We start from the raw sequence: 66,680 nt of genomic DNA on the forward strand, positions 1-66,680 counted from the left end.
AACCTATCAATGAAGAAAACGTGCATGTTGGGATAAAGTTAAGGCAATATCTGAAACATTTAGTTTTTCTGAGACTGTCCTTCTCCCATAAAAGGAAGACTCATTGAGATTACTTTTCCAGCCATGAGACTGTTGGGGAGATCATTACTGGTAAGCCCTGAGAGATGGGTTTTGGGTCCTGGTTCTGTTTCTTATAAGACACTTCAACATCACTACATGTGGGTTGTCCCCTCCCCTGTCAGGGAAGCCTCCAATTTACAGGATCGGGGTTGAAAATCCCAGTGGCATCCTCTCAGAATGGCTTTGGAGAAAGCCATTGGTCATGAATTCTCCAAAATGAGAAAAGCCTATGCATGACTAAACAGGCTTGTGTTACAGAAAGGGAGCATTATCTTGCCGTAGGAATGATTTGACGGCTTGATTAAAATGAAATGGGCTGTGTAAGTGGAGAGTTATAATATGATGGTTAATTTTATGTGTCAACTTGACGGGGCTAAAGGTATCTGGTAAAACATTATTTCTGGGTGTGTCTGTAAGGATGTTTCTGGAAGAGATTACCATTTGAATCAATGGACTGAGTAAAGAAGTTTGCCTTCACCATTGCACGTGGGCATCATTTGATCTGTTGAGGACCTGAATAGAACAAAAAGCTGTAGGAAGGGCAAATTTGTTCTCTGTTGAACTGGAACATTCATCTTCTCCTGCCCTTGGACATGAGACTACTGGTTTTCAGTCCTTTGGGTTTGGACTGAAGCTATACCACCACATGTCCTAGGCCTCTAACTTGCGGATGGCAGGTCACTGGACTTCGGTCTACATAATCATGTGAGCCAATCTCTCATATCTATCTGCCTGCCTCTTTGCCTGCCTATCTCTCTGTCTGTCCTATTGGCTCTGTTTCTCTGGAGAACACTGACTAATACGTATACCTAAGAACCTCATCAGATGTTACCAGTCTGGACAAAAGATACCTTGAATCTCCTTTCTGTGCTGCAAAACTACTTAAAATGACTGCAGAAAAAATATTTTCTTTCCATCCCTATCTTTTGTCAATGTTTTTTATTTATATCAGGCAAGGTTTTTTTTTTTTTTTTGAGGACTTACTCTGTGCTAGGCCCTCTGCTAAAAGCTTTGCCTCTTTCACATCCTTCATACCTCTGTCCTTCCCACAGCGTCTTCTGAAGCGTGATGTGATATAAATCTAACATATTTGAAGCCGTAAATTTTTAGCTTGTTCTGACAGTATGTCTGGGCTGTCTTTCTAATTTCCATTTGCTATCTTTTGGCGTTTTTTTTTTTTTTTTTTTTTTACCAGCACCTACACACATCTTGATTTCTTAATCACTCTGGGTTGCTTACCATTGCTGTTTTCAAAGCTCTTCCTGCATCAGGATTAATCCAGAGGACTTAAGCTTGGCACTGGAGGAGTTAAAACACTTGAGGAGTAGTGTACATTCTTAATTAATACAGGAAGAAGAATCACTTATACTTTACTAAAAAAAAAAAAAAAATCCAATGCTGATCCAAATAACATTTTGGAGTAAATGGGTATGTAGTGAACAGTCTTCTATGGTTCCTCATTCACTGATTCTTCCTGCTGGTGTGAGGGCTGTTCAGAATAGCACTTCACTTTTTGGTTTATTTATTAAGATCCTGCACTCAACTATAAGAAATTAGCCTCCTAGAGGTGAATCACTTTCTACAGTGCAAAGAAGAAATCTGTTCCTATAGCAAAGAAGAAAACCCTGCATAAATTCCTGAGGCAGACAATAAAGAAAAGATCAGATAGGTTTATTGCATAACCTATTCCCTGTGTAAAATAGGGCAGGTGGATGTTTAAGTAATGTGGACTGTAGTGTCTGAAGGAGTGATTTCCTTACTACCCATTGCACAAGGGGGACACCTGAGATGGGAACGTGATGGGTTTGGGGGTGAACTTTTAAACTCAAAGCTCTTTAATAATTGAAAACTGGAAGTGTTTCTCCCCATGTAGGATATTCTGAAAGCTAATAGCATAACTGCACAGGAAGAGACATTGAGAGAGCTCTAGTCAAGCCCCATGCCAGGTATGTTCAAATCCCCCTGCTGCAGGTCACGGTCCTCGCTTTAATTATCCGCAAAACGCTCTGACAGTTGGAATGTTTCTCTTCCCTCCTGTCCTCATCCAGTGTACTGGTGGCTGCTTTACTGCATCGGAATTTTCAAAGACTCCCCCACTTCCATTTCCAGGGAGAGAATGCCAGTTAGACTTTAAGTGTCTCAACAAAAATAAACTCCTCGATAAAGGCCACCTCCAGGACACAGTGTGCTGATTTATGGTTGGCCTGCCTGCCTAAGTGATGCTGTCTGCAAGAGGCCAGATAGGGGTGAAGAGAATTACTAAGTTTGGCCTTGCCTCTCTCCCCGCCCACTCCTTTTTTCATCTTTTTTCTTTGCTGCTTTACTAATAAGTAGAAAGGCACAAAAACATCCACCCATATTTAGAAAAGCTCACACATGGCTCACACTATGCCCCGTTGGAAGGGTGTACATATATGTGTGTGTGTGTATATTATGTATATGTATGTGTGTGTATATATATATATATACACACTATATCAATATATACAAAGGATATATAAATATATATATAAAAATAATCACTTTGTCCAACTGAGCAGTTTTTAGCCTGTTCAGATATAGCCAGTGGAAAACTTGTTCAATAAGCATTAGTTTGGAGTCTGACTCCTAATCCCTACTTTTCATAGCACCTCAACAATTCTTCAAGAAACACTGAGCAGTGACTGTGGTCACAAGAGTCCATGGTCTGTTGGATATTCAGCCCTGTCCTCTTTACCTAAGTAGACTCACCTGCTTCCTGGCGAGCTGGCCTTCTCTTTGAGGCAGGTTACCCTGGGCCAGCATTTTCCCCTTGCACCCACCCTGTCGAAGTTCACCAAATCTGTGTTCCACTCCTTGGAGTTTTGGTAGCTGACTGGCCAGTTCATGAGGTGAGTGGGTCATGACGCAACCATGCAGATTAACCAAGACCTCCACAGGTAGTAGGGAGGCTGGTTTCAGGAAGGAGACATTTCCTGTGCTCCTGGAACCTCAATATGTATGTAAACCATTGGTGGCCCCCTGGCCCTGGATTAGCCTGTGTCTTTGGAAAGGCATGAAGTGAGTTTTTCAGAGTGACGGGATCTCCCTGCAAAGAGAGTCTGTATTCTAGAATTTTTGTCACAAACCTGGATGGATGCTCCTTTTGGAGATGGGAGACCCACTGTTCCTTGTAGCAAGGCATGTTACCTTGCCAGGCAGCCAAATACACTAAAGCAACTGGCTTTCAGAGGATATGAATGCTGATCAAACCTCTTTGGCCAATGACAAATATCAGTCTATATGAGAGGGGTTGTGTTAAATGATTTAATAAGTGGATTTCTTTTCTGTAACATTTTATCTTTAATATTAGTACCTCAGCAAGAAGACCATCTCTTGAATTCTGTAATTCAATAGAAACTATACTTATGATTGTACTCGTCATATTCCCCAAAATTCAAAGTTGATACTCTCCATTAATCCATATCTCTTTTTGGTTTTTTTTTACATCTTTATTGGAGTATAGTTGCTTTACAGTGGTGTGTTAGTTTCTGCTTTATAACAAAGTGAATCAGTTATACATATACATATGTTCCCATATCTCTTCCCTCTTGCGTCTCCCTCCCTCCCACCCTCCCTATCCCCCACCTCCAGGCAGTCACAAAGCACCGAGCTGATCTCCCTGTGCTATGTGGCTGCTTCCCACTATCTATCTACCTTACGTTTGGTAGTGTATATATGTCCATGCCTCTCTCTTGCTTTGTCCCAGCTTACCCTTCCCCCTCCTCATATCCTCAAGTCCATTCTCTAGTAGGCCTGTGTCTTTATTCCTGTCTTACCCCTAGGTTCTTCATGACATTTTTTTTTCTTAAATTCCATATATATATGTTAGCATACGGTATTTGTCTTTCTCTTTCTGACTTACTTCACTCTGTATGACAGACTCTAGGTCTATCCACCTCACATATCTCTTCATTTGAGAAGAAAATTTGCCTTTCTTTGCTCTTATCAAAAGGATAATTCCGCTTATTTTATTTTTCCAATTAAATGTTTGCCTTTGCTTTAGCTGACCATTTTCCCCCTTTTATTCTGTTGTTATTCAAGGTTACCTCAGCCTTTCCCCAATCCATCTGCTGCCTAACTTAGCTGCACCATAAATGTATTTGCAGCTTTTTGTAGAGAAAAAACATGGGCTTAGAGAGGGTGAGGGCGGGTTAGCCAACCCTGCCCCTTGCAGAAGGCCGTACTCACCTTTCTGAATCTCAGATCCAGTATCTACAAAGGAGGATGATAATACAAGAACCTCTCAGCCGACTGTAAGGGTTAAACGAGATAATGCATGAGGTCTTCATCCTCTGTCTGGCTTGAGTAAATCCTCCCAATTGTTAGTTCGTGTCAGGTCTTTCTTCCTTTTTCTCCATTTTGAACTCTTCTCCATTAGTCAAAATTCACAGAATCGAATACAATTGCAGATGTTTCCTATTTATATAATAACTTTAAAAACTACGTTTCGACAGACCGTAATAAGGTATTTAAAATAGATCTACTGTGGTTTCTTCAAAGGGGCCCTTTTCTGACATTTTTACTTGAAGGCCCAGAGGTTTAAGGTTAAGACCCTGTTTATAATAATATCTTCTTAAGTGTAATGTAGCGAACAATAGTAATCTATTCCCCATGCTCTAGCCAGAAGCCAGAGTAATTTTTCTAAGGAGCAAGTCTGACAGGGCCATTCCCCTGCTCCTTCCGTCGGCTCCTTAAGCTGATTTACTGGGCCCTTTGGACTTGGGTCCTTCTTCCCTCTCAAGGGTCTTTCTCCCACTCGCCCCCACCCCCCCGCCTGACACAGTGCTCCGCATACAGCAGCTGAACAACAGCTGTAAGTTGAATGAATAAGTACATGAAGGAATCAACAAAGAACAAGGTGGTCACATATTTTATAGCTTTTATTAAGCTATAGAATTCAACAGATGGCTGTCTAGCTGCAGAAACAAAGTTCATTAATTTAAAATATATATCCGTAGTTGGTGGCTATCAAAGAAAGGCATAATTGGGAAATTCAATCACAGTGTTTGGATTTCTTTTTTGAGGTCATTTTCCCCCATGGGAATTTTCTATTTTGTCAGCTGTGTGTCTGGTGTATTTTTTGGAAGACAAACCTCTTTTCTACAGTTTACAGCAGCCGGTTAGCTTTAAGTGGAAATCAATTATATTAACATACGTGCATATGTATTAAATTGTGCAAATAGCAAGGATAGAGAGATAGCAGTGCCCATGTTTTTCCAAGTGTTTTCATTAAAAAAAGCTTTCAACCCTTCAAAACAGTGGAAAACAAATATGCTGAAAAATAAAATTCTTCGATCACAAATTAAATTTGCTTTTACGCTGGAACAGCTCACATGGAGATGACTTTCCAGAAGAGGGAGCAGACAATAAATGTGATATTTAAGTAATCATGTAGCTTGTTAGAAGAAACTGTTAGGAGGGAAGGAACAAAAATAGGGCAGGTGAGAGGAATCTGGAATGTGAGGGTAGAGGGAAGGCAGGATGTACTTGGGTGGGGACAGAATCCACTGTAGCGTTGCCAGATTTAGAAGAAAACAAAAACAAAACAAAAGGGCACCCAGTTAAATGTGAATTTCAGATAAACAATAATTTTTTTTTTTAGTATCCATGTGTACCATGCAGTATTTGTGGGATGTACGTGGCTATTTATTGCTTATCTGAATTGAAAATTTAAATGGTGTCCGGTGTTTTTTTCTGGCACGTCGATGTCATCGAGAGTGAGGTTTGAGCAAAGGAGGTGCAGGGCATGTGGGACAATCTGAAGAAGGCATTCCCGGCCGAGAGATAGGCATGTGGTGAGCACACTGGGGCATCAAGGCAGCCAGTGTCTGAGGCCGAGGAGTGGAGAGGAGACCGTCACAGAAGGATGGGGTTAGGCGGGTTCTGCTGGGCCCTGTAGACTTCTGGAAGCATTTTGTTTTCTCTCTTGGGTGAACTAAGGATCCATTGTAGCGCTCTCAGCAGAGAAGTGATGTGAACTGACTCCCGACTTTAAGGGATCACTCTGGCTGCTGGGTTGAAAAGAGAGACGAAGGAGCCAGGGCAGAGGGAGGGAGACCCACAGGGGATTTTGCAGTTACCTAGGGGACTGGCATGATGGTGGCTCAGACTGGGGTGGTAGTGGAGAAGTGAACAGAAATGGTTGGATCTTGAATATATTTTGAAGAGACAACAGAATTTTCTGACAGATTAAATGTGGGGGATGAAAGGAAGGTAAGGGTTAAAGGTGGGTTTTGATCTGAGGGCCTAGAAAGAAGGGAGTGGCCATCTCTGAGATGGGAAAGATGTGACGGGAAGGGGTCAGAGGAAAAGATCAGGAGTCTAGTTTCGGAAGTGCTGAGTTTGCTGGGACTCAGGACGCCTCAGGGGTGATCCGAGTGCGCCATGGGGAGGGGAGTCTGGTCTGAGCAGGAGATGTCAGTTTTGTGCTCTCTGTAATCTCCATTTAAATAAGCATTCCCAAGGAGAAACGGCTTGTCACCATCCTCTTAAGGAAATTGTTGCTCCTTCCTTCTAGTTTTACTTAGAAAATATCTGTCTTTGAACCCGTTGCTGTGTTTAGTTTCCTGTCACCTATCCTTCACTTTTGAAAAAAAGAAGTGAAGTGTGATAGATTTAAAACATCTTCACTTTTAACCCTCCTGGAGTCCAGGAAAGTGGGAAGAGTCATTTTTCCTATACAATGATCCTTTTAGTGAGCTTCTTCTCCAATTTGTCCTTGAGGATCCCATTCTAGTCAATCTGGTTCTTTTTTTAAATTTGACTTTTGGCTCTTTCTGAATCAAGATGTAAATACGATTTAAGTTCACACACGTGTCTAGGCCAAGGCTTGCCACATTCTGAGTTCATGTGGAATATGTCGCAGTTTCTAATAAGGGGAAGGTGATAGCAACATTTGAAACAGAAATATTTTGAACCTAATATATCTAAAGTTCCTAGATTTCAGGGACCTAAAAGCTGGGGCTACACTGGAAAGGATAAGGTCTAAAAGAAGACGTTATATTCGAATTTATTTAGAAGAGAGATTCTGAATTATTTTTTTACTCTTTTAAAAGGTTTTAGAGGGTCAAATAATTTTAAGTTACATGAAACTTTGCTAAACTGATCCAAAAGCTTTGGGTTAGGAGAAGTAATTAGGTTTTAATCCTGATTCTGTAACTACTTAGCCATGAAGCCCTTGGGCAAAGCTTTTACCTTTCAACACATCCCAGTTCTCACATCTAAAAAAATGAGGAATCAATGCAGCAGATTACCCCTTCCTAGAGTAAGAACGTGGTACAATTCAGATTACTGTATGAGAAGGTAACTTGAAAACATAAACCAAAGGGATTACTTCCTTATTGTCAGCAGTATTATTTAATACAAGAAGAATTCCTTCTACCCTGTCACTGACATAAAACATAAAATTTGGCTTGTTGGCACAATATAAAACAGAGTCAGAGACATATTTTTATTTCTTGAGGGAAGAAAGTGTTCGTTCAGTAATGGTGTTTCACTGATAAAATGAACAAGAGTTTAAATATTGAGCGATGCCTAATTTCTATTATTTCCCACTTGAAGTTTCAGGTTTGTAATTATTTTTCTGAGACCAAGAAATTATGAGAAAGACTTAATGGGGAAATAGGCATCTCCCAACATTGACCTTCTTTCCCAGTTGCAAAACATAGTCACATGGAAACATTAAAAACAAATTAGTTGATCAATTTATTTAACACAGGGATTTTAATTTCCCATTTACATCACTGTCTGTATATCCCTGAGCTTTACACAATATCTGTCCTCTATTTGGTTTGTTCATTTACTTATTTTTTCAGTTAAAAGTAGAGGCCATTTGGCATGTAGGTGCTCAATAATTTAAACTGAACTAAATTAGTCTAAGCCAGTTATGGAAATGTAATTCCTCTGGACAGTCATTGGTTTGGGAAGGCACATGGGATGCAGTTCTGGCCAATGAGATGTAAAAAGAGGAAGTCTCATAAAAAAAGAGACACTTGAGAAGAAGTATCACAAGACAGCTTCTTCTGCTGTCCTACCTACATTGTTTTATCTGGATGTGATGCCTGGAAGTGTGGCAGCCATCTTGCCACCGTGAAGGCTTATAGGTGACAGAGCAGAAAGATGGGAAGACCCTGGGTCTTTAATGAAACTAGTGGATTAACCTATCTTGGACTTCTCTTTATGTGTAATAAACTTCTCATTGTTTAAGCCAGTTGAGTAAGAGTTTTCTGTAATTTGCATACAAAAGCAGCATAATATTACAGATATACAAATCCTAATGGTGAGCTTTTCTGGTTATTTTCATTCATACATTCTCTTGGTCATGTTAGTTATGCTTCTTGGCATTTCCAGATCCCCCTAATTTTCTTGAAAAGAAGTAACTAGGGCTGTTGTCAATGCTGTGGATAAGGACATATACTGCTTAAGGCTTCTGAGGGCAGCAATTGCATCTGTTTTGCGTATCATTGTATACCCAGCCCCTTTATTGTGCTTGTTACTTAATATAAGTTGAGTGAATAAATGAATTTTCCATAATTCCTTTTTTACCATAGTGTCACAGTAGGATGATAGCCTTAGGCAGCAGACTAAGGTTAACAGAATGCCTTTTCAATTCCATTCTTGTTTTTCCCAATTTTGTTTATAAAGGCAAATAAAGGTCAGAGGCCATGACTTTTCAAGCATCAGTCACATTTTTTTTCTCCAGATTTGTTAACTGGCATGAGAAGTCATCTATGCTTGTCTATCTATTGAGACAGAAAAATGAGATCACAGTTCCAAGAACAAGGGGGAATAAAGGGTGGTGAATAGCAGCTATTTAATAGGCTGCCACGTGAAGGCTGAAGTTCTTTAGCAACAGTGAATTTTAAAGCATACTTCCCATGCTATTAAGCCTTAAATATTTAAATCAACTGAGATGATACAGGAAAGAAACAGAATTTTCACAGTTAAAAATTGAGCATACATTTTATGCTTGGTTAAACTTTCCTAACTACCTTTTGAAATATTTGGTTCTATCCGTATTAAATGACTGGTTAATTTGCATCCCTGTTTTAAAATTACATTCCAGAAAATCTCTACGGTAGCTTGTTTTCCAAGGTTGGAAGCTATGTGTTTTGGAAATCTACCCACTCCAGAGGCTACCACCCGTACTTCAGGGTACCAGCCAAGAAGTAAAAAGAGTGGAAACAACTTAGATGTCCCTCGTTTGGGAAATGAACATAGAAACTCTAGTTTATTCATACATTTGAAATATTAAGTAACAGTTAAAATAGGTAAAGTAGATATACATAAATCAATATGGTTAAAACTCAAAAACTGTGTTCAGTGAAAAGTAGCAAGTTTTAAGTAGGATACAATTAAAATAACATATTAAAAACAAAACAGTACTAAAAAAAATGCATGAAAATGATGCATACCAACTTCAGGATTGTAGTTCCCTCTGAGAGAGGGAGATTGATTTTCACTGTATCTCCACTTGGCCTATTTCTTTAAAAGTAAAAACTTGAAGTAAGAATGGCAAATGTTAACACCTGTTAATGTAGGATGATGGGAAATGATTGTTTGATATATTATTGTCTGTACTTTTCTGTATGTTTGAAATAGTTCATACTTTTTAAAAAGGGGGCTAATTTCACAGTTCTGGAATGGCAAAGATCTATTATTAACTTAACTACTGTATGATAGTCTAAACTTGTATCAATATTCAAACTTTTAATTTTTTATAACTTGGAAAAATTTTCTATTTCCTAGTGATTTATAGCAGTGTAGATTAAGGTCATCCCAGGAAGGCCATTTAAAGACAAGAAAATAGTACTTATAATAAAATAAATTTCTCAGACAGTTCTGTGTTTACCAAGAACTACAAGTTATAAAAAATGAGTAAAGAACATTTGAAGCATTTTGTCCTACAAGGATGGGTTGTTTTTGAAAGTATACCAACTTTTTACGTAGAGAAAGCAACTTAAATGTTTACTTTTTAAAAAGCATAGGGCTTCCCTGGTGGCGCAGTGGTTGAGAGTCCGCCTGCCGACGCAGGGGACAGGGGTTTGTGCCCCGATCCGCGAAAATCCCACATGCCGTGGAGCGGCTAGGCCTGTGAGCCATGGCCGCTGAGCCTGCGCGTCCGGAGCCTGTGCTCCGCAACGGGAGAGGCCACAACAGTGAAAGGCCCGCGTATCGCAAAAAAAAAAAAAAAGCATAAGCATGTGAATATTTTGCAACCCAAGGATTTTCTCACAATTTTATTCATTCCTTTTGACTAAAGTTTCCTAGAGAAACTGCATGGGGAAGTGACCTCATGTCTTTAAATTTCTTGAAACCATTAAAAAAAAATCTTGGAAAGTGATTTTATCTTGCCTAAATACATGATAATTTTTTTACTTTGCTACTATTATAAAATTAATATTGGCATATGAATTTTATAAAGCTCTTCATATTTTAAAAATATATCTTAATTCTCAACATACCAGGAAAAACACCATTACCATCTGTGTCCATTAATCTTAAAATTTAAAACTATATATTTTAAGTCATATCATGAATAATTTACAGAAGTATAAAGGGATAGCCTAATTTAAAACTTTAAAAAGAATTTAAACACAGTAAACACAATTTTTATTTCATTTTTTTTTTGGCTTTGAAGTTATATATACTTGAAATGAGTAATGTCAGTTGAAGCTAACTAACGGCTCATTACCTGCCATGCATGAACCTGGAATATATCCATCTTGTTAATTGTGACTCCAGATTTCAAATACGTTTCTATTAGGTTCTGGCTTATCATTACTCTGGTTCTTCTTGCATGTGCATTACCAAAATGCAATACTTTAAAACACTTTGACATAATTTTTTGAAGAAGGATGGCAATGAATTGGAAAACATTTTAATTTTTTGATTTAAAAGTACAAATTAGAATAAGTCCAGTAATTTTTTCATTTCTACATCATTTATTTACTTTCAGTCACATTTGTGTACATACCTGTCTTCAGCATATTTCACTTAGGAACTATATCAAGTAAATTTTGGTGGCTAAACATCATAAAAGGTGAAAGAATACTGCCAAACTATCTACTTAGCAAAATTAGATGGTCCAGGTCCTTGTCGTAAAATGTTGCATGATGAAGCGCTTCCTGTTGAGTAAGTGGATGAGAATACCATATTTGCTTGTTGTCCTTAGAAATGTATGGTTCACTCATCCATTCTTGAGTTTGAGAAAACTCATTTAGAATATGTACCTGAAGACTCATGGTCTGAGGTTTTGCCTACATCATCAGTTTCATCAACATCATTAGGATCTAGACTGTCCTCTTTTTGCATTCACCTTCTGATTCTCTTAATAATTGTGAAAATTCCTCTGTTAATGTTCTCCTACTTGCCATTATGGTCAAAATGAAACATTCTAAACTCTCAACGGTACTACTCATTGAAAGCCTTTTAAAAAAAAAAAGAAAGACTCAAAAGCTGGTGTCTTTCCAGAATTTTATACCTTCTTAAAAGATGATGTTAATACTGGGGGCAATGCGATATGAAAACTAAGGATGAAGTAATAGTGATCATTTATTGTAAAATAATTACATGGGTATAATTAATTAGTAATGATTAAATAATTCCTGAGCTAATGAAATAGTAAAATATCTCAAAAGATGTAGGAAAAATTGAATAAAATTAAGTCACTGAGATTCCATAATGTATCTTAGAGTTATAAAAGGGTCCAATGGACATGCATAGAGATTGAAAGATATAATGAATTTTATTATATTTTTAAAAAGTAGATTTTCTCTTTATCCCTGGGAGAATATTAAGAAAAAGTAAAAGTCATGAAATATCAATCCTTATAAATAGTTAGTTGCTCAGAACAAAACAAAAACTAAAATTTTGTCCAGTGGACCCAGATGGTATCTCTAGGGTTAACAATCATAAAACGTTTTCAGTTAAAGTAACAGGCAAAAAAGTACTTCTTAAAGAACTAAAAACTTTATAAAGCGGCAGAGATCACAGGGGCAGAGGTCCCAGCCCATGCTTTCTTTCCCCATAGGGCTGGGCAAGTGTGGCTATTTCTGTTCTTCTAGATCCTAACACTCAAGCCAAAGATAACTGGCCCAGGTGTGGACAGCTGACCCAAGTTGAGAATATGAATTCCTCTTTTTCCAGATTTTGAATCATAAGAAACAAACACGAGACACTGGAACCAAAGGGCTACGTCTAAGCTAACAGTGCCATGGAGCCCAAAGTCTCGAGCAAAATCAAACTGCAAAGAGGCAGGAAAGAAGACATCTTTCAGAGAAGCCAAGCTACAAACAGAATGAAGCAGGTATGCAGAATCTAGACAACATGCCCCAGTGCGGGCAAGAGGGTAACCAATCCTGGCTGAACTTCCTGCAATTTGAATTATTCACGTTCTTTTTAACAACACCCCTTTACTTAAGTCAGAATTGGTTTTCTGTTTCTTGGAAACAAGAAATCCCTAAAACAGAAATGAGTGCCAGGAATAGGATTGTAATAGGCTCTATGTAGAACTAGCTGTGGAGTCAAGGCAGAGGGATGGGGTAAAGGCAGGGGTGAGAGAGAGAATTCCCAATTCCATAGAAAACGGGTGGCATAGAAGTAAGAGGTGGCAAAATACCTAAACAACTGCCCAAAGCCTCTTGGGCCCAAGCCACATGTCACTAAAGCCAAAGCTTCAGATTTAAGTAATCAAATGTTGAAATGTAGGAATGTGTTAATTCCCTTTGGACATAATTAAAAGTCAGTGGCAACGAGTTTTCTGTACCAGGTTGTCTGGCTAAAAGTAGATAGGAAAAAGCAGGAAATTACATATCTATGTTTCATAAAGGGAATTCTCTTCTGCTGCGATTGTTGAAGGTAAGATCCAGATATTATTCATGAATTTGGAAAAGCTCAGGGCTCAGGAGCCTAGCAGTTGAAAGGATGATAGCTAGACTAGTTGGGGAGGCTCAGCCCTTTTCCACAGGATGAGCATGCCTATTACCCCCAGCCCCCAATTTCCAAACCCTAGTAAAACACGTCCCTAGATTGGAATGTAACCTGTGGAGGGGAGGGATTTTTAAGGGCAGACTAGGGAAGAAGTGCTTCCTGTCGTACGGTCCTCTTTCAAGTCACTTTTCCTCCTTTATTCTCTTGAGGACAGAGCCATTAAGAATAATGGGGTCTAAGAAGAGCTGAATAACAAAAATCCTGAAGGAGTGGTCGTTAGGTGGCCTGGTGATTAAGGGAGCAAGCTTACTCCCCCCGCCCACCCCAGAATTCTTGGCATCACCTTTTAGTCAGTGATGCACTCAAGAAAGACAATGACTGAAAGCCCACTGAAATACTGGGTAGTTATCACCAGAAGAACCTGTCTTAAACAAGCAACTATACCAGCTCACGCCAACGGCCTCTTCTGGAGGCTCCGACTCAAGCAGAAAAGGATGCTGGCACCAGACATTACTTACTGTAGAGAGGAGGATTCTCTAATGTCCTTCAGAAGAGTAAGTCTGAAGAATAACAGAAAAAGGAAATCCTTCTAATGGCCAGATCCTAGGACTGTCAGACATGACTTAGGAACATATTCTACTGCTAAGAGCCAAGCAACAGATACGTGGTATTTATTTAGGGGCAGACTAGTGACCAGTATATGATCCTGTTTCCTAGGTTTCTTCCCCACCTCTAAGTCATCCTCCTTTTCTCATCGATCATTTTTGTTGAGGTTTTTCCTACTGTATTGCTGATGTGATCGTAGTACAGTGTGCCAATAAACCCAGAGGAGGTCATTCTGTCAGGATGGTGATTACAAGCACTGGATAGAGACTGAAGGGCAGACATTTGTTGCTGTACCTATAACACTGGATGACATTAGGCAAGATTATCTTGAAGGATAAGTTTGTTCTGCAGGGAAGAAATATAGTGGTAAGACATTAGTGGAAACAACTTGTCCACATGCAGTTCTTGGGAATGATTTTAAAGCCCCATTTTTTTTTTTTTACCAGGTGACCCCATTTTCAAGGCTTCCACAAACATGGTACAAGACTGTGTGTACAGTGCATATTCCTACGAAGAGGTCCTGCCCCATCATCCTGGCCACAGCTGACTGAGACCCCTGATGACACTGAGATTCAGTCTCTGAAGGACTTGAACTAAGATACAAAGACAGGTAAGCAAGCAGGGGTCAATGGGGTTGCGAGGCTCTATAGAGCTGGGTTCAGAGTGTGCACCATGGAAGTTCAAAGGCATGAACAAGCCAAGGTGATGGAGACAGGGCTAACATGTCACCCATGTGAGGAAGCAGAAATGAAGAGGCCTTCAGAGAAACCAGTTCACAGAGAATAAAGCAGATGCATAGATGCTTATGTGTAATAGAAAAAGAATGAGGGAGAGGGAGAGCAGAAAACAAGGAGGGTAGGGGACAGAGACAGAACTAGGCAGAGCCAGAGGCAGCTAGAGACACAGAGAAAGAGACGAACGGAACCACTGGTAACTTTCTGGATGCCACACTGTCAAGCTATACTTCCTGCAATTAAATTCCAGGTTTCTGATGCTTTTGAACAATTCTGCTTTACAAGCTACTTTAGGTAGATTTCTGATTCTTGCAACCAAACAATTATTGAGCTAAACATCTGCTCCTTGATTACACCTGCTTTAAAAAAAACATTTCTTTTTACTGCAGTATAGTGGATTTACAATATTGTGTTCCAGGTGTACAGAATAGTGATTATTTTTGCAGATTATGTTCCAATGTAGACTATTACAAGATAATGGGTATAATTCCCTGTGCTATACAGTAAATCCTTGTTGCTTATCTATTTTACACATAGTTCCTGTTCATGCCATACCCCTAATCTGTTCCTCCTCACTTCCCCCTCACCTTTGATGATGGCACGTTTGTTTTCTAGGTCTGTGAGTCTGTTTCTGTTTTGCGTATTACGTTCATTTGTATTTTTTTAGATTCCACATGTAAGCAATGCCATAAGTATTTGTCTTTCTCTGTTTGACTTCACTAAGCATGATATTCTCTAGGTCCACTCATGTTGCTGCAAATGGCAGTTATTTCATTTTTATGGCCAGGTAATATTCCACTGTGTATATATACCACATCTTCTTAAGCCAATCATCTGTTGATGGGCACTTGGGTTGGTTCCATTTCTTGGCTATTGTAAATAGTGCTGCTATAAATATTAGGGTGCATGAATCTTTTTAAATTAGTGTTTTTGTTTCCTCTGGATATATACCCAGGAGAGGAATTGCTGGATCATATGGCAGTTCTATTTTTAATTTTTTAAGGAACCTCCCCAGTGCTGCACCAATTTACATCCCAACCAACAGTGTATGAGGGTTCCCTTTTCTCCACACCCTCTCCATCATTTATTGTTTGTAGATTTTTTGATGATGGCCATTCTGACCGGTGTGAGGTGATACATTGTAGTTTTGATTTGCATTTCTCTGGTAGTTAGTTGAGAAATGATGTTGAGTATCTTTTCATGTGCCTGTTACCCATCTCTGTCTTCGGAAAAATGTCTATTCGAGTCTTCTGCCCATGTTTTAATTGGACTGGGTTTTTTTGATAGAATTCTATGAGCTGTTTAAATAGTTCGAATATTAACCCCTCATCAGCTGCATCGTTTGCAAGTATCTTCTCCCATTCTGTATGTTGTCTTTTTGTTGATGGCTTTCTTTGCTATGCAAACCTTACAGGTTTAATTAGGTCCCATGTGTTTATTTTCGCTTTTATTTCTTCTGTATTGGGAGACTGACCCAAGAAAATATTGCTACAATTTATGTCAAAGACTGTTTCACCTATGTTCTCTTCTCAGAGTTTTATGGTTTCATGTCTTATATTTAGGCCTTTTAACCATTTTGAGTTTACTTTTGTATACTGTGTGAGGGATGTTCTAATTTCATTCTTTTCCATGTAACTGTCCAGTTTTCCCAGCACCACGTGTTGAAGAGACTGTCTTTTCTCTGTTGTATATTCTTGCCTCCTATGTCATAGATTAATTGATCATAAGTGTGTGGGTAGTAGCTGCATCTTTTAAATGTTTAGTTTGCAACTATGGAAATATAGGTACTGCCTAATATAAAACTGGGGCACTCCAAAAAGGTGAGGCTCTCAAGGGAGAGGGACTATATAGTTGTAACATTTTAATTACTTTCCAAAGACACACTTGGTTTTAGTCAATAGTAATAGCTAACGTTTACTAAGCACTTCTCTTAGGCCAGACAGTTTCAAAAGCTGTACATGCATGATTTCAACAACTGTTCATAACAAATGTAGGATATATTATCCTACATTTTACAGATAAGGAAATTAAGGCACAAAGAAATTAAGTAACTTGTTAAGGTCACACAGTCAATAAGGGGATAAAAGGTATGATCTACTATTTAGATTAAATTGACACTTAGAAAAGAATATATGCATTCATTTAAAACTCACTTCAAATTTTTATTGAATGCCTATTATGTACAAAGTACTGGTTTAAACTAAAACTGGTTAATATCAATGTTACAAATATAAAGTCTTCTTAAATATCACTATTCAAAATAAACCTTTCTGTGGTAAACACACACATACACATGAAGATGTACTTTCAAATTAAGTTTTTCAATTTCCAAAGTACCTCCTTTAAAACAGAAGGGAATAAATTCCAACAATGCTATTTTCAATGCATTAACTATTTTAAAGTACACTGGAATATTTGAAGATTGCTTGCTGCCAAGTGGACTCACCTTGATTTCAGAGGGACATCTACATTAATAAATACACTGCAATTAATTAAGTGGATATGTAAGTAAGTTATACACACATATCTAAAAATGTAAGTAAGTTATACACACGTCTAAAAAAGTAAAATGACAATGAGGAGTTTTTCATGGAAGGTGATGTGTCACCATGGAGTCTGCTTCTCTTGATTTTCTGAGCAGAGCTTGCTTGAGGGCACTAATTTTCTCATCAAGTTCAGCCAGTGAATAGTTCTGCTGTAAACAATAACACAAACTGCTGAAGTATCTTAATGCAGATAAAGTTCTATAAATATATAAAATACCCAAAAGCATGGTAAATACCCTTTTCTCATGAGAAGTTAAAAACTGAACTATACATTAATGTTGACTATACTATAAATTTAAAGGCATAAAATAAGGCTTAAATATTTCTTACTTTTGCTTTTCTAATGATTAAGCTCTCCTGTTGCTACAATTTATGTCAAAGACTGTTTCACCTATGTTCTCTTCTCAGAGTTTTATGGTTTCATGTCTTATATTTAGGCCTTTTAACCATTTTGAGTTTACTTTTGTATACTGTGTGAGGGAATGTTCTAATTTCATTCTTTTCCAAGTAGCTGTCCAGTTTTCCCAGCACCACGTGTTGAAGAGACTGTCTTTTCTCCGTTGTATATTCTTGCCTATGTCATAGATTAATTGACCATAAGTGTGTGGGTAGTAGCTGCATCTTTTAAATGTTTAGTTTGCAACTATGGATATATATGTTCATATATTATATGAACTTTTATACTTTTTGAAAGGATTGTAAAAACATTTTTCAACTGACTATTCTCATAACCAATAGTAAAAAAAAAAAAAACCAACTTACATAGTCCCTCTCCCTACGTGTGCTTAAAATAACTGGAAATTCTCTTTTGATTAACTGCAATCAACTACCTCTCCTAGAGGGGGATCAAGATGGCAGAGTAGGAGGATGTGGAGCTCACCTCCTCACACATCAAAAATATATCTACATGTGGAACAATTCTCATGGAAAACTAACTGGAACCTGGCAGAAGAACTGTACAGCCAAAGCTGCAAGGAAGATCTCTAGGAAACCAGGTAGGACAGAAAAAAAAAAACACATCAGGTCAGGACCTGTGCCCCTGGGAGGAATATGTAAGGAAGAGAAGGTTGGCATGGGTGGACCCTGGCATTGGGGAGAAAGCAGGTTAGGCCACAATCCTGAATTCCAGTCCTGGGGTCCTGCACAGGGGTGAGAAGTGCCCTTGCCTGCTGGGAAATCCACTGGGACAGAGAAAAGGGCTGGAGAAACCTAGACTCTACCCAGGAGGAGTACGTGTGCAGGCTTCACAATAATCAGGGTGGAGAGAGCCTTGCACTGGTGGCTCATTACACTTCCCAATCTGAAGGGGTGAACACCCCCGGCCCTGTTCACTCCACACCACAGCCTGCGAGATCTGGGCCAACTGAACCCTGGGAAAAGACTTGGTCTAGCGATGCAGAGACAGAACAGGGTGCCTAGAGTATGATCCGGGTGGGGCAGCCATTGTCAGAGCACTCAGGAACACAGTGGTTCGTCTCCCAGTGAGAGTGTGCTGGAATGGCCAGTCCACACTGCAGCTTAGTGCTAGATTCTAAGAGAAGACTGCCACAGAGGCAGCCCAGATCTCAGGCAGCAGTGCAGTCACAACACTCCTCCATGCCATACCTTTGCACTAGATCTGGGACAAATACAGTAGAGGAAAACATGCAGCCTTGGGCTGCTTCTAAGCAGAACCACAAACACCTACACAGGCAGTGCATAGGTTCTCTCTGACTGCACAGGCCTCACTTGCTTCAGCAATCACCTCCTTGGGGCAGGGCACACAGGAGCCTGATCTAACCCAACCCTCTGGACTTCTACAACAACTGTGAAATAGACCCCACCCTTGACAGGGCAGTGACAGCAACAGCAGAGAGAAAGCCCTGCCTCACACCCTGCACAGGTTTTAGATACTCCAACACCAACCATATCCCCTATTAAGGGGATAATGGCCAGCACACCCAGAGGAAAGACATGGCTGTCATCCATACTAAAACCATCCCTTGCACCAAAGACACTGGATACAGTTTACACAGGAATGTCCTCACGTAGAAACAATCCTTCAAGAAGACCACAGTAGATAACTTTCTGCCTCTATGAATTTAGGAGAAACAGTTAAGTAAAATATATAAAACAAATACTAACAGACATAAAAGGAGAAGTTAACTATAATGCTAGGAGACTTTAACAGCCCACTGACATCAATGGACAGCTCATCCAGACCAGAAATGAGTAAGGCAACAGAGGTACTAAATGACACTATTTACCAATTGGACTTAATTGATTTCTACAGGATGCTACATCCAAAAAACCCAGAATATACATTCTTTTCAATCACGCATGGAATGTTCTCTAGGATAGACCATATACTAGGTCACAAAACAAGCCTCAACAAATTTAAGAGGACAGAAATTATTTCAAGTGTCTTTTCTACTGAAAATGGTATGAAACAGGAAATCAACCACAAAGACAAAAACAGGAAAATGAGAGTAAAGAACATGCACTAAAAAACCAATGGGTGAATGATGAAATCAAAGAAGAAATCAGAAAATGCCAAGACAAACGGAAATAAGAAACACAACTTTACAAGATTTATGGGATGCAACAAAAGCAGTTCTAAGAGGGAAGTTCATAGGGACATAGGCCTTCCTCAAGAAAGAAGAAAAATCCTAAACAACTTAACATACCAGCTAAAATAATTAGGAAAAGAACAAACAAAACCCAAAGTCAACAGAAGGCAGGAGATAATCAAGATGAGAGGAAATAAATAAAAGAGGTCAAACAAAAATACAAAAGATCAACAAAACCAAGAGGTGGTTTTTTTTAAAAGCAAAATCAACAAACCTTAAGCCAGGCTCCCAAGAAAAAAAGAGAGGACCCAAACAAAGTAAGACATGAAGAGATATAACAACTGATACCACAGAAATACAAAAAATAATAAAAGAATACTATGAACAGTTATATGACAACAAATTGGACAAACTAGAAGAAACGGACAAGGTTCTAGAAACACAGCCTGCCAAAACTGAGTCAAGAGGAAACAGATAATTTGAACAGACCAATCACCAGAAGTGAAATAGAATCTCTAATTAAAAAAACAAAACAAAACAAAAAAAACTCTCTGCAAACAGAAGTCCAGGACCAAACGGATTCACTGGGGAATTCTACCAAACATAGAAAGAAGAACTCATACCTATCCTTCTCAAAGAGGAGGGAACTCTCCCAAATTCATTCTATGAGGCCACCATCACCCTGATACCAAAACCAGAAAAAGACACTATAAAATAAGAAAATTACTGGCCAATATTTCTAATAGATGCAAAATCCTCAACAAAATATTAGCAAACCGAATCCAACAATACCTTCAAAGGATCACACACCATGATCAAGTGGGATTCATACCACAGTCACAAGGATGGTTCAACATATGCAAGTCAATGTGATACACCACATTAACAAAAGGAAAGACAAAAACCACATGATCATCTCAATAGATGCAGAAAAAGCATTTGAAAAAATTCATCTATTCATGATAAAAACTCACAAAATGAAAATACCTCACCATAATAAAGGCCATTTATGACAAACCCACAGCCAACAGAATATTCAAGGGTGAAAAGCTCAAAGCCTTCCAGCTAAATTCAGGAACAAGTCAAGGATGCCTACTCATACCACTTCCATTCAACATAGTATTAGAAGTCCTACCACAGCAATCAGACAAGGAAAAGAAATAAAAGGTATCCAAATTGGAAGCGAAGAATTAGAACTGTCACTATTTGCAGATGACACTCTACATAGAGAACCCTGAAGCCTCCACACAAAAACTATTAGAACTGATAATGAATTCAGTAAGGTAGCAGAATATGAGGTTAATATAAGAAATCTATTGCATGTCTTTACACTAATAATGAAATATCAGAAAGAGAAAAATTTTAAAAAGGCCCATATAAAACCGTGTCAAAAACAAAAAAACAAAATAAACAAAAACCTAGGAATAACTTAACCAAGGCAGTGAAAGACCTATATGCTGATAAAAAGAGCCATACTTCCCAAAGCAATCTACATATTTAATGCAATCTCTATCAAAATACCTATGACACTTTTCACAGACCTAAAACAAATAAACCTAAAAGTTACATGGAAACACAAAAGACCCAGAATTGGCAAAGCTATCCTGAAGAAAAAGAACAAAGCTGGAGGTATAACACTTCCAGACTTCAAACTATACTAAAAAGCTACAATAACCAGAACAGTGCTGTATTGGCAAAAAAACCAGACATATATGATCAATGGAACAGAACAGAGAACTCAGAAATAAAGCAATGCACCTATGGTCAATTGATCTACAGACCAGGTAGGCAAGAATACACAATGGAAAAAAGACAGTTTTTTTGGTGGGGCTAATGACAGACTCCAGGAGGGCTAAAGCCAAGGACTACTTCCCAGTACTTCTGCTGCCAGTGACCGTGCCCCTGTGGTGAGCCACAACTGCCCCCCACCTATGCAGGAGACCCTCCAACACTAGCAGCCGTGAGGCTGACAGGGGCTTGGTGCTCTGGGCGGGTGTCAGGCCTGTGCCTCTGAGTGGGAGAGCCGAGTTCAGGACATTGGTCCACCAGAGACATCCCGGTCCCACATAATATCAATCAGCAAGAGCTCTCCCAGAGATCTCCATCTCAGCGCGAAGACCCAGCTCCACTCAATGACCAGCAAGCTCCAGTGCTAGATAACACATGCCAAACAACTAGCAAGACAGGAACACAATCCCACCCATTAGCAGAGAGGCTGCCTAAAATCATAATAAGTTCAAAGACACCCCAAAACACATCACCGGATGCAGTTCTGCCCACCAGAAAGACAAGATCCAGCCTCATCCAACAGAACACAGGCACCAGTCCCCACCACTAGGAAGCCTACACAACACACTGAACCAACCATACCCACTGGGGGCAGACACCAAAAACAACGGAAACTACAAACCTGCAGCCTGTGAAAAGGAGACCCCAAACACAGTAAATTAAGCAAAATGAGAAGACAGAGAAACACACAGCAGATGAAAGAGCAAGGTAAAAACCCACCAGACCAAACAAACGAAGAGGAAATAGACAGTCTACCTGAAAAAGAATTCAGCATAAAGATGATTCAAAATATTGGAAATAGAATGGAGAAAATACAACAAACGTTTAACAAGGAACTAAAAGAACTAAAGAGCAAACAAACAATGATGAACAGCACAATAAATGAAATTAAAAACTCTCTAGAAGGAATCAATAGCAGATTAACTGAGGCAGAACAGATAAGTGACCTGGAAGATAAAATAGTGGAAATAACTAGTGCAGAGCAGAATAAAGAAAAAAGAATGAAAAGAATTGAGGACAGTCTCACAGACCACTGGGACATTAAACGCACCAACATTCGAATTATAGGGTTCCCAGAAGAAGAAGAGAAAAAGAAAGGGACTGAGAAAATATTTGAAGAGATTATAGTTGAAACTTCCCTAATATGGGAAATGAAATAGCCAGTCAAGTCCAGGAAGCACAGAGAGTCCCATACAGGATAAATCCAAGGAGAAAGACACCAAGACACATATTAATCAAACTATCAAAAATTAAATACAAAGAAAAAATATTAAAAGCAGCAACAACAAAACAACAAATAACATACAAGGGAATCCCCATGAGGTTAACAACTGATCTTTCAGCAGAAACTCTGCAAGCCAAAAGGGTGTGGCAGGACAGGGATGAAAGGGAAAAACCTACAACCAAGATTACTCTACCCAGCAAGGATCTCATTCAGATTTGAAGGAGAAATCGAAAGCTTTACAGACAAGCAAAAGTTAAGAGAATTCAGCACCACCAAACCACCTCAACAACAAATGCTAAAGGAACGTCTCTAGGCAGGAAACACAACAGAAGGAAAAGACCTACAAAACTAAACCCAAAACAATTGAGAAAATGGTCACAGGAACATACATATCAATAATTACCTTAAATGTAAATGGATTAAATACTCCAACCAAAAGACAGACTGGCTGAATGGATACAAAAACAAGACCTGTACATATGCTGTCTACAAGAGACCCACTTCTGACCTAGGGACACATACAGACTGAAAGTGAGGGGATGGAAAAAGATAGTACATGCAAATGGAAATCAAAAAAAGCTGGAGTAGCAATTCTCATATCAGACAAAATAGACTTTAAAATAAAGACTATTACAGGAGACAAAGAAGGACACTACATAATGATCAAGGGATCAATCCAAGAAGAAGATATAACAATTGTACATATTTATGCACCCAACATAGGAGCACCTCAATATATAAGACAAATGCTAACAGCCAAAAAGGGGAAATCGATGGTAACAAAATAATAGTAGGGGACTTTAACACCCCACTTTCACCAATGGACAGATCATCCAAAATGAAAATAAGGAAACACAAGCTTTAAATGATACATTAAGCAAGATGGACTTAATTGATATTTATAGGACATTCCACGCAAAAACAACAGAATACACATTCTTCTCAAGTGCTCATGGAACATTCTCCAGGATAGATCATATCTTGGGTCACAAATCAAGCCTTGGTAAATTTAAGAAAATTGTGAAATCACATCAAGTATAGTTTCTGACAACAACACTATAAGACTAGATATCAATTACAGGAAAAAAAATCTGTAAAAAATACAAACACATGAAGGCTAAACAATATGCTACTAAATAACCAAGAGATCACTGAAGAACTCAAAGGGGGAAATCGAAAAATACCTAGAAACAAATGACAATGAAAACACGACAACCCAAAACCTATGGGATGCAGCAAAAGCAGTTCTAAGAGGGAAGTTTATAGCAATACAATCCTACCTCAAGAAACAGGAAACAACTCAAATAAACAACCTAACCTTACACCTAAAGCAATTAGAGAAAGAAGATTTAAAAAACACCCAAATTAGCAGAAGAAAAGAAATCACAGAGATCAGATCACAAATAAATGTAAAAGAAATGAAGGAAACGATAGCAAAGATCAATAAAACTAAAAGCTGGTTCTTTGAGAGGATGAACAAAATTGATAAACCGTTAGCCAGACTCATCAAGAAAAAAAAGGAGAAGATTCAAATCAATAGAAACAGAAATGAAAAAGAAGTAACAACGGACACTGCAGAAATATAAAGGATCATGAGTGATTACTACAAGCAATTATATGCCAATAAAATGGACAACCTGGAAGAAATGGACAAATTCTTAGAAAAGCACAACCTTCTGAGACTGAACCAGGAAGAAATAGAAAATATAAACAGACCAACCACAAGCACTGAAATTGAGACTGTGATTAAGAATCTTTCAACAAACAAAAGCCCAGGACCAGATGGCTTCACAGGCAAATTCTATCAAACATTTAGAGAAGAGCTAACACCTATCCTTCTCAAACTCTTACAAAATATAGCAAAGGGAGGAACACTCCCAAACTCATTCTATGAGGCCACCATCACCCTGATACGCAAACCAGACAAAGATGTCACAAAAAAAGACAACTACAGGCCAATATCACTGATGAACATAGATACGAAAATCCTCAACAAAATACTAGCAAACAGAATCCAACAGCACATTAAAAGGATCATACACCATGATCAAGTGGGGTTTATCCCAGGAATGCAAGGATTCTTCAGTATATGCAAATCAATCAATGTGATAAACCATATTAACAGATTGAAGGATAAAAACCATATGATCATCTCAATAGACACAGAAAAAGCTTTTTATGATAAAAAAGCCCTGCAGAAAGTAGGCATAGAGGGAACTTAACTCAACATAATAAAGGCCATATGTCACAAACCCACAGCCAACATTGTTCTCAATTGTGAAAAACTGAAACCATTTCCACTAAGATCAGGAACTAGACAAGGTTGCCCACTCTTACCACTCTTATTCAACATAGTTTTGGACGTTTTAAACACAGCAGTCAGAGAAGAAAAAGAAATAAAAGGAATCCAAATCGGAAAAGAAGAAGTAAAGCTGTCACTGTTTGCAGATGACATGATACTATAGAGAATCCTAAAGATGTTACCAGAAAACTGCTAGAGCTAATCAATGAATTTGGTAAAGTAGCAGGATACAAAATTAACACATAGAAATCTCTTGCATTCCTACACACTAATGACGAAAAATCTGAAAGTGAAATTAAGAAAACACTCCCATTTACCATTGCAACAGAAAGAATAAAACACTTAGGAATAAACCTACCTAAGGACACAAAAGACCTGTATGCAGAAAACTGTAAGACACTGATGAAAGAAATTAAAGATGATACAAGGAGATGGAGAGATATACCATGTTCTTGGATTGGAAGAATCAGCATTGTGAAAATGACTATACTACCCAAAGCAATCTACAGATTCAATGCAATCCCTATCAAACTACCACTGGCATTTTTCACAGAACTAGAACAAAGAATTTCACAATTTGTATGGAAACACAAAAGACCTCAAATGGCCAAAGCAATCTTGAGAAGGAAAAACGGAGCCAGAGGAATCAGGCTCCCTGACTTCAGACTATACTACAAAGCTACAGTAATCAAGACAGTATGGTACTGGCACAAAAACAGAAAGATAGATCAATGGAACAGGATAGAAAGCCCAGAGATAAACCCACGCACATATGGTCACCTTATTTTTGAAAAAGGAGGCAAGAATATACAATGGTGAAAAGACAGCTTCTTCAATTAGTGGTGCTGGGAAAACTGAACAGCTACTTTTAAAAGAATGAAATTAGAACATTCCCTAACACCATACACAAAAATAAACTCAAAATGGATCAAAGACCTAAATGTAAGGCCAGACACTATAAAACTCTTAGAGGAAAACATAGGCAGAACACTCTATGGCATAAATCACAGCAAGATCCTTTTTGACCCATCTCCTGGAGAAATGGAAATAAAAACAAAAATAAACAAATGGGACCTAATGAAACTTCAAAGCTTTTGCACAGCAAAGGAAACTATAAACAAGAGGAAAAGACAACTGTCAGAATGGGAGAAAATATTTGCAAATGAAGCAACTGACAAAGGATTAATTTCCAAAATTTATAAGCAGCTCACGCAGCTCAATATCAAAAGAACAAACAACCCAATCCAAAAATGGGCAGAAGACCTAAACAGACATTTCTCCAAAGAAGATATACAGATAGCCAACAAACACATGAAAGAATGCTCAACATCACTAATCATTAGAGAAATGCAAATCAAAACTACAATGAGGTATCACCTCACACCAGTCAAAATGGCCATCATCAAAAAATCTACAAATAATAAATGCTGGAGGGGGTGTGGAGAAAAGGGAACCCTCTTGCACTGTTGGTGAGAATGTAAATTGATACAGCTACTATGGAGAACAACATGGAGGTTCCTTAGAAAACTACAAATAGAACTACTATATGACCCAGCAATCCCACTACTGGGCATATACCCTGAGAAAACCATAATTCAAAAAGAGTCATGTACCACAATGTTCATTGCAGCTCTATTTACAATAGTCAGGACATGGAAGCAACCTAAGTGTCCATCGACAGATGAATGGATAAAGAAGATGTGGCACAGATATACAATGCAATATTACTCAGCCATAAAAAGAAATGAAATTGAGTTATTTGTAGTGAGGTGGATGGACCTAGTCTGTCATACAGAGTGAAGTATGTCAGAGAAAAATACCGTATGCTAACACAAATATATGGAATCTAAAAAAAAAAAAAAAGGTTATGAAGAACCTAGGGGCAGGACAGGAATAAAGACACAGATGTAGAGAATGGACTTGAGAACACAGGTCGGGGGAAGGTTAAGCTGAGACGAAGTGAGAGAGTGGCATGGACTTATATACACTACCAAATGTAAAATAGATAGATAGTGGGAAGCAGTCACATAGCATAAGGAGATCAGCTCAGTGCTTTGTGACCACCTAGAGAGGTGGGATAGGGAGGGTGGGAGGGAGACGCAAGAGGGAGGAGATATGGGGATATATGTATAGCTGATTCACTTTGTTATAAAACAGAAACTAACACACCACTGTAAAGCACTTATACTCCAATAAAGATGTTAAAAGAAAAGAAAAAAGGCAGTCTCTTCAGCATGTGGTGCTGGGAAAGCTGGATAGCTATATGTATATCAAGTCACTCCCCCACACCATATAGAAAAGTAAACCGAAAATGATTTAAAGACCTAAATATAGGACATGACACCAATAAAACTCCTGGAAGAAAAACAGGCAAAACATTTTTCAGCCATAAACCACAGCCATTTCTTAGATCAGTCTCCCAAAGCAAAAGAAGTAATAGTAAGAATAAACAAAAAGACCTAATCAAACTTAAAAGCTTTTGCATAGCAAAGGAAATCATCAATAAATTAAAAGACAACCAACATATAGTGCAGAGAAAAGACCAGCCCAGAGCATTTGGCTTTGAAGGCCAGCAGGGATGGCTTTTGGGAATCCCACAGGGTTGGGGAAATAAAGACTTCACTCTTAAAGGGCACACACAAAATTTCACATGCTCTAGGACCCAGAATAGAATCAGTAATTTGACAGAAGCCTGGGTCAGACCAACCTTCTGCTCTTGCAGAGTCGTCCAGAGAGACAGAAAGTAGTTGCAGCTCACCCTGGTTACAGAGCCACTGGCTGGTGGGCCCGCCATTTTTAGAAGCCTGGTCTAACATGCAGAGAACACTGGTGCTAGCAAGTGGCATTGTGGAATCCTCCCTCTAGATTATTAGCCCCAGGACCCAGCCCCGTCCTGGCTCAGCAGCCTGTAGGCACCAGTGCTGGGATGCCTCAGGCCAAAGCAACTAAATGGGCCGGGACACAGCCCCACTCACCAGCAGACAGGCTGCCTTAAGACCTCCTCAGCCCATGGCTACCTCTGGACACAGCCCTGGCAACCAGAGGACCTAGGACCCAGCTCCACCCACAAGTGGGCAGGCACCAGTCCCAGAATCCCCTGGGTCCCAGCCCTGCCCTGGAAGCCCACTGTAACCTCTGAACCAGTCTCACCCACCAAGGGACAGACACCAACCACAAGAAAACCACGGCTCCACAGCCTGCATACCCGGACTGCCTACCAGTAGGCCATACCTTAAACTGGGACCAGCTTGGCCCTGCCCACTAGCAGGCCAACACAAGCTTCAGGATGTCCTGAATGCCACACTCAACTGTGTCAGGAACCGGCGCCACCCACCAGTGATCCAACACTAGCTCTGGGTCGCCTTGGCCATAGAATTAAGACTCCAGGACCCGGCTCTGCCTGCCAGTAGGCCAGCACTAGCTGCAGAACCTGGATTCACCCACCATGTGCAGGCAACAGCCCTGGAGTGTTCTGGACCTTCTTGACTCCAGCCACCAGTGGGGCAAAATTAGCTCCAGGGCTACCTGGGGTTCTGCAGTCAGCCACCTTGTGACCCAGTCCCACCAACCTGTGGTTGGCAGCCTCCACACAAGGCAGGGCCTGGCAGCCAGCCAGACTAGGGGCCAACAAAGCCTACTAGACCACCCACATAGCCAGCCACAACAGAAGGACCCATGCAGCCCTCATAGGGGGAACCCCTAGAGCATATATCTCAGGTAACAAAAGGCCAGTTCTCCATTGTTGGGAAACATAACCAGCCACCAGACACATAAAAGTAAAAACAGCAACTCAGGCAAAATGAGACAACAAAGGAACATGTTCCACACAAAAGAACAAGATAAAACCCTGGAAGAAGAACTAAGTGAAGTGGAGACAGGAAATCTACCTGAGAAAGAGTTCAGGTAGTGATCGTAAATATGACCAAAGAGCTCAGGAGAAGAATGGATGCACAGAGAGAGAAGTTAGAAATTATTAACAAAGAGTTAGAAAATATAAATAAAGAACAACCAAACAGAGATGAAGAATACAATATCCGAAATGAAAAATACACTAGAAGGAATCAACAGTAGACTAAATGAAAGAGAGGAATGGATCAGTGAGCTGGAATACAGAACAGTGGAAATCATTGATGCTGAACAAACAAAAATGAATGAAAAAAAATGAGGACAGCTCAGGAGACCTCTGGGACAACACTGAGCACACTAATGTTTGCATTATAGGGGTCCTAGAAGAAAAGAGAGAAAAGGGCTGAGAACATATTTGAAGACATAATAGCTGAAAACTTGCCTAATCTGGGAAAGGAAACAGACATCCAAGTCTAGGAAGCACAGAGAATCCCACTCAGGATTAACCCAAAGAGGAACACACCAAAACACACTGTAATTAAAATGGCAAAAATTAAAGTTAAAAGTAGCAAGGAAAAAGCAACAAGTTACATACAAGGGAATTCCCATACGGCTATCAGCTGATTTTTCAGCAGAAATTCTGCAGATCAGAAAGGAGTTGCATGATATATTTAAAGAGATAAAAGGGAAACACCTACAACCAAGAATACTCTATGCAGAAATGCTCTTGTTCAGATTTGATGGAGAGATCAAAAGCTTTACAGACAAGCAAAAGCTAAGAGTTCAGCAGCACCAAATAAGCTTTACAAGAAATGTTAAAGGAGTGTCTAGAAGCAAAAACAAAAGGCCACAACTAAAAATGTGAAAATTACAAAAGGATAAGCCTCATCAATAAAGGGAAACATACAGTAAAGGTAGTAAATCATCCATGCACAAAGGATAGTAAGCAGGTTAAAAGACAAAAGTAGTAAAAATCATCTAACATCCACATTAAACAATTAAGGGACACACAAAAAAATTAGATGTAACAATATGACATCAAAAACAGTAATCACGAGGGAAAGAAGAGGACATATGCAGGGTTGTTAAAATGCATTTGAAATAAGAGATCAACAACTTAAAACAATCATGTATATATATATGTGTGTGTGTGTGTATATATATATATATATATAGTCTGCTATATAAAAACCTCATGGTAACCACAAACCAAAAATCTGTAATAGATATATACACAGAGAAGAAAGACAAATCCAAATATAACACTAAAGATAGTCATCAAGTCACAAGAAAAAAAAAGCAAACAAAAATTACCTACAAAAAACAACCCCAAAACAATTAACAAAATGTCAATAAGAACATATATATCAATAATTACTTTAGGGCTTCCCTGGTGGCGCAGTGGTTGAGAGTCCTCCTGCCGATGCAGGGGACACGGGTTCGTGCCCCCGTCCGGGAAGATCCCACATGCTGCGAAGCGGCTAGGCCCGTGAGCCATGGCCACTGAGCCTGCACTTCCGGAGCCTGTGCTCCGCAACGGGAGAGGCCACAACAGTGAGAGGCCCGCGTACCGCAAAAAAAAAAAAAATAATTACTTTAAATGTAAATGGACTAAATGCTACAATCAAAAGAAAGTGGCTAAATGGACAAAAAGCAAGACCTCTATATATGCTGCCTACAAGAGACTCACTTCAGATCTAAAGACTCACACAGACTGAAAGTGAAAGGATGGGAAAAGGTAGTCCATGCACATGGAAATCAAAAGAAAGCTGGAGTAGCAATATTTATATCATACAAAATAGACTTTAAAATAAAGACTGTTCCAAGAGACAAAGAAGGACATTACATAATGATCAAGGGATCGATCCAAGAAAAAGATGTAACAATTGTAAATACATATGCACCCCAACATAGGAGCACCTAAATACATAAAGCAAATATTAACAGACATAAAGGGAGAAATTGACAGTAACCCAATAATAGTAGGGGACTTTAACACTCCACTTACATCAACGGACAGATCACCCAGACAGAAAATCAATAAGGAATCACTGGCCTTAAATGACACAATGGACCAGAAGAACTTATTCATATACAGAGAACATTCCTTCTGAAAGCAGCAGAACGCACATTCTTTTTAAGTGCACATGAACAGTCTCCAGGATAGATCACAGCTAAGCTACAAAACAAGCCTTGGTAAATTTAAGAAAATTGAAATCATATCAAGTATCTTTTCCAACCACAACACTATGAGACTAGAAATCAACAACCAAACAAACAAAAAAATCACCTGCAAAAGACAAACACATGGAGGCTACTAAAAAAACAATATGCTACTAAATAACCAATGGATCACTGAAGAAATCGAAGAGGAAATAAAAAAAATACCTGCCGACAAATGATAACGAAAATACAACATTCCAAAATCTGTGAAATGCAGCAAAATCAGTTCTAAGAGGGAAATCTATAGCAATACAAGGTTATTTCAGGAAACAACAAAAACCTCAAATAAACAACCTAAACCTTACACCTAAAGCAACTAGAAAAAGAATAAAAAACCCGAAGTTAGTAGAAGGAAATAAATCATAAAGATCAGAGCAGAAATAAATAAAATAGAAACAAAAAATCAATAAAATGTCATTTCCTTAAAAAAAAATCAACAAAATAGGTAAACCTTTAGCTAGACTCATCAAGAAAAAAGAGGGCCCAATCAATAAAATCAGAAATGAAAAAGGAGAAGTTACAGCCAACACCACAGAAATACAAAGAATCATAAGAGACTACTATGAAAAACTATATGTCAAAATGGACAAATTCCTAGAAATGTACAATTTCCCAATACTGAACCCAGAAGAAACAGAAAATACCAATATGAACAGACCAATTACCAGTAATGAAATTGAATCAGTAATTTTAAAAATCCCCAACAACAAAAATCCAGGACAAGATGGCCTCAGAGGTGAATTTTACTAAACATTTAGAGAATTAACACCTATCCTTCTTAAGCTATTCCAAAAAACTGCAGAGCTTCCGAACTCATTCTACAAGGCCATCATCATCCTGATACCAAAACCAGACAGATACTACAAAAAAAGAAAATTACAGGCTAATATCACTGATGAACACAGATACAAAAATCCTGAACAAAACACTGGCAAAACAAATTCAACAATACATTAAAAGGATCATATACCATGATCAAGTAGGATTTATCCCAGAGAGGCAAGGATTTGTCAATATCTGCAAATCAATCAATGTGATACACATTAACAAACTGAATAAAAACCATATGAACATCTCAATAGATGCAGAAAAACCTTTTGACAAAATTCAACATCTATTTATGATAAAAACTCTCCAGAAAGTGGGCATAAAGGGAACATACCTCAAGATAATGAAGGTCATATATGACAAGCCTGCAACTAACATCGTACTCAATGGTGAAAACCTGAAAGCATTTCCTCTAAGATAAAAGGATGTCCACTCTCACCACTTTTATTCAACATAGTATTGTAACTCCTAGTCACAGCAATAAAAACAAAAAGAAAGAAAAGGAATCCAAAGTGGAAAGGAAGAAGTAAAATTGTCACTGTTTGCAGATGACATGACACTATACACAGAATGTCCTATGGATGCCACCAAAAAACTACTAGAGCTAATCAATGAATTCGGTAAAGTTGCAGGATACAAAACTAATATATATAAATCTGTTGAATTCTACACATTAACAATGAATTATTAGAAAGAAAATAAGGAAACAATTCCATCAAAAAGAATAAAATACCTAGGAATAAACCTACCAAAGGAGGTAAAAGACTTGTACTTAGAAAACTATAAAACAAGACTTCCGGGGAAGATGGCAGAAGAGTAAGATGCGGAGATCACCTTCCTCCCCACAGATACACCAGAAATACAGCTACATGTGGAACAACTCCTACAGAACACCTACTGAATGCTGACAGAAGACCTCAGACCTCCCAAAAGGCAAGAAACTCCCCACGTACCTGGGCTCACCCCACACTCCATACCCCTCCCTCCCCCCAGCCTGAGTGAGCCAGAGTCCCCGAAGCGGCTGCTCCTTTAACCCCGTCCTGTCTGAGCGAAGAACAGACGCCCTCCGGCAACCTACACGCAGAGGTGGGGCCAAATCCAAAGCTGAGACCCAGGAGCTGTGAGAACAAAGAAGAGAAAGGGAAATCTCTCCCAGAAGCCTCAGAAGCAGCGGACTAAAGCTTCACAATCAACTTGATGTACCCTGCATCTGTGGAATACATGAATAGACAACGAATCATCCCAAACTGAGGAGCCATGTGGATGAAAGGCTCTTGGTGCTGTAGCCAGGAGTCGGTGCTGTGCCTCTGAGGTGGAAGAGCCAACTTCAGGACACTGGTCCACAAGAGACCTCCCAGCTCCACATAATATCAAACAGCGAAAATCTCCCAGAGATCTCCATCTCAACACCAGCACCGAGCTTCACTCAATGACCAGCAAGCTACAGTGCTGGACACCCTATGCCAAACAACTAGCAAGACAGGAACACAACCCCAACCATTAGCAGAGAGGCTGCCTAAAATCGTAATAAGGTCACAGACACCCCAAAACACACCACCAGACATGGACTTGCCCACCAGAAAGAAAAGATCCAGCCTCATCCGCCAGAACACAGGCACTAGTCCCCTCCACCAGGAAGCCTACACAACCCACTGAACCAACCTTAGCCACTAGAGACAGACACCAAAACCAACGGGAACTACAAACCTGCAGCCTGCAAAAAAGAGACCCCAAACACAGTAAGATAAGCAAAATGAGAAGACAGAAAACACACAGCAGGTGAAGGAGCAAGATAAAAACCCACCAGAACTAACAAATGAAGAGGAAATAGGCAGTCTACCTGAGAAAGAATTCAGAATAATGATAGTAAAGGTGATCCAAAATCTTGGAAATAGAATAGACAAAATGCAAGAAACATTTAACAAGGACCTAGAAGAATTAAAGATGAAACAAGCAACGATGAACAACACAATAAATGAAATTAAAATGCTCTAGATGGGATCAATAGCAGAATAACTGAGGCAGAAGAACGGATAAGTGATGTGGAAGATAAAATAGTGGAAATAACTACTGCAGAGAAAAATAAAGAATAAAAAGAATGAAAAGAATGAAAAGAACTGAGGACAGTCTCAGAGACCTCTGGGACAACACTAAACGCACCAACATTCGAATTATAAGGGGCCCAGACAAAGAAGAGAAAAAGAAAGGGACTGAGAAAATATTTGAAGAGATTATAGTTGAAAACTTCCCTAATATGGGAAAGGAAATAGTTAATCAAGTCCAGGAGGCACAGAGACTCCCATACAGAATAAATCCAAGGAGAAATATGCCAAGACACATATTAATCAAACTGTCAAAAATTAAATACAAAGAAAACTTATTAAAAGCAGCAAGGGAAAAACAACAAATACACACAAGGGACTCCCCATAAGGTTAACAGCTGATCTTTCAGCAGAAACTCTGCAAGCCAGAAGGGACTGGCAGGACATATTTAAAGTGATGAAGGAGAAAAACCTGCAACCAAGATTACTCTACCCAGCAAGGATCCCATTCAATTTTGATGGAGAAATTAAAACGTTTACAGACAAGCAAAACCTGACAGAGTTCAGCACCACGAAACCAGCTTTACAACAAATGCTAAAGGAACTTCTCTAGGCAAGAAACACAAGAGAAGGAAAAGACCTACAATAACACACCCAAAACAATTAAGAAAATGGGAATAGGAACATACATATCGATAATTACCTTAAATGTAAATGGACTAAATGCTCCCGCCAAAAGACACAGATTGGCTGAATGGATACAAAAACAATACCCATATATATGCTGTCTACAAGAGACCCACTTCAGACCTAGAGACACATACAGACTGAAGGTAAGGGGATGGAAAAAGATATTTCATGCAAATGGAAACCAAAAGAAAGCTGGAGTAGCAATTCTCATATCAGACAAAGTAGACTTTAAAGACTATTAGAAGAGACAAAGAAGGGCACTACATAATAAAGGGATTGATCCAAGAAGAAGATATAACAATTGTAAATATTTATGCACCCAACATAGGAGCACCTCAATATATAAGGCAAATACTAACAGCCATAAAAGGGGAAATCGACAGTAACACATTCATAGTAGGGGACTTTAACACTCCACTTTCACCAATGGACAGATCATCCAAAATGAAAATAAATAAGGAAACACAAGCTTTAAATGATACATTAAACAAGATGGACTTAATTGATATTTATAGGACATTCCATCCAAAAACAACAGAATACACTCTCTTCTCAAGTGCTCATGGAACATTCTCCAGGATAGATCATATCTTGGGTCACAAATCAAGCCTTGGTAAATTTAAGAAAATTGAAATTGTATCAAGTATCTTTTCCGACCACAATGCTATGAGACTAGATATCAATTACAGGAAAAGATCTGTAAAAAATAATAACACAGAGCTTCCCTGGTGGCACAGTGGTTGAGAGTCCGCCTGCCGATGCAGGGGATGCGGGTTAGTGCCCCGGTCTGGGAGGATCCCGCATGTCACGCAGTGACTGGGCCCGTGGGCCACGGCAGCTGAGCCTGCGCATCCGGAGCCTCTGCTCCGCAACGGAAGAGGCCGCAATGGTGAGAGGACCGCATACCGCAAAAAAACAAACAAACAAACAAAAATACAAACACAGGGAGGCTAAACAATACACTACTTAATAACGAAGTGATCACTGAAGAAATCAAAGAGGAAATAAAAAAATACCTAGAAACAAATGACAACAGAGACACGACAACCCAAAACCGATGGGATGCAGCAAAAGCAGTTCTAAGAGGGAAGTTTATAGCAATACATTCCACCTTAAGAAACAGGAAACATCTCAAATAAACAACCTGACCTTGCACCTAAAGCAGTTAGAGAAAGAAGAACAAAAAAACCCCAAAGTTAGCAGAAGCAAAGAAATCATAAAAACCAGATCAGAAATAAATGAAAAAGAAATGAAGGAAACGATAGCAAAGATCAATAAAACTAAAAGCTGGTTCTTTGAGAAGATAAACAAAATTGATAAACCATTAGCCAGACTCATCAAGAAAAAAAGGGAGAAGACTCAAATCAATAGAAAAAGAAATGAAAAAGAAGTAACAACTGACACTGCAGAAATATAAAGGATCATGAGCGATTACTACAAGCAACTCTATGCCAATAAAATGGACAACCTGGAAGAAATGGACAAATTCTTAGAAATGCACAACCTGCCAAGACTGAATCAGGAAGAAATAGAAAATATAAACAGACCAATCACAAGCACTGAAATTGAAACTGTGATTAAAAATCTTCCAACAAACAAAAGCCCAGGACCAGATGGCTTCACAGGCAAATTTTTTCAAGCATTTAGAGAAGAGCTAACACCTATCCTTCTCAAACTCTTCCAAAATATAGCAGAGGGAGGAACACTCCCAAACTCATTCTACGAGGCCACCATCACCTTGATACCAAAACCAGACAAGGATGTCACAAAGAAAGAAAACTACAGGCCAATATCACTGATGAACATAGATGCAAAAATCCTCAACAAAATACTAGCAAACAGAATCCAACAGCACATTAAAAGGATCATACACTATGATCAAGTGGGGTTTATTCCAGGAATGCAAGGATTCTTCAATATACGCAAATCAATCAACGTGATACACCATATTAACAAACTGAAGGAGGAAAACCATATGATAATCTCAATAGATGCAGAGAAAGCTTTCAACAAAATTCAACACCCATTTATGATAAAAACCCTGCAGAAAGTAGGCATAGAGGGAAACTTCCTCAACATAATAAAGGCCATATATGACAAACCCACAGCCAGCATCGTCCTCAATGGTGAAAAACTGAAACCATTTCCACTAAGATCAGGAACAAGACAAGGTTGCCCACTCTCACCACTCTTATTCAACATAGTTTTGGAAGTTTTAGCCACAGCAATCAGAGAAGAAAAGGAAATAAAAGGCATCCAAATCGGAAAAGAAGAAGTAAAGCTGTCACTGTTTGCAGATGACATGATACTATACATAGAGAATCCTAAAGATGCTACCAGAAAACTACTAGAGCTAATCAATGAATTTGGTAAAGTAGCAGGATACAAAATTAATGCACAGAAATCTCTGGCATTCCTGTACACTAATGATGAAAAATCTGAACGTGAAATCAAAGAAACACTCCCATTTACCACTGCAACAAAAAGAATAAAATATCTAGGAATAAACCTACCTAAGGAGACAAAAGACCTGTATTCAGAAAATTACAAGACACTGATGAAAGAAATTAAAGATGATACAAATAGATGGAGAGATGTACCATGTTCTTGGATTGGAAGAATCAACATTGTGAAAATGACTCTACTACCCAAAGCAATCTACAGATTCAATGCAATCCCTATCAAACTACCACTGGCATTTTTCATAGAACTAGAACAAAAAATTTCACAATTTGTATGGAAACACAAAAGACCCCGAATAGCCAAAGCAATCTGGAGAAAGAAAAACGGAGCTGGAGGAATCAGGCTCCCTGACTTCAGACTCTACTACAAAGCTACAGTAATCAAGGCAGTATGGTACTGGCACAAAAACAGAAAGATAGATCAATGGAACAGGATAGAAAGCCCAGAGATAAACCCATGCACATATGGTCACCTTATCTTTGATAAAGGAGGCAGGAATATACAGTGGAGAAAGGACAGCCTCTTCAATAAGTGGTGCTGGGAAAACCGGACAGGGACATGTAAAAGTATGAGATTAGATCACTCCCTAACACCATACACAAAAATAAGCTCAAAATGGATCAAAGACCTAAATGTAAGGCCAGACACTATCAAACTCTAAGAGGAAAACATAGGCAGAACACTCTATGACATAAATCACAGCAAGATCCTTTTTGACCCACCTCCTAGAGAAATGGAAATAAAAACAAAAATAAACAAATGGGACATAATGAAACTTCAAAGCTTTTGCACAGCAAAGGAAACCATAAACAAGACCAAAAGACAACCCTCAGAATGGGAGAAAATATTTGCAAATGAAGCAACTGACAAAGGATTAATCTCCTAAATTTATAAGCAGCTCATGCAGCTCAATAGCAAAAAAACAAACAACCCAATCCAAAAATGGGCAGAAGACTTAAATAGGCATTTCTCCAAAGAAGATATACAGACTGCCAACAAACACATGAAAGAATGCTCAACATCATTAATCATTAGAGAAATGCAAATCAAAACTACGATGAGATATCATCTCACACCAGTCAGAATGGCCATCATCAAGAAATCTAGAAACAATAAATGCTGGAGAGGGTGTGGAGAAAAGGGAACACTCTTGCACTGCTGGTGGGAATGTGAATTGGTACAGCCACTATGGAGAACAGTATGGAGGTTCCTTAAAAAACTAAAAATAGAACTACCATATGATCCAGCAATCCCACTACTAGGCATATACCCTGAGAAAACCATAATTCAAAAAGAGACATGTACCAAAATGTTCATTGCAGCTCTATTCACAATAGCCCGGAGCTGGAAACAACCTAAGTGTCCATCATCGGATGAATGGATAAAGAAGATGTGGCACATATATACAATGGAATATTACTCCGCCATAAAAAGAAACGAAACTGAGCTATTTGTAATGAGGTGGATAGACCTAGAGTCTGTCATACAGAGTGAAGTAAGTCAGAAAGAGAAAGACAAATACCGTATGCTAACACATATATATGGAATTAAAAAAAAATGTCATGAAGAACCTAGGGGTAAAACGGGAATAAAGACACAGACCTACTTGAGAATGGACTTGAGGATATGGGGAGGGGGAAGGGTAAGCTGTGACAAAACGAAAGAGAGGCATGGACATATATACACTACCAAACGTAAGGTAGATAGATAGTGGGAAGCAGCCGCAGAGCACAGGGAGATCAGCTCGGTGCTTTGTGACCGCCTGGAGGGGTGGGATGGGGAGGGTGGGAGGGAGGGAGATGCATGAGGGAAGGGATGTGGGAACAGATGTATATGTATGACTGATTCACTTTGTTATAAAGCAGAAACTAATAAAAATAAAATTAAAATTAAAAAATGGCAAAAAAAAAATGCTCAACATCATTAATCATTAGAGAAATGCAAATCAAAACTACAATGAGATATCATCTCACACCAGTCAGAATGGCCATCATCAAAAAATCTAGAAACAATAAATGCCAGAGAGGGTGTGGAGAAAAGGGAACACTCTTGCACTGCTGGTGGGACTGTGAATTGGTACAGCCACTATGGAGAACAGTATGGAGGTTCCTTAAAAAACTAAAAATAGAACTACCGTATGACCCAGCAAGCGCACTACTGGGCATATACCCTGAGAAAACCATAATTCAAAAAGAGTCATGTACCAAAATGTTCATTGCAGCTCTATTTACAATAGCCTGGAGATGGAAACAATGTAAGTGTCCATCATCCGATGAATGGATAAAGAAGATGTGGCACATATATACAACGGAATAACTCAGCCATAAAAAGAAACGAAATTGAGCTATTTGTAATGAGTTGGATAGACCTAGAGTCTGTCATACAGAGTGAAGTAAGTCAGAAATAGTAAGCCAAATACCATATGCTAACACATATATATGGAATTTAAGAGAAAAAAATGTCATGAAGAACCTAGGGGTAAAACAGGAATAAAGACACAGACCTACTTGAGAATGGACTTAAGGATATGGGGAGGGGGAAGGGTAATCTGTGGCAAAGCGAGAGAGAGGCATGGACATATATACACTACCAAATGTAAGGCAGATAGCTAGTGGGAAGCAGGCGCATAGCACAGGGAGATCAGCTCAGTGCTTTGTGACCGCCTGGAGGGGTGGGATAGGGAGGGTGGGAGGGAGGGAGACGCAAGAGGGAAGGGATATGGGAACAGATGTATATGTATAACTGATTCACTCTGTTATAAAGCAGAAACTAACACACCATTGTGAAGCAATTATACTCCAATAAAGTTGTAAAAGAAAAAAAAACTATAAGACACTGATGAAAGGAACTGAAGACAACACAGATGGAAAGATATACCATGTTCATGGTTGAAAGAATTAATATTGTTCAAAAGACCATATTGGGCTTCCCTGGTAGCACAGTGATTAAGAATCCACCTGCCAATGCCGGGAACACGGGTTCAAGCCCTGGTCCGGGAAGATCCCACATGCCGCGGAGCAACTGGGCCCGTGCGCCACAACTGCTGAGCCTGCGCTCTAGAGCCCGCGAGCCACAACTACTGAAGCCCATGTGCCTAGAGCCCGTGCTCCACAACAAGAGAAGCCACTGCAAGGAGAAGCTTACGCGCCGCAACCAAGAGCGGCCCCCTCTCATGCAACAAGAGAAAACCCGTGTGAAGGAACGAAGACCCAACACAGCCAAATAAATAAATAAATAAATAAATAAATAATAATAATAAAATTTTTTTAAAGACCATATTACAAGGCAATCTACAGATTCAATGCAATCTCTATCAAAATACCAATGGCATTTTTCACAGAGCTATAACAAATAATCTTAAAATTTGTATGAAACCACAAAGACTGAACAGCCAAACAACAGAGCTGGAGAAATCAGGCTCTATGACTTCAGACTGTACTACAAGCTACAGTAATCAAAACAGTATAGTACTGGCGCAAAAAACAGACACGTAGATCAATGGAACAGAATAGAAAGCCCAGAAATAAACCCACACACCTATGGTCAATTAATCTACAACAAAGGAGGCAAGATTATACAATGGAGAAAACACAGCCTCTTTGATAAGTAGTGCTGGGAAAACTGGACAGATACATGTAAAAGAATGAAATTAGTACATTTTCTAACACCATATACAAAAATAAACTCCAAATGTATTAAAGACCTAAATGTAAGACTGGAAACCATACAACTTTCAGAGGAAAACATAGGTGGAACATTCTGATATAAATCAGCAATAATTTTTTGGATCTGTCTCCTAAAACAAAGGAAATAAAAGCAAAAATAAACAAATAAGGCCTTATTAAACTTAAAATCTTTTGCACAGGAAGGGAAACCATCAACTAAACAAAAAGACCTACTGAATGGGAGAAAATATTTGTAAATGATATCACTGATAAGGGGTTAATATTCAAAATATATAAACAGCTCTCACAGCTCAACAGCAAAAAACAAACATCCCAATCAAAAAATGGGGCAGAAGTGAAGGGATGAGATTTAAATTACTTGAGCATTTATTATTTTTCAGCATTTTGTAACTGATACTTTCTTCTACAGTTAACATCTGGATAGATTTTAATACTTACTTGGCCCATCTGAGTCATTCCACACCCTTAAAATAAAATTATTTCTCTAATTCAACATATTAATTTATGTTGCTCTTTTTTTTTTTTTCAGTCCTTAAAACCACAACCAAGTCCACAACCACAGTAGAAACTTTTATTAATAAGAAAGGTATAAAACCAATCAAACTATTTCAGAAACAAAATAAAAATGTAGTTAACTTACTTGAGGTGGTTGAACTTTTCTTCTTTTTCCAGAAAAGTTCTAGATTAAAAGTAAAAAAATAATAAGTAATCAGTGCTTAGAAAATCTAAACAATTTTCCTTTATAGAATAGTGAACAAAATAAGGAGAACCCTGGCAGAAATAAAGCCCACAAACTCACCTAGCACTATCTGTAACTAATATCTGCCTTTTTCTACTTTGGAAGTTCCCCTCCAGAGATGATATTAAAAGTATATAATAGTAACATCACAGCAACATGCTTGTCCCTGACTACACACACTTTCCCATTAATTCCCACCTTCTAATGAGGCTGAGTGATTGTGGAAAGAGTTGCTCTGTGGATTTCCTACTTAGTTTCCTTTCTTTAACATTTCTATCCCAGGATACTGAACAAGTGAAGCAGCAATAGACAGAGGGAAACAGAATTTGGAACACCAGGCAAAGGGGTGAAAACACACACATACACACACACCCTTGATTGACTATAATGGACACTGTGGTTGTCTAAGTGAGCAGCTGTCTACTGCTCCTCTATGTGACTCAGAGGAATACTGATTCCACCCCACTGGTCTTGTCAGTGACCAAAATGGGCATGGGCCCAATTCTGGCCAATAATTAGGAGAGTCAGCTGGGGATTAGGGGGAGAACTTCTGGAAAAAACTTCCTCACTTCTAAGAGAAAGCCCTCAAAGGACGCAGTTCTTCTGGACAATGCTGTTATCTGGTTAGGACACCAGAAAGCACTGTAGCTATCTTGCCACCTGCCTGGGGAAACAGCCAACACCAAGCAGAGCTGAGAGGGGAAAGAGCTCAGTTCTTTGACAATCATGATTTAGCCCAGTAAATCAATTTACCCTGAAGATTGCATTCTGCTGAACTTCACATTTTATAAGATTATTTGCATACTGTTAGAACCAGTTTGAGTATAAACTTCTATTACTTGAAGCTGATAACATTCTCACCAACACACTGCTGTGTGTTTTTTAAACCCTGACCTAATGAATTATTTCTAGACTTTGTTCTTAGCTTCATAGAACCACAAGCTCTTGAATGGAAAATTAGTATATTAGTACATCTGACAAAGAAACTGTCAACATAGGTGGCAAAATTTTCTCTTGAACATTGTGACCACTGAGATTTAGAAGAGAAAGTAAAAATTCTGATTTTCCTTGTGTCAAAAGCTCTTTTCAAAGAATACTAAGGTATGCCTCTTATCAGTAGTTTCTAATAAGTGGGAAATCAGTTAAGTGTTGGAATTATTAAATATGGGGAAGAAAACACCTATATAAACATGCTCCTTCCTGTGCCAAACTGAGCTGGATACCTGTGGTGGGGCCTATGGGCAGGTAAGGGCTTAATGTTTAATTTGGTCACTACTCAGTCGCCTACCTTCCCACAAGGTGGTTTTTTACATCCTGATGAAAATATACTTCCCCTTGTTTTCCTAACAGCTTAATCTGTAAAATATGGACAGTTTCCATGTCACTGAGCAATCAGATTATTAATATATCATGAAACCAAAGTGAGAAGTATTAGAAAAAGGACATCAGTGGTTCAATGACTTAAAAACAGTAAAATGCGGCCTTTGGGGGCTTATTTTAGGTCTGAGCAGAATATTTCAACACGCTGAACACTTAGAAACATATCTGTTGTGGATACACTGGACCAGCTTTAACATTTATTGTTTGGGTACAAGGAAATCTCAATGTAAAAGGCAGAAATTTTAACAAGTCTTGGTACCTGAGAGAAAATATTTGAGAGCACAACACCCTAAACAGCTGGACAGAGATAATTAAAAATTGTCTCTATTCTCCCACTATCTTAAGTTAGCAGGTAATTTATAGCTACATTTATAATGCCTGTGTCCCAAAGAGAAGGTGATTAAACACATACATGAGGTTCAGAAAACCCATGCTCTAAGGAAACTCAGTGTTAAGGAGGTCTTTTTCATGACCAACCCCCTTCCTTACTTCTAATCAGTTTTAAAGGGTAACCAATTGCTAAGGGTTACAGGTGGAGTGCCTTAAATGTTTCTTCCCTTCTAGTCCCACTGCCCTGATTCAGACCTTCATTTCTCCCTGGTATGGACAATGACGTTTCCTAAACTACTTTCTTTGACTCCAAACTCTCTCCAACTCACAACTTCACAATGTCATCAGAAACCCATTCTAGGTTTCTTTCGCAAAGACTTAGCTGTGCCCCAATGACACTGGAATTACAAACAGGTTAATGTGACCTTCAAGGCCCTCCAAAATGTGTTTGCAATTTAATTTTCCAGCCAGACCCACGTGTTCACCTCATGCTACAGGCCTACCATGACCTTCACGTGTAAGCGGCCTGCATGCATGAAGTTGACATGGCCTTCAGGGCTCCTTTCTACCCACGCTTCCCTTTAGAACCAGGACTTAACCATTACAGACTAGAGTTAAGATTCCACCTAGTCAGTGCTTTCGAACAAAGTTAACGTACTTTAAAAGTCCAATAATTAACTATCAGCCAGGTCCTATCCATTCATTCGCACATTTATTCCATGCCTACTACACTCTGTGTTCAAAGATGAACAAGACACAGTTCCTGCCCTTCAGAGGCTGAAAATATAGTGTGAAAAATAGATGTGTAAACATATAAGTGATAAGTGCTATAAAATGAACAAAGTGCTGTGGAAATATACCTGTGAAGAACATTACACTTACTGTTTTCAAGGGTCATAATTTAAAATCAGTAAGTAATTCTCTGGAAATACTCATAAAATTGTATCTTTTAAATGGTCTGTTAAGCAATGCCCTTAAAAATTTTAAAACATTACCACATTCAAATCTTTCCATGTTGAATGTGATGGGTAAAGATCTTTAGAACTACTATATTAAAACGTGCAACAAATACTAACTTTGTTTTAATTCGTGCTTTACATACATTAACTTTTTTTGGAGTTTTATGTCTGTTTCATAAATGAAAAGAACTTTACATAATCTAGTTTTTTTTTAGGAACCAAATACAATTTATATCTTTTCTCTGTTAATGTTTCCCTTTTCATATGCTGTGCTTCAAGGTTACCCAAAATAATCTCTATCCAACTGTGTCTAGAATTCATCTACATGTGAACCTGGATTAGGCACATTTCAGTTAAAAACTTTTCATAAATTCAATTTCTAACAAAAGTTCAATCCTTAGGAAATTTAATGGGCTCAATTTTCCCTTACTTTCTAACTTTAGAAGCTACATATCTAGTCTTTTCCGTAGACTTCTGAGGAATAGATACGTAAAACTATGCAATTGCCATACGTGTACTCCCAGCAAGAGGAAGGTAAGAGCGGTGAATAATGTGCTGTGTCATCTGCAGGGTATGTGTTCATCTCCTCTCACGTGCAAGGACAACCCTAAAGCTGGCTCCATTCTGAACGAGAAGCGCAGCTCCTAGAGATGGCACATTCATCTGTTATGGAAGGGTGGGTATGAAATCTTTGCCTTTGGGTCTGTACCATACATATTCATAGGCCTTAAGGACAGAGTCAATCTGAATGTTTAAACCATGTCAGTGTTTTGTGCTTGTTGCTCGGTATTAATTTGGGTATGTCATTTCCGATACTAATCCAGAAGTGATCCTTCTAATCAAATACAGATTGTTTAATATATTTGGAACTATTCTTTTAAAGCACTAGTTTTGTTACAGATATGACAACCCAATGCATCCATGCCATCCTGTTTATATTTATCACACTTCCTGCCCCTGAAGTTAGTTTCAGACCTTAGGCCTCTGACAGTCTCAGTGTTCTTACCAATTCTATGTTCTCACCTCTACACTGTCTCTCCCAATTATCTCAAGTGTAAGCCCTACATTTTGAAAAGCTTACCCGATATTTCTATCTGCATATCCTGCTATGACTCTAAGTTCACATTTCACCCAAAAATCTCTCTCTCCAGATTTTATTTCTACCAATGATGGTATAATTTTTCCAACCAGAAACTGGACTCATTCTTGCTCCATGTCTCTTTCCATATCCAATCAATTATCAGTATTTGCCAACTTTTCTTTCCTACTGTCTATGGCACTAATCCTTTCTAGTCTCACTCTCACGTCCTTGTTTCAGGATCTCAGTTCACATCTAAACTAGTATAATACTGTCTCCTTATTTTTAGTCTCTCCTTTTTCATATATTTCCCAGAACAGTAACAGATGAATCTTCTAGATAGCACTTGCACAAGTCCCTTCCCTGCTCAAATGATTTCAATAGCATTTAAACTTTAAACTTCTGGGGACAGCATTTAAGGTCCTCTACAATCTATTTCTACCTCCTTAATCAAACATTCTAAACATTCTATCCTGTGTAAAATGGATCCCCCAAAATAAGATTATGATTTAAAGGGCTTATTCTTTTGTTAACTAAATTTAGTGATTGGTGTATGTTAAGCTTTTAAAATCAGAATCAGAGAGAAAAGATAAATGATGGGGCAAGATCTCACTTGAGGCATCTAATACTACGATACTTTCTTGTAAGATGAGCTCTATTGTTAACAAGAATTATATTAACAAGGTATGAAATTGAACTAGAAAAAATAATCTGCCTAGGGATTTCTTAATGAAGGCAGCTTGAATGGGAAAACCTTATGGTATACTGTTGTAGGAAAAGGCATACAATCTCTATGAAGTTTTCTAGGAAGATACAAAGAATAATCCTAAAAGTGGAAAGACCTTTGTAATTATGTAAAACAACCAACAAATCTTCTAAAATTAAAGAAGATATATTGTAATTGTATGACTTATCCATGTTTATACAGCTACTTCATAGATGGTTTTTGAAATTAAATAAATGCTAATATTTACTGAGGTTTTACCATGTGCTAGACAGCAGGCTAGGTGCTTGACTGGTATTATCTCATTTAATCCTTGCTTCAGCCCTCAGTACTTTAATAGACATCATTTTATATTTGAGGGAAGTAAATCACTAAAAGTCTCTAAATTATTGAGCTTTAAGATTCACTGCTCACTTTGGTTATTCAACTTGCCTTCTTCATCTGGAAATATTCCTTCTTTTGTACCTTACTCTAATACCAATTTGAAACTGGAAAGATTGCTGTTATTCCTAAAATAATTCTAAGCGCATTTTCACCAGTGACTTAGAATGATCCACGCTAACTGAGCTATCTTACATAATATTTCAGAAACAGGAGTTTCAGTAAATTTTATTAAAAATTTAGTAAATTAAAAATTTTTTTCACTTTTACTTTAGTTCTAATATGGCATTGCTTTAAAACAAACAAACAAACACTAAGCCCCAGAAAAGGCAGGTGTTATGTATAATCACCCCAGAAGACTGAGGAAATTAACACAAGGAGCTCAGGATGGCTTGTCTTAAACATGCTGATATGACAAAGAAGATGCTTATCAGCACAAATTGTTTTTTTACTGTTGGTAAAAGGGATAAGAATGAATGAATAAATAAATTCTAGAATTGAGAAATTAAACAAATATAGACTAGTCTTTCAGAAAGTCTAGTGGTTAGGGTAAAGAAAAAGATAGGGTGGCAGATTGAGGTGTGTGTTTGTTTCGTATGGGGGAGAATGTAATCGTGTATGAGCTGAGGGAAGGAGTCTGTGGAGAGTTAGAGATTAAAGAGACAGAAGGGACAACAGAGAACAAGGTCCCAGAGAGAGTCTTTGTTTTACAAGATAGCAAGTTCAGAGTGACAGGACTCACCACTATTCAGGCTGATTTATTATGCCACAAAAATGGCTTAAGTTTGAGAATTTGGGTAATGTACCATAAAAGTAACCCTTTAAAAAAAAATTGAGTCTATAATACAATATTCAAAATCACAATCTTTAAAGAACTAGGTAACTCTTTACTCAGAACTATGTTCATTCATCACTGAACTATTAAAACAGTGTTTTGCACACAGATCGATGAGTGAATTATGTGATAATGAATCCTAAAATAACATTTATTTCTTACAGACACTTATACTTACTACAGATTGAAAATATTCAGGAGAGATGCCTTCCAATTCAAGGATTCTGTCCTCAAGTTTTTTAATTCTCTGATAAATGTCTCTTGGCACCGGACCACCTAAATACATTAAAAAAAATTCTGAGATACTATGGATAATTCTTTCTTCTTACAATTTTTATTCTTAAAATACCATGCCAAGACACTTATGCAAAAGAATGGGAATTATTTAAACTTAAGAAAATAAGTTAACAAGAGTAAGACAGAATGAAATCTTTAGCAAACATTTTCATAATATACTCTATGGGATATATTATTATACTATACTTCTCCCCAAGCCCCATTTATGCTTCCTATGTTGCTAGGCATTTTGTTTTATGTTAAATTCATTTTACAAGACATTGAATAGTTCCTGTATAGAACAACTTGTATCTCTGACAGACATTTAGGAGGAGGAAAATGTACAGTGACAACTGACAATTCAATTCAGTGGTTGTAATATGTCATATCATTTTCTTCAATTTATACTTCTCCTTACATGCCATATTTTCTCCTTTAACCCAGAAGAACATTTAAAAGGAGCTTTACCCATATATTTTTTTAACATCTTTATTGGAGTATAATTGCTTTACAATGTTGTGTTAGTTTCTGCTGTATAACAAAATGAATCAGCTATACGTATACAGATATCCCCATATCTCCTCCCTCTTGCGTCTCCCTCCCACCCTCCCTATCCCACCCCTCCAGGTGGACACAAAGCACCGAGCTGATCTCCCTGTGCTCTGTGGCTGCTTCCCACTAGCTATCTATTTCACATTTGGTAGTGTATATAAGTCCATGCCACTCTCTCACTTCGTCCCAGCTTACCCTTCCCCCTCCCCGTGTCCTCAAGTCCACTCTCTATGTCTGCGTCTTTATTCCTGTCCTGCCCCTAGGTTCATCAGAACCATTTTTTTTTTTTTTTAGATTCCGTATATATGTGCTAGCATACAGTATTTGTATCTCTTTCTGACTTACTTCACTCTGTATGACAGACTCTAGGTCCATCCACCTCACTACAAATAACTCAATTTCATTTCTTTTTATGGCTAATATTCCATTGTATATATGTGCCACATCTTCTTTATCCATTCATCTGTCGATGAACATTTAGGTTGCTTCCATGTCCTGGCTATTGTAAATAGTGCTGCCATGAACACTGTGGTACATGTCTCTTTTTGAATTATGGTTTTCTCAGGGTATATGCCCAGTAGTGGGATTGCTGGGTCATATGGTAGAAAGGATGCTCAACATCACTAATCATAGAGAAATGCAAATCAAAACTGCAATAAGGTATCACCTCACACCAGTCAGAATGGCCATGATCAAAAAATCTAGAAACAATAAATGCTGGAGAGGGTGTGGAGAAAAGGGAACCCTCTTGCACTGTTGGTGAGAATGTAAATTAATACAGCCACTATGGAAAAGAGCATGCAGGTTCCTTTAAAATACCATAATTCTTAACTAACAAACTTTCTAGGCAGGGGTATGGTAAAATTAACGTTACTCAAATTTCAAGATTATGATTATATCCCAAATCCTTCCATTTCTTAGCACCTCCAATGCAAACATTCTGGTCTAGACCACCATCATCTCTCCCTGGATTATCACAACCTCCAAACTGGTCTTCTTGTTTCTGCCTTGCACACATAAAGTCTGTTCGCAACACAGTGCCAGCAATCCTTTTAAAATGTAACTCAGTGTTAGTTCTCTGCTCAAAACCTTCCAACACCTTCGCATTTCACTCAGATTAAAAACCAAAGCCTTTACAATAGTCTACAAGATCCTATACAATTTGGACATTCTCCCCACATTCATACCATTTCAGCCATTTTTCTGTTATTCAACTAGGCCAAGTACTCTTACAACTTTAGCACTTGTGATTCTCTCTACCTCTGTATTCACGAGGCTTGCACTTGCCAACTTCAGGTCTTGGCTCAAAAGTTACCATATCAGTAAGGCCTTCTCTGACCACACTTTAAAAAATACCAGTACTGCCGGGCGCGGTGGCGCGCGCCTGTAGTCCCAGCTACTCGGGAGGCTGAGGCAGGAGGATCGCTTGAGCCCAGGAGTTCTGGGCTGTAGTGCGCTATGCCGATCGGGTGTCCGCACTAAGTTCGGCATCAATATGGTGACCTCCCGGGAGCGGGGGACCACCAGGTTGCCTAAGGAGGGGTGAACCGGCCCAGGTCGGAAACGGAGCAGGTCAAAACTCCCGTGCTGATCAGTAGTGGGATCGCGCCTGTGAATAGCCACTGCACTCCAGCCTGGGCAACATAGCGAGACCCCGTCTCTAAAAAAAAAAAAAAAAAAAAAAATACCAGTACTACCACCTCCCCCTACCTAGCACTCCCTCCCTATCTTTTTTCCCTTATTTTTCTTCAAACCATTACTACCCCCTGACATTCTGTATATTTTGCTTATTTATTGCCTGTTTCTCCACTCTAATGTAAGCTCTTAAGAGGGCAGAATTTTATGTTTTGTTCATTGGGTATGGCTGTGCAGGTTGTACACTACACAAACCTAGGAAGCATCAGTGCACAGACTGAACAGGTGCTCAATATTTACTAAATGAACAAATATATGATTAAACAATCGTTATGCAATTAAAGAATATGGGTAAATTTTCATATCAAAAGTATCAAGTTGTTAAATATAAAAACTCTAGAAACATGGGGGGATTTTTTTGAGAATTTTTAAATTTTAGGATCTTGGTTGCTCTTGCTTTCGAATAAAGTAAACTGAGTAACTTACTCACCTGACTCTGCTCTTGCTGCTCCCTTTACCTAGAACATCCTCTGCCTCACCTCCCTACCTTTCAAGAACCATTTCAAGCTTCACTGGGTCAACAAAGCACTGCCTGAACCTTCACATGGAGGCTCCTTGTGCCCCACCATACCCTTCCCTCACAGCCCCTTTAACATCCCCCTTTGCTATTAATATTTCTCCCAAACAGATTATAAAGTCCTTGACGCCAGGAACTGTGACTACATCTCAGTATCCCTCCTGTCTGAAACGGTGCTTGGTGTATAGTAGGCATTCAACAGATACTTTTCAAAATTAACTACTTGATACTATTAGATTTAATAAACCAGTCAATCCTGTTATACAGTTTGTATTGTAAATGCATCTAGTTCTGAGAAAGGGAGTTAATTTTAATGCTAATCTCTTACTATCCTCATAGATTTACTCATTCTCTTATCATCTTCTCCCTCCATCCACAAATACACCAGATAGACTGGACTCAGAAATTCCCTGAACCATATTTTATGCCTTTGTGCTTTTTGCAGATATTTAGAAGATAGAATCAACAGGATCTGGTGACTAAATCGGGAGACTGAGGCTTTGCAGCCAGTTAAGATCTAAATTTGATTTGTAGTTGCCACTTACTACCTTGGGCATGCTGCTCTCAAAACTTCAGTTCCTTTATCTGACAATGATTACAGCACCAACATCTCACAAGGGTGCTGTTAAATAGTGAGTTGATATATGTATAATACTTTCAGAGTGACTGGCACTTAGAATTTAGTCAGTCACTTAATAAATGTTAGTCCCCAATGGCACTTATTTATTTATATGCTTATCCTCACTGGAAGATCTTAAAGGGCTAGGGTTACACTTATTAATACTTTTTACCAACACAGTGGGGGATACGAATGAGAGATGGTCATGGTTAAGTTATGAAATTGATGGCAGGAAAAGAACTACATTAGTTTTCAGCTATGACTTTAATAAACTGAGAGCGTCAGGATATTGTTGAGAAGTGTAAGAGGAGGAAGAAGGGCGTAAACACATGAACTGTAAATTCCTTGAGAGCGGGGACTATGCTTTCTTCATTTGTGTACCAATCAGAACAATGTTTTTTGTACATGACAGCTGCTCAATGAAAACTTGGTGACTAAGTGAATCGAATTTCTTTAACCACTTGCAAAGATATATTACAGGACACTGCCCAGCACTCTGCTTACCTGTCTGCAATCGCAAGTGAGCCTCAATGTTTTGTAGTCGTTCTTCTACAGCCTGATTACCACAATCGCGGAGCATGCTGTTAGGTTTATGACCGGACCCTTGAATTCCTTCAGATCTAGTCTGTGGTCCATATGTATTCACAACTCTAGAAACTAAATTAAGAAACTTTTGAGCCTATTAAATTTACATTTCAAAAATCAGAAAGTCTCTCTCCTTAACAGTACTTTATGTTCTTTTCATAACCACAAACCCAAGTACAAAGAAAGGCAAGAGTTTTTGATTTGTTTTAAAATAAATAAAATTTAGATAGGAAAGTGATTTCTATTCCATTTTGCTTATAATCTAGAATAAGCTTCTGCCAGTGATGAAGATATTATATAATGGATACTTACCTTTTACATGACTTTTAAACCCAGGGTAAGGAGTAAAAACAGCATCGGTTCTCGCACAACTATTTTCTAAGGAGAATTCAGATGAGTATAAGTTTAAATATATTCTTAACTTCAAATGTATGATATTTTGATAACCCTTCAGTAATGCATATTAACATATCACTCATAATCAGAGAATATCATTTTAAATAACAGTAATTAAATTACTATCATGCACAGGATAAAATTTAGTGATCTTTACTCTCTAAAACTTATATCTAATGTTACCTAATTTCCAGATTTATATATAGAAAAGTCCTCAATATTTGGTGGCATAATTTAATTTTTAATGAATACCAATATCCCTAAAAACCATCTGGGCCTTTGGAGAAAATAATTTATATATCATAGAGTTAAAATTTCTAAGCTAAAGAGACATTATTCACTTTATTTCAACATAGAAATAAACAAAACTCAGTATTTTTACTAAAATATCTTTTTTAAAAATACAGTTTTTTTTTTTCTTTTTTGTGGTATGTGGGCCTCTCTCACTGTTGTGGCCTCTCCCGTTGCGGAGCACAGGCTCTGGTCGCGCAGGCCCAGCGGCCATGGCTCACGGGCCCAGCCGCTCCACGGCATGTGGGATCTTCCCGGACCGGGGCATGAACCTGTGTCCCCTGCATCGGCAGGCAGACTCTCAACCACTGCGCCACCAGGGAAGCCCAATACAGCATTTTTGATATTACTTACTGATCAAATTAGTGAACATGTAATATAAAGTATTATGCCTTTAACACATTTTTATTTCAGAATACCACACAAGAAAAGACCTTGAAACCTACAACACATACTTTTATACTTTTCCTAGATTTCCAGTGCTCATCTAAAAAAAAATCCCTAATCACAAAAGCTATCTCTTTCCAGACTGCCCTTTCAAAAAACACAATTTTAAGAATGATACCATGTGAAATTTTGTTCCAAATTTTTTCTAAGCTGAAAAGTATAGTTTCTTTCAAGTTATATATCAACAAATAAATCATAAAACAAGGGAGAAAGTTGGAATGATATTAACATATAAACAATTCAAATATTATAAAATAATCTTTAAAATGACATTAAGTAAAACCATGCATTGCTGTAAATTTCCTACAAAACTCCCCTTATTTTGTAATAAAAATGGATGGTAAAAGAGATAATGAAGGGAAAGTCTTTTTTTCCCTAGGGAATTTGATTTTTTAAAAAACCCTTTGTTTATATTTTGGTCAATTGAGAGGTATTAAAAGGAACACACTAACACATTACAATACATCTGAATTTTTTCAGTCTAAGTTTCCTTAAGATAGTTCTGCTGACACATCAAACTGTGTGAATAAAATTCCAAACCCACTTATCTTTTATATATAGATACTAGACAGAGTCATTTTCTTTTTCTTTTTTGAAACACCTGAAAATATGTTTAAAGGGCCATCACCTCTCCATTCTCTTTCTACCATTTCATGGGGCTAAGGGTTAAAAAAAGAAGCTATCATCCATTCCAGAGCTATATTCCAAATATATAGATTAACTGACCCATTAGAGAAAAATTCAGCATGGTGTGAAGATAGTGAATGTATGAGTGCTAGTCACTCTCCACAGCAATTCTTCCCAACACTGTTTGGAGCCAGCAAGGGATTGAATGGGCTAAGGAATCCTGCTGAGCATTTCAATTCTTGTCAATTTCTATCCCCTGGTGGTTTATAATAATAGAGTTAGCAGGGAGAACAGAGGAATAACATTAGTGATACATGTGCTTGCCCCTTCAACAAATGCTTTCTCATGGGTAGCTTGCAGTTGGATTGTAGTACCTGAGATTTTGCCACTGCTGCACCTGTTCTGAAAAGCTAACCGTAAAATATACCAAATCTAGAGATACGCATGTATAACGTTAATAGTAGAAAAGGCTGCATTTAGGACCCACCTTGAGCCTATATTATTTCATTATTAAGAGAATCAGTGTATCAATGTGATACGAGTCAATTCTAGGTTCATCTGACAATTGTGTTCATAATAATTAGCCACGAGATATTAGAGGCAACAAGAAAAATGTTCATTCCAATTAGGAACTCTTCTCCATAATTTTTTCTAAGAACTACTTGTTCTGATTATTAGTATGATGCCTGACTATGATCTATGCTAGTGCTTTGCAATTTTGTATTCTGCAGCATATCTGCAGATCTGTAAATATACAATAACATCACGTGGAGAGGAAAGGAGAATCTGATGAAAAACAGCAAATGTATGCACTGAGAAAGGAAAAAAGCATAAGACACCATAGTCTTGATGACAAATTGGTTTTATCGTGACATAAAACATTTCAAACAGCTAAGTAGTGAGAAAAGTGCTCCCTCTTGAGGAGTATTAACTTTACTAAGTTCACTTCATGTATTAATATCATAATTTCATAACTACCTTTAGAGACTGAAATTTATATAGCTTAGACCTTCTTACTAGTGAGACTGAGACACCCTGCCACCCACACTTTATCTTCATTTCCTGAAGGAACTTTAAAACAATCTTTACACCTGTGGTAAACATTTGCCTTTTTACATTAGCATTTATTTGACTTTTGGATAACCAAGATGAAAACCATTTTGTATTATTAAACAGAAGGAAATACTGCTGTCTTAGTTTCCAAATAAACCTGTGAAATAATTAAACTGTGTTCTTAATGTTATTCATTTTAAAAAACAAATGAAAGATCATTAAAATCCTACAAAAATTAACTTCTTCTAGGTAGTTACCTTGATTACAATCAATAACATTGCAAAATTCCCTGACGTTGTTTTCATTGATTTCAGCTTGCTTTCTTTCAATAAATGCAGATATTCGTCTGTCAATCTACAAACAATAAGCATGTGTGTCTTAATTCAAACATAGTAAGATTAAAAAAAATACTCCACCCACCCCCCCAAAACCCAACTTCTTACTTCTGCTTTTCCAGCCTTTATTTGAACTACTTCTGGATCAAAATGGATCTGTGTCTTTTTCACATCTCCCAAATCACAATCTTTGTGCATTTCTTCCTCCTGTAGGTCGCCAATGGGAAATTTGGCATTTACTTCATTCTTGTTCCCTGTTTCTGTTTTTCCTATTTCTTCAACAACAGTTGTATTCTCCTCTTTAATCAGAGGCTGAAGTTTTGCTAAAAAAGGCTGAGAACACAATTCCATCTGCTGAGGTTCAAACTGATCAAAATTAATCACATATTTACCATATTTATATAAATTTCTGCTAAGTAAAGGCAATATTCAATATCAATTAACTAAATTTAAAAGGTTGGCACATCATACATAGATCTGAGCACATGTTAGTGTTTGTGCTGTTCTCTGCTATTGTGACCAATATCATTTGCTATAAATCTGTTTAAAAAAAAAAGGAAAGAAAAGAAGAAAAAGAAAACCTGAGGAAATTTAAAATTTTCTTTGAGGGAATCATTCTGTCACTCATCTTTTATTTTGTGCCAAATCAAAGCCTCAGCCTCTGGCACCAATGCCACTTAATTAACATGTCATTCAAATGCCTCCTCAGAATACTAAGGCTTAGTAGTTTTCCTCCTTAACACGAGAGCCAGTGCTCTCACTCAGCAAAGCCCTGTATTATCACTATATCACTGGAGATTCTCCACTTGAAACTACAGTTGGCCGAAGTAAATGAGAGAGCATAGACGTGAAATATATAGGTGTTATGCTGAGTGAACACTCAAGCTTCTCCTGACATGGCAAGATATCTTCTTGGGTCATGAAATTAAATTTTTAAAAAGAAAACGAACAAGAGCCATAGCTGAAAAGAGGTAGATGCCTATCACCATACTAGAGGGGGAAAAAACCCTGTTGTATAATGTAAATTATACTACCCATTCCCCCCGCCCAGACCCATCCACAATTAGGCCTCAATTGAGTCCTATAGCTCATTGCTTCCGCCCTTTAAAACTAGGGTTAACTATTACTTTTAACATGAAACAGAGTTAAAATTTCCCATAAAGTCACTGAATAGAGGACTGAAAATTAAATGTCTACTCCATTAATCAAAACACACCAACACTTGTCAGTGTTCCAATTATTTTTTCATACCTACAATTTTGCTTCCATTATTTGCTATACCAAATACTCTTCTGAATCCTTGTAACATCTTAATAGAAGTAAACTTTTCGACACTTCATATTTTATACTTTGATTAGAGATAAACTGCAAACTTGCATCAATTGTAACTGCAGAGATGTTCAACTGGAAACTAGCAAGGTCATAATACTGTTCAGTTATTGAACTGAAATATTAAAAAATATAACAATATTATTATAAATTAACAATTCAGTGTTGACTTAATATAAAGGATGAATTATTTCAAACTCAAGGAAAAGATGATAAAATAGTGACTGGCTACTTACTAATATGAGACATTAATGTCACAGAAATTACTTTCTTTTTAAAAACTATGCTGAAACTGTTTAATTGCAATAGACACTCCAGGATGTGTCATGCTGGGATAATGCCACTTCTTGAACCACTGAAAGCACTCCATGAGCCTCCAAACTCACCCAAGGCATGGAATCATTATCATAGCATGACACACACCTGCCGTGTCTTATTGCTTAATTATAACCTACCATAGATGCAACTGTATTGAATTTTCAGTGCAAGTCTAGAATTGAATAGAACTGCATTCATTCGATCTTCACACCCACATCAGCCTATTGGGCTATATTCCTGTAATTGTCCTGATCACTATGTAAATTAACAGATTTGGATCCAATCTGGCCGAAGTAACCTTTTATTAATACCACTATTAATACAGTGTTAAGATAGAACTGACAAATACTACAGCTTACAATTTAACTACCATTAATTTCTAGTCTCAATATCGAGTTAGCATTTTTAACATGAAATTTACCTGTAAATATAAAACGTGTTGTTCAAGTGCACTAAAGAGCAAAGCAGGCTGGAATGCCGAGAGGCTCTGGAGCTTGTTCCAATCGATTGTAATTTTCACCACATCATCTCTGATGTTAAGCTTCAAAGGGGCAAACCAGCAACATCACAAAAAATTACAAGATTAAGCTGTACACATGGGATTGTCCAAAAATAAGATTTCTATAGAATAACACACCATTTAGCTCAAAGTTCTCAAGTTTTCAATCATACATAAAAATGCTCTACACCTAGTTACCACTTTAAAAAGCCAAAAAACGTGAAATTTTCATAAAAAAATAGAATGACACCTCACTCTAATTCTATTCTTGGGTGTGTGTAACAGGACCATCTTTTTCGATAATTCATTATCTAAAAAACTTTGGATAAGGGTCAAAATAGTCTTGTCCTACTCAGAATCCTACTGCTTCTAGATCAGAGCAGTAAACAGAGGGGGCAGGTACCTTTATGAAAGTTCTGATATACACATTTCTTTTTGTTAAATATGCACATAAATACATAACTGAAATATATCATTCCTCTGATGTCTTCTGAATCACATTTTTATTGTTTTCAATTTTAACCAATTTTAAAAATAATTTAAAAATCAATTCATACATTTATATTCATACATATTATAAAGTCTAGTGATACATGGCAATGTGTTTATCTATTTCAAATAAAAATTAAACTATTATTTAGCTGCGGAGATCTGAAATTGAAAAACAAATACTCTTCCACAATAGTGAAATAAATAGCCAGAGACTGGATGGAAAGACCAAACTTACTGCTAAACAGTATTTTCTAGTAAAGTATGAGGGCTCATTGTATGAAAATTTCTTATAAATTGCCTATCCGTGACCTATTACAATAAAATTATATACAGAAAACTACCAAGAACCTGAATATAAAATTAATATCAAAATGAGTGAAGATTTTAGAGGGAAAGCCTCCATCTCTAGTCTTTCGAGTGAATAAAAGTGAATCACTGTAAACTTTTCTAGGGACATGTGTTTATATGGATATACTACATCGCAAAATCAAGTTAACTATTATTTTTTCAAAAATCATTTATTTAAAATTAGTCAGGTTTTCTACAAAATAAAGACAAGTGTTACATTAGTTCAAATACAGATCTTATAAATTGTGATTGTAATAAAACAAAAAGATAAACCAATGTACATAGAACCGAAAAGATCCAAAGTTCCCAAAAAAGGCACTATATGAATGAACACTATATGACAGAAGTTTACCACCCTTTGACCAGAAATATTTAAAGTCCATATTAGACAAGTGTAAAGAAATAAGTTTTGTGTAGCTTGCACTAGCAAAAATTAGTTTACATTATTTTAACTAAGGTTTTATATTAAGATAACCACATTAATCTTAATTTACATTATTTAATGCCTATAAAGATTTCCTTAGAGAACTTATGCATGGAAGTAAACTATTACTATACTTTTACAGTTCTCAAGGGATCTATAGTCTATTATAACAAATTTATGAATACAGTTTGGGGATAACGCAGGCAAATCCTCAACCAAAGCAAAGCATCAAATTTTCTAGAGAAAATAATAACTTATAGAAATTAAATTTAATGTTTGGATCATATTCTCATTTCAATTCAGCAGAATTATGTAAGCTCTCAAGTGCAGTTAAAGATACTTGGTCTTTTAAGAAAATCACATAATAATGTCACAAATTAACTTTAAAACTATCCCAATACATCCAACTATTATTAACAAATTCCCTGTTAGTAATATGAATTCTCTGTATTTTTACACTATAGAACTTGTAAACCGTTCACTCAAAAATGTATTAGTCTGCCATTAATATGGCCTATTTAAAATATGTATTTCAGTAAAAACTTTATTAAATTAATATGAAAATCCAAGCTAACAATAAATATTTCTTCAGCTTGGTAAAATGGACCAACCAGAGGTAAGCAATAAAGTTAAAATTAGAAAATTGGAAATCTGGGATAAAAAATACTTTTTAAACATTCCACTTTATGTTTCCTATTGAGGAGAGCTAATAACACAATGATACTATACAGAATAAACAAGGCATTTTACAACATACATTTTAAAAAATTCCTTAAACTTGTTTTGAAAGGAAATAGTGATTTCCACCAAGGGCAATTTTATAAGTATAGTACTCGGGCTTTAATTCTTTAAACAGTACATCTCGAAATATAAAGAGTATTACCAAGTTGGCTAGCATTTAATTGATGAGATGATCTTATTTTTTGACACTTGTATAAATGGTCCTTTCACTCTGTCATGAAAACTCACCAAATATTTGCTCTAAACATTTTTGACAGGTGACATAAGTAAATTTTAATCACATCTCTACTTTTATCTACAGAATATCTGAATGTTTAAAATTTTTAAATGAGTTTTAAAAATTCAGTATACAAACTATTTCAAAAGAAATGTTTAAATTATTTCTCAATGTTATTTTTAAAAAGTATCTCATCAGTGGGGGGAAAAAACTTGTGTAAACTATAGGTCAGTATAAACTTTTTTCATCTTGATATTAGGATATTAAAAAAAGCCTTAAAGTTCCAATGTCCACGCCATAGAAAGTTCTCAAACTTTTAAACCATTTACAGGTCTTGAGTCTGAGACTGAAATAATATGTCCCCAAGTCTTAAAAAAAATGTTTAAGTCCTTGACAAACAGGTGAGTTTAAAACTTTTAGCCGATTCTATTAATAATCGTTCCATTACACCAAACTGAATGTTTAACTTAGAGTAATGCTCTTTTTAAGTTAGAACAAATATTAGGATTTAAAAAAATATTTAAATAACGTTTTAAGAGACTGATTCTCCATCCACCCAAGGCTTTTAAAAATAATTTTCACAAGTCAAACGCTCTATTTTCATAAAGGAAGTTACCATTATCTTCAACATAAATGCCTAATCCCGTGTAATACGATTTTTAAAATCTGCTTTTTAAAAGCAGACAAACATATTTTCAAGTTGTTTCTCATTTAAAATTTGCTTTGCACTTTACATCATGAAACGAAATAGTGACTTGAGTGTAAGGAGCACCTTTATTTAAACCCGATTTTATTATGACATTTCTAAAAAAGCTATTTATCAGCCAGTTAAACTAGTTAATAGCTAAATTATTAAACAACAGTTGTGATACAAACAGTATCGACCATGGATAACTCAGCCAACTTTACGCTATGAGTAGCTCAGATTAACTCTTTTTCTCTTCCTCCCCGTTTTAAAGGGGAAGAGATGCAAGCAACGGCCAGAAAGAAAAAAGAAATAAACAAAAGCAAGTGACTCATAAGAGGAAATCACCCAAAAAAGGCGGAGAGAGAGCTTTTCCAGAAATCGCAGGCCGTACTAACCTATCAATTTCTATAATGAATGAACTGGAAGTAAAAGGAGCCTGAGCGCCAGGCGCCTCCCAAACCCTCAGAGAAGCTTCTCTGCATCCATTCTCTCCAAGCCTGTTCATCTCCGAGCCGGGTTTTCACTTACACTAGCCTCACTCACTCTTGGGGAGAAGAGCTGCAAGGAAATCTAGCCTGCAACCGGCCGTGAACTAACCCGCGCGGCCATCCTCACTCACACCGCAGACGGCTGGGCCCGAGCTCCTCCCCCGGCCTCGGCTACTCGCGCCGGGTCCCACACTCTGCAGGCCTCCGCTCGAGGAAAAAAGGGGGGAGGGGCTAGACGGTTCCCAGACCCCTACTCCCACAGACCACCACTCACTTGTCCAGCCAGGGTATGCAAGGAGCGAAAGACTTCGCAGACCACCTCTTGGGAGAGGTTGGGGCTGCAGCTCCGCTCTAGGCTCCTGTCAACGATGGTCGGGCGACTAAGCTCAGCGTCAGTAGCCATGACACTTTCGTAGGCCGCCCCCGCCAGCACCGAAGAGGCCTCACAACTCACCCCACCCTCCCCTGCTTTGGTCGCTGCGCGATGATGTAAAAGCACTGCGTCTCTTTTAGAGCGGAGCTTTGAGCACCCGCCCCCTCTATGTGACTGACAAGCACATGCACCAATCAGGTGCAGCTACAGGGTTCCGCAGAGGACCCTGAGCGGATGACTGCGAATTTGCGTGAGGTTAGCTACAGTATTTCAGATAATGATTGGAGTCGTTATCTAATGAGGGTTAGCTTCTTGAACCCTCATTAGTTAGTTAACATCACTAATTTAACATAAATTAGTTATCATCACTAATTTTTCATGCGAGGAAGAGGATATAAAACAAGAAAAAACTTTTATGCCTCATTTACCATCAAGGGAATGATATTAATTACTTTAAATCTGCAAAATAATTCTGTCAAGTTTTAAAACTGATAAATCAGTTTCTATTCCCTGGGTACTACGGTAGAGACGCTCATCCTAAAACTGTTTCAAAGAAGTGAAACACTGTCAATCTGATTCTAACAGGAATTTAACTAAGTAAGCAATCGCATGCAACACAACCTTTGAAATTAGAGATCAATCATAATTGAAATTTGACAAAGTATTACTTATCAGATAACTTTAGTAAAAGATATTTGAAAGATTTTGTAGTATTACAGTCTAACATTAAAAATTTTGTTGTGCAATTGAAAAGTTTAGAAAGTTTTTAGTGTTAAACTTTATTCCAAAACACTTGAAAAAAATAAACATCATCAGTTTAGAGATGAGGGATTTAAAATTCTTAATTCCAGTAGTCTAATGCGCTTACAGTAGAAGAAGCAGAGGTGGAAACTTGCACAATGTGTATTCAGTTTTAGAGTACGCTGAATGAAAGGGGGAGGAATAAGGCATCAAGGAACCGGGATTAAGGGCAGTAGGGATAAAAGAACGCCTTTGACCGGCCTCTAGGGAGCCTGTTAATTAGGCTTTCATTTCCAAAGATCACCAGGCGACAGGATCTTGAGTAATCTTGTCTGCTCCCTTGTTCACAGCAGGATATACAGTTTATAATCCAGCCTATGTCTAGAGATGTCCATAAAAAGATTTCACAATATCTAATCCCAAATTGAGCAACCTTCTCCTTCAAGCCACTCATCCCCATATTTAACTTAAATTCATGATTCTTTGCAATGTTAGCAATTTTCTTTGCCTCTGGTTCTCTTGTTAGAGAATAATTCTAATGGGGTAACTAAAAGGTTTTGTTTTGTAACATATTAGTGACTAGTTTCAGATTATTTGTTTTCATCTAGGTGTGAGGTTTGTTTGTTTTTTTCAAATATTCAGGACAGTGGTATGAGACACATTTGGGAACTTGCTTTGTACATTATAAGAATACCATCTTTAATAAGGTACTGCTCATTCTTTTCTTTGCCATCACTGATTTTGAAATTTCAAGTTTTACTTGTTCCCTTGAACATCTAATATAGAATTAATTGATGGCCATTTGATCTCTATATAAATTCTCTATGAGATTCTGTTTCAGTATGCAGACTTCCACTTATATCATAGTATTGCTTACTTAGCTAATACTTGCAATTTAACTCTTTTGTGCATTATTTCTTCTTTCCAGGGACTTTTCTTACTCCTTCCTGATGCCTATTACCTTCATTTTGGAACTTTTTCTTATTTAAATAAAAAAGTTTGTAGGCTGAAAAGATGTGGATTTCCTTGGGCTAACTTTAAATAGAAACATATAGAAAATAATGTGTAACAAAAATATGATGAAAGCTCTGAAATTTAGAGAGTAAAGGAAATAATTTACCCTTTATAGAAAACTAATTACAGTTTATAAAGTGGGTTGCTGAAAAATCTTCTGCCTGGCAGAAATAATTCAAACTGTTGGTCTTGGCATTAGCAACAGAATTAGAAATACTGTCCTGAAAGTTCATCCTAAGAATCACTTGGGAGGATAGAAACTATAAATGAAATCTAGGCTAACTACCTTATCAACAAAAATGTCCTTTATGAAGAGCTTTAAAGGTACAACCCTATTAAATAAACCAGTGCCCAGCAAAGTGCCTGAGATATACATGCTCAATAGATGGTATAATACACCTTTTTCCTAATGTAGAAAAGGAAAAAGTTTAATTTGCCTTCTCTGGCTCCCCATCACCTGATGGATAAGCCCAAGTTCCTTAGAATGGCATCTAAGGCTCTTCTCATGATCTGGCCTTTGCCTAAATTTCCAGCCTCATTTTCTGCCACAAACCACCTGGTGCTTAATGCTCTCAAACCTGCTTTTACTTCTTCAAAGCTTTACTATTTTTTTGCCTCCATGTTTTTATTTGTGCCCCTGCCTCCTATCCGATTGGAAAACTCCTATTCCTCCTTCAAAAACTCCAGTTCAGAAATCTCTGGGAAGTCTCTCCTCATACTCCTTGTCATAAAGACCTTATCTTCTCCGCTAAACAACTCCTACAACTCATATATGCTTCCATTATTGTACTTATCACATTGATACTGAAATTTACCTGACTACGAATCTGTCTCCCCACTGAGCTATGAGAATTTTTATGTATCATGTTTGTATACTTAAGGCTTAGCATAGTTTCTGGCACAGAGTAATTGCTCAGTATATGCTTGTGGAGCTGAATTTATTTGCCTAAGTTGAAGAGATTTGTAAAATGGAAAAAAAAAAAGTTCCTACACTTGAGGGGAAATTGTAACATGTAGTAAGAATGCTACAAACAATTCATTTCACATAATGAAGCATGTCCGTTTATTCTCCTCTGGAACAGCAAATTCAAAGTGCTCAAATTTTTCTTAATGAATAAATACAGCTAGTCTCCATAACCTTCTCACGAATGATACCCATACAAATTAATTGTACCTACTATATGCCAGACACTCTGACCATGTTGAAGGTACAAAGATGAATCAGGCAAGGATATTTCTCAAAAAGTTCCAGTTCTCATGGGTGAGGCATATATGTAAACAAATATCTATGATATAATGTGACAGTGATCATATTAGAGATATGTATAAAGCAATACAACCTATTAGTTCCTTTGGGGAGGTGTTTGGATTCAGTGTCAGGAAAAGCTCTAAACACTTGATGTAAAACATTGATTTTGAGGTTCAAATGATGAGTACAAATTCTCAATTAAGGTAAAACAGGAGCAGCAACTTGAACATGCACTGATGTGTTTAGGGAGGATCATTGGATAGAGAAGCATGGTGAAGCCAGCATTTCCCAAAGTTTGCTCTGCTGAATACCAGTTCTGTAAGATGCTTCTTCCAACAGAAGTTTCCACGGTCAAAGAAGTTGGAGTAAAACTGACTAATTGTGTTGCCATGTCGTGCAACAGATCACAACATTCCACTTTCTATTAGCAAGGAGCTCAGTACTACAATCAAGTCCAAGGACACAATAAACCAGTTTCAAAATCCCAACTTTGAGGATTGGTTTATTGGGACTTCCCATACTGATTTGTGATTCATTCAAGGTTTAGAAAACATACCCGTTACTTGAACAGAGAAAAATTTTAAATAAATTATTACTTATGATAAGTTGTTAATTAATTAATCAAGAAAACAATAATCTATCACAGTGTTAGCAAATTCAGGAAGCAGCTAACCCCTCTAGGGCTGCGGGAACAAAGGGAAGAGTTTGGAATTATTAAAATTCAGGAGCTTAGAGGAACATCCCTCTGGAGTCCCTCAGAGAAGGGGGTGCTGCTCAGCTTGGATTGGTGACTTAAGGGGGGGCATGATGAGGCTGATTTTGCAAGTTTTTAAAACTGAAAATAGAGCATCCAACCACTGTAGAACAATATAATGTAGTCTAATATACATATAATTGGAACCTCTAAAGGAGAATAGAGAAAGATTGGGGCAGAAGAAACATTTCAAAAGATGACGACTGAGAAATTTCCAAATATAGTGAAAGCATCAAACCACAGATCCAGGAAACCCAGAGAACTCCAATATTATATACTGCTGTGTAACAAATTACCCTGAAATTTAGTGGCTTAAAGCAACAAATATTTCTTATCACCAAGTTTCTGTGGGTGAGAAATTCAGGAGTGACTTTGCATGGTGGTTCTGTCACCCATTGTGAAGAAAAGCAGTGAGAGAGAAGCCACAGGGCCTTTTAGGACTAGTCTCTCAAGTCACACATTGTCATTTCCATCTGATTCTACTTGTTAGTAGCAAGTTACTATGTCTGGCCCACACCCAAGAGGAGGGAAATTAGGTTCTATATCTCCATTTCAAATATGAAGGAGAAATGAAGATTTTTTAAAGGTAAACAAAATGAAGATTATTCATTACCAGCAGACCTGCACTATAAGAAATGTTAAAGGAAGTTTTCCAGGCAAAAGGACTATGACATCAGAAAGAAATTGGTATCTACACAACAAAATGAAGATCTTAAAAAATGATTAAAATAAAGTGATATATGAGACATATTTTTCTTATTTTTATTTGTTCTAAAGATAATTAACTGTCTAAAGTAGAAATAGTGGCAAATTATTGTGGGTTTATAGCACATATAAGGGAATGTGTGACAAAAATAGCACAAAAATTGCGAGGGAGGAATTTTAAGCATTCGGTTGTAAGGTTTTTACATGCACATGAAGCAGTGTAATATTTGAAGGTAGACTGTGATAAATTAAAGATGTAAATTATAAACTCTAGGGTAACTAGTAAAATATTTTTTAAAGTATAAATAATAAACTAATAATGGAGATATGAAGGAATCATAAAAATATTTAATTCAAAGTCAGGAAAAGAAGAAACAAAAAAGAGATGGGGCAAAGAGAAAATAACAAGGTAATAGATTTTAATCCAACCATATCAATAATTAAATTAAATGTGAATGATCTAAACACAGATTTAAAGATTGATTAAAAATTAATATCTAACTATATGTTGACTAAAGGAAACCCACTTTAAATATAAAGCTTAGAAGTTAAAAGATGGAAAAAATGTATACTATGCAAGTACCAATAAAAATAAAGCCAGAATGACTATTTTAATATCAGACAGTGTGGATATCACAAGAGCAGTAAGTAATGTTAAAAGGGACAGTTCACCAAAAAGACTTAACAACATTGTTTGTGCACCAAAAGCAGATCTTGAAAATATTTTAGGCAAAAACTGATAGAACTGAAAGGAAAAAGAAACAAAACCACAATTATGTTTGGAGACTTCAACACCATTCTCAGTAATTGGTAGAAAAAGTAGAAAAACAGTACCTAAATTTCTAATTTTAGTAGAAAATAGACCAGCTAAAAGAAAAATGGTTCATTCAAGGGTACAAAGGCATGTTTTACATTTCTTCTCCCATTTTATTATAGTTGTTAATCACCTCATTTATTTTTATAAATGCTCACCTTATATTAAAAATATTTTTCTTTGGAAAATCATGTAAATCAAGCTTTACAATATCAACCCCACTTTTCCCCTTTGATTTGTATTTTAATTTCAGAGGTAGTTAGTCTACATTTCTAATTCATTTTCACAAGTCAGTAGCTCCTAATATTTAAGATTTAGGTTTCCTAATAGATGTACAAAATCTATCTAAAGAAAACTATAAGAGGACTTCCCTGGTGGTACAGTGCTTAAGAATCTGCCTGCCAATTCAGGGGACACAGGTTAGAGCCCTGGTCCGGGAAGATCCTACATGCCGCGGAGCAACTAAGCTTGTGTGCCACAACTATGAAGCCTGCACTCTAGAGCCTGTGAGCCACAACTACTGAGCCCATGTGCCACAACTACTGAAGTCTGAGTACCGTGCTCCACAACAAGAGAAGCCACCGCAGTGAGAAGCCCGCGCACTGCAATGAAGAGTAGTCCCCACTCAGTGCAACTAGAGAAAGTCCATGGGCAGCAGTGAAGACCCAAGGCAACCAAAAATAAATAAAGGTATAAAAAAGAAAACTATAAGACACTTCTGAGAAACACAAAGTAGACTTGAACAAATTGAAAGACCTCCCACATTCTTGGCTAAGAATTAAATATCATAAAGTTGATAGTTCTCCCCATATTAATGTATAAAGTTAATACAATTTGAATAAAAATATCAAAAAAAACATTTTTCTGGAGCTGGAAAGTTTATTTTAAAGTTAATATGGAAAAATAAACAAGAATAGTCAGGAAAATCTACATATGTTATATCTTCCCACAAATAATGATTATTATTTAGCCTTGAACCATCCATTATGTTTAAAACCAAAAAAATGAAAAAATATTTTATATTAACCCATATATTCATCATTTCTGGTGCCCTTCATTCCTTTGGGT

The 66,680-nt window shown here is 37.6% G+C and overlaps 1 protein-coding gene across 2 annotated transcripts; it reads right to left on the reverse strand.

Annotated features, from left to right (window-relative positions):
• Positions 1 to 16,558: 16,558 nt before the first annotated feature.
• MBIP (MAP3K12 binding inhibitory protein 1) lies at positions 16,559 to 60,365 on the reverse strand (the record flags this gene model as incomplete). 2 transcript variants are annotated; one of them, XM_079698913.1, is made up of 9 exons in its annotated part: positions 16,559 to 17,103; positions 41,240 to 41,278; positions 47,204 to 47,301; positions 51,189 to 51,341; positions 51,582 to 51,647; positions 54,341 to 54,437; positions 54,527 to 54,751; positions 56,487 to 56,606; positions 60,237 to 60,365. In XM_079698913.1, the coding sequence occupies 9 exons, from the start codon at positions 60,363 to 60,365 to the stop codon at positions 16,999 to 17,001; spliced, it is 1,032 nt and encodes a 343-aa protein (XP_079555039.1). In that variant the 3' UTR covers positions 16,559 to 16,998. The 2 variants fall into 2 exon arrangements, with proteins under 2 accessions (XP_079555039.1, XP_079555038.1); XM_079698912.1 differs by having other exon boundaries at positions 16,559 to 17,106.
• Positions 60,366 to 66,680: the final 6,315 nt, after the last annotated feature.

Source organism: Hyperoodon ampullatus (assembly GCF_949752795.1).
Source record: "Hyperoodon ampullatus genome assembly, chromosome: 3".
Classification (NCBI taxonomy): Eukaryota; Metazoa; Chordata; class Mammalia; order Artiodactyla; family Ziphiidae; genus Hyperoodon; species Hyperoodon ampullatus.